Source organism: Helianthus annuus, chromosome 9 (assembly GCF_002127325.2).
Source record: "Helianthus annuus cultivar XRQ/B chromosome 9, HanXRQr2.0-SUNRISE, whole genome shotgun sequence".
NCBI classification, from domain to species: Eukaryota; Viridiplantae; Streptophyta; class Magnoliopsida; order Asterales; family Asteraceae; genus Helianthus; species Helianthus annuus.
Genome location: NC_035441.2, coordinates 140,203,313 through 140,275,401, shown reverse-complemented (window position 1 = coordinate 140,275,401; position 72,089 = coordinate 140,203,313). Strand labels below are relative to the sequence as shown.

General features: G+C 36.2%; 5 protein-coding genes across 7 annotated transcripts in view; 3 read left to right on the top strand and 2 right to left on the bottom strand.

The window, feature by feature from the left end:
* Positions 1-2,393, top strand: part of LOC110878977 (protein DETOXIFICATION 3) — a 5,432-nt gene extending 3,039 nt beyond the window's left edge. For both annotated transcript variants that reach the window (XM_022127380.2, XM_035977647.1), the window contains exons 2-7: positions 541-1,085; positions 1,301-1,387; positions 1,469-1,525; positions 1,604-1,842; positions 1,926-2,131; positions 2,210-2,393. In XM_022127380.2, the coding sequence (XP_021983072.1) occupies positions 541-1,085; positions 1,301-1,387; positions 1,469-1,525; positions 1,604-1,842; positions 1,926-2,131; positions 2,210-2,260 (1,185 nt within the window). In that variant the 3' untranslated portion in view covers positions 2,261-2,393. The remainder of the gene's footprint in view (positions 1-540; positions 1,086-1,300; positions 1,388-1,468; positions 1,526-1,603; positions 1,843-1,925; positions 2,132-2,209) is intronic.
* Positions 2,394-18,261: 15,868 nt separating this feature from the next.
* On the top strand, positions 18,262-19,494 carry LOC118482134. The gene is made up of 3 exons (XM_035977646.1): positions 18,262-18,386; positions 18,478-18,540; positions 18,982-19,494. The coding sequence occupies exons 1-3, from the start codon at positions 18,374-18,376 to the stop codon at positions 19,344-19,346; spliced, it is 441 nt and encodes a 146-aa protein (XP_035833539.1). The 5' UTR covers positions 18,262-18,373; the 3' UTR covers positions 19,347-19,494.
* Positions 19,495-23,692: 4,198 nt separating this feature from the next.
* On the bottom strand, positions 23,693-27,145 carry LOC110878978 (protein FAR1-RELATED SEQUENCE 5-like). Its single transcript, XM_022127381.2, has 5 exons — positions 26,912-27,145; positions 25,828-26,623; positions 25,474-25,732; positions 24,647-25,204; positions 23,693-24,488 (listed from the first exon to the last, which is right to left on the bottom strand). Exons 1-5 carry the CDS (start codon positions 26,931-26,933, stop codon positions 23,859-23,861), a joined length of 2,265 nt encoding a protein of 754 aa, XP_021983073.1. The 5' UTR covers positions 26,934-27,145; the 3' UTR covers positions 23,693-23,858.
* Positions 27,146-27,776: 631 nt separating this feature from the next.
* Positions 27,777-30,643, top strand: LOC110878979 (protein DETOXIFICATION 14). The gene is made up of 7 exons (XM_022127383.2): positions 27,777-28,066; positions 28,752-29,296; positions 29,384-29,470; positions 29,559-29,615; positions 29,697-29,935; positions 30,017-30,222; positions 30,303-30,643. Exons 1-7 carry the CDS (start codon positions 27,836-27,838, stop codon positions 30,354-30,356), a joined length of 1,419 nt encoding a protein of 472 aa, XP_021983075.1. The 5' UTR covers positions 27,777-27,835; the 3' UTR covers positions 30,357-30,643.
* LOC110878980 (transcription initiation factor TFIID subunit 9) lies at positions 30,582-32,298 on the bottom strand. Of its 2 annotated transcripts, none has more exons than XM_022127384.2 (3): positions 32,126-32,298; positions 31,122-31,395; positions 30,582-31,055 (listed from the first exon to the last, which is right to left on the bottom strand). In XM_022127384.2, the coding sequence occupies exons 2-3, from the start codon at positions 31,377-31,379 to the stop codon at positions 30,777-30,779; spliced, it is 537 nt and encodes a 178-aa protein (XP_021983076.1). In that variant the 5' UTR covers positions 31,380-31,395; positions 32,126-32,298; the 3' UTR covers positions 30,582-30,776. The 2 variants fall into 2 exon arrangements, with proteins under 2 accessions (XP_021983076.1, XP_021983077.1); XM_022127385.1 differs by lacking the exon at positions 32,126-32,298 and adding an exon at positions 31,486-31,537.
* Between the last annotated feature and the right edge of the window lie 39,791 nt (positions 32,299-72,089).

The window sequence follows — 72,089 nt, the reverse complement described above, 5'->3', positions numbered from 1 at the left end:
AGATTTGACGTTTAATTTTTTACCAATTTGGATTCGATCTTTATGTTTATTTTTTTGATCAATTTGGATTCGATCTTTTATTATTTAATATTATAACACAAAATTTGATTAAAACAACGGGTTTTTAATCAAAATTCATGGGTTTTTATTATTTAATATTATTATACAAAATTTGAATAAATCAGTGGGTTCTTAATCAAACTTTCGGTTTGGATTTGGATGTTACTATTTGATTAAAACAGTGAGTTTTTTTTATATTTTACTATTTGGATTCGATCAAATGATTTGCATTAAATGAATTGATATAGTTTGGGAGAGATGGGTGGATTTTAACATACGAGATATAGTGAAATTAACTGATGTAATTGAGGGTGTACCTGTATTTTCCGTTTTTCCTTTGCTCTATACTATTTGGGTTTTACAGCATATGATGGCTCTGTTCTATAATTATAGAATCTTATCGTTCAAAAAATAAATAAATAAATAAACGAATTGATAAGTTTGTTGGATTGATGTTTGTGTGTATAACTCCAATGACAGTTTGGAATGGCGAGTGCATTAGAGACGTTATGCGGACAAGCTTTCGGGGCACGACAATACCATAGGCTCGGTACATATACATATGGTGCCATGATTAGTCTCATTTTAGTCTGTTTCCCCATTTCCATTTTATGGGTCTACATCGACAAACTCTTAATCCTTCTAGGCCAAGATCCTTTAATCTCGGCCGAAGCACGTAAATTTTCAGTTTGGCTCATTCCCACCCTATTCCCTTACTCCATACTCCAACTATTTATCCGATACCTACTCTCGCAAAGTCTCATCTTTCCAATGCTTTGGAGCTCAGTCGCGGTTCTTGTTATCCATGTGCCTGTCTGTTGGGCTCTAGTGTTCCCGCTAGGGTTCGGGACAGCTGGAGCAGCATTAGCCATTGGAATCTCCTACACTTTGAATGTGATGTTTCTTGGATTTTACTTGTACTACTCTGAAGCGTGTGAAAAGACACGTGTCACGTTTTCAGTAGACGGTTTAAAAAGCATCAGGGAGTTCTTTCATTTCGCCATCCCGTCAGCAATCATGTTATGGTAAATTCACATATGCTTTTTAAAAGGTTGTGCTAAACGAGTAAACGTACCCCCTCCCTATTATTTTTAGTGAATGTACCCTCTTTACTATATAAACTACATTATCTCTCTATTTTATTCACTAGGGGCACGTTTAGCTAACCTTTTCCAAAATTTAAGCAGACTTTTCACATATAAATTGCTTATTTACGTGGGATATTCGATTTATTGTGTAGTCTTGAATGGTGGTCGTATGAGATCGTTGTTTTGCTATCGGGGCTCTTGCCTAATCCTCAGTTAGAGACTTCAGTGCTCTCAATATGGTAATCCTTATTCGAGTAAATTTATAAACTATTGATCTTTAAAAAATACCTTAACATACATGGTGTCATCTATTGCAACAGTCTAACAGTTGGTGTCCTACATTACTACATACCTTACTCATTTGGGGCTGCTGTAAGGTATGCTCTTAACCTATTTAATGTTTTGCCCAAATGATAACAAGTCAGTGTCCTGACTAAAGATATGCTCTTTTGCAGCACACGAATATCAAACGAGTTAGGAGCTGGAAATCCACAGGCTGCAAAAACGGCTCTATTGGCTGCAACCGGTCTTGGAGCAGTGGAAGTGATCATAGCCATCACCACTCTTTTATGCTCACGTTCGTTTCTGGGATATGCATTTGGTAGCGAGCAGGAATTGGTAGACTATGTCAAAGACATCACCCTTCTTCTTTGTTTCACTCTATTTGCCGATACAATTCAAGTGATCCTTTCAGGTTTGCCGTTTAAACCTTGAGGCATATATTGAATCCAAAACGTTACAAGCTCATGGCCGTTTTAATGTTTCTTTTCTAAACAGGAGTTGCTAGAGGGAGCGGGTGGCAACATATTGGAGCTTACATTAATCTCGGATCATATTATCTCGTTGGAATACCCATGGCTCTAGTTTTGGGTTTTGTGGTGGATCTTAAAGGGAAAGGCTTATGGAGTGGACTAATTATCGGATCAATCGTGCAATGCATTCTGCTTACTCTAATAACATGTTCTACTAGTTGGGAAAAACAGGTTCTTCATTTAGACCCAAAGATCTATTATTATCTTAACTTTGTTAGTCCACCTACTGATAATGGATGGATATTCCAGGCAACAATGGCGAGAGAGCGGCTATTTGTGCAGGCGGTTATAGACAAGTAATGATGCTTCAACTAAACAGGCAAAATGGGGCAATGACAAACGTGCAAAAAGAACATGCAAATCGCAAATGTTCGTCAACAATGGCTTAATGATTGCTCAATGCCTCAATGATGTTATTTTGAGAAGTTACTTTGCATGATTTGCAAAAATAATTAAATGAGGTTTTGTGGCATTGATTTTCCTATCTGCAATTAAATAACTACCAAACTTAGACCATGGGGTATGGTGGGGCTTGGGTTGGGGCATTTGTTGACACGTGGAATGGGAGCCCCCCACCACTCAAACCCACGCCCATGGGGTATGGTGGGGCTTGGGTTGGGGGCATGAGTTTGGTTTGGCCATTGAGAGCCCGCCATGTCACCTTACTAGCCCTACTAGCCCGCCCCACGCCCGGCTTCAAACCCACGCCAATGGGACCACGCCCCAACCCAAGCCCCCGGGGTGGTGGCTTGGACGTTTTCAGCCAACCCACGCCCCAACCCAAGCCCCATACCCCATGTCCTTATACTTAAGTAAGGCATATTTATGAAAGAAGAAACATTACCAAAGTAAGCAAACAGAACCTTCTGAACTAATCCACGTGTGTGACTGATGCTTGCCTAAACCTACTCACATTAGAGCTCTTAATATGTTTCTTTGCAAATTTGGATTTCTGTCGTCCACCACTAGAGTATCATCATACCATCAGTGGAACCACCCAATCATATATATTTTCATTTTGCAAATTCAGAAGGTAATCCAATAAATCTAAGAAAAAAACCCAGATAATGGTCCATAACTCACTTCAAAAGTTGTTGTCAACTGTCAAGGATTGTTTTCACTTATTATTTTCACTAAAGTGTGTACTAGTTCCCCTATCAACAACTAATTAAATTAAAATAATGTTTAAAGCGAATGAATAAAAATATATTTAAAAAAGGATGTAATGTGTTTTAATTTCATTGGCTGAAACAATTAAAAGGAAATGGGCAAAGGGGCTAAGGGCATGGGATATGGGGCTTGGGTTAAGCCACCATTCTGGGTGGGCTTGGGTTGTGCGTAGCCCTTGGGGCTTGGCTTTGAAGCCGGACGTGGGGCGGTATGGCCATGCTAGGTGGCTGCCTTCCATTCGCTCACCCGCCACGTCATAGAGTTTTGAGGCAAGGAGCGAAAGGCGTTCGACAAGATCGACCTTTTTGAAATTTATTTAACGCTCTAGGTTTGTTATTTTGTAATTTTTAGAAATTATGTAATTTTTAGGATTATGTAATTCTAATGAAGTTGTAGGTTTTTTTTTATAAATGTTGTGTGATTTTTTATAAATTTTTTGTAATTTTTTTTTAATATTCTGGCACCAGTGCACCCAACCCATGCCCCGCCATACCCTGCAGACACGTAACCAGACGGTGAGGGCTCCCATTTCACGTGTCAACAAATGCCCCAACCCAAACCCAACCATACCCATGGTCTAACAACCCATTAGACATAAATAGGGGGCGGTCAGGCGTGAATGGTGATAACATGGCATGGGCAGGAACCCAAGTGGACAATAAAATCTCGTATTATATAACATACAATCGGTGGGGCCAATAAGCATAATCCACCTGTCAAATTAAATATCATTATTCTATTTCAATTTCTTCAGTTTAGTATTCAACTTCTAAGCATCCTTGATCCTTCACCTCTCAGATTGAATATCATTATATTAGACCATGCGGTATGAGGGTTGTCTTCCCCGTCCCGGCTTGTTCTCGGCGTCCCACACCGCCCCCCTAGGCTGCGTCGCATCCCTCCCGGCGTCTGCAAGACGGAGGAGACGATGCAAATGGTGGGCCCCCTCTCCTCTTTCCCCTCTGACTTTTCTCTCTCTCCTCTTTATTATTTATGTTTTTGGCCGCACGTTTCGCAACGGGTTCCACATATTTTACCGATCACACGGAGCTACAAACTTGAGGTTCCATGTGAGTAGTTTCAACTTAAAAGTTTGATTCCAAGTGCACCAGATTTTTTAATAAAATCGACTTTTTCCATCTCAAACTAATTATGCAACTGATATAGTGACAAGAGAACAAGTATATGATACAGGTACACTATCTCAATGCGCTTGGTACAAATCATTATATCATCATGTGTTCTAGGTTTGTTAATTTCCACTCAAAAATCGTTGTAATTTTTGGAAATATAGACAGAAACAAGACATAGAAATTACTCAAACTTCTTAATCAAAGACAAGTAATTCAGCATCTTCTCAATAGCTTCATCATCACACCGTCCCCTCGACTCAATAATACCGGATCCATAATAACTGTAGAAATTTGTAATACAAACACAAAACTCAAACAAACAGAAGAAATAGCGACAAAACAGGTGACAAAATCTTATTTATCCAACCCAAAAGATTTGCCCCCCAAAATACCCAAAGATCTCACAATTATGAGATCAGATCTTACAATAGTAAGATCAAAGTACAATACAGAAATACAAAACAAACTGTGATGATCATCCACAGATGATCATCAACACATCAAGATAGTTTTCTCAGATACAGATGAGAAACTATCACAACAATCTCTGAAAGTACAAAGGAAACCCTAATCGGAGAATCCAGAGAAAACAAGAAGATGATCTAAGCGAACTGAATGATTGAGGAGAGAGAGAGAGCCTTTTATACTTCCATCTTTCACATCAGTCCACAACTCTCAGCAATATACAGGAACAGTCCTCCAAGTTACACAACAGCCCCTAGATATTTTCTGCAACATGAAATGGGCTGACAATAATAAAAAGCCCAAAACCAATATAACAGGCTAACAAAACATATTAGCCCAACAGCCAATAAGAACCCAATAAACAATAATAACCCAAATGAATGAAAAGAATATAACAACAACCAGTATTTTTAACATCCCCCCTTCATTCAATTGGGTTAAACAAATCAGTCATGCCAAGTTCTTTGCAAGCTGTTTCATGCTGAATTACAGTAAGTCCTTTTGTAAACATATCAGCAAGTTGACTATTAGAGTCAACTTTTTCAGTTCTTATAATACCATCAGAGATTTTTTCCCTTAGGAAATGCAAGTCAAGCTCAAAATGCTTTGTCCTTTCATGAAATACCGGATTTGCTGCTATTGACAAGGCAGCTTGACTATCACAAAACACAGACATAGGTAATGAATAACTTATACCCAACTCAGTCAACAAATTTTTTAACCACATCATCTCACAAGTGGCAGAACACATAGATCTGTATTCAGCTTCTGCTGTTGATCTAGAAACAACATTTTGTTTCTTGCTTTTCCAAGAAACAAGGTTTTGACCTAAGAAAATACAGTAGCCTGTAACAGACTTTCTAGTGTTTAAACACTTAGCCCAGTCAGAATCAGCATAGCCAAATAAATCTAAGTTCGTACTCTTCTTAAAACTAAGTCCTTTGCCAGGACTCAATTTTAAATATCTTAACAACCTCAAGGCTAAAGACAAATGAACTTCTTTAGGAGAATGCATGAACTGGCTCAAAAATTGAACTGTGTAACTGATATCTGGTCTGGTTAGAGACAGATATATCAGTTTGCCAATTAATTTTTGAAATCCAGTTACATTTTTAAGAACCTCTTGATTTTTATCAACTTTGGAAGTTACCAAAGAACTTTGTTCTATAGGAGTACTTACAGGTTTACAACCTAAGTACCCAAATTCACTTAACAATTCCAAACAATATTTCCTTTGACTAAAAAACACAGCATTATTTTCATATAAAACCTCAATGCCTAGAAAGTATTTTAACTTACCTAGATCTTTAATCTTAAAAGTATCATTTAAAACCCTTTTAATACTTTCAATTTCAACAACAGAATTGCCAGTTACAACAATATCATCTACATACACAAGTAGAAATACAATAACATCTTTTTTATTCAAAATAAACAAGGAATGGTCACACTTGCTCTGAATAAACCCAGATTTTAATAACACATCTGTCAGTCTTTCATTCCATTTCCTAGGTGCCTGTTTAAGGCCATACAAAGACTTAACCAACTTACAAACTTTGGTTTCATTTTTAGAATAATACCCTTGTGTAAGTTTCATATAAACATCCTCAGTAATTGACCCATGTAAAAAAAGCATTATCAACATCCAATTGGAACAAAGGCCAATTAAAATTAACAGCTAATGTAACAACAGTCCTGATAGTTACCATCTTGACAACAGGTGAGAAGGTTTCTCCAAAATCCAACCCTTCTCTTTGATTAAAACCTTTAGCTACAAGTCTAGCTTTAAACCTTTCAATTTCCCCATTAGACTTGTATTTTACCCTAAAAACCCATTTACAACCAATAGCTTTTCTACCTTGAGGAAGATCAGCTAGGATCCAAGTGTTGTTTCTGAACAAAGCTTCCATTTCTTTGTTCATTGCTTCAACCCATCTTGGATCACTAGCAGCCTCCTCATAACAAGTTGGTTCAACAATTTTATTCAAAGCAGTAGCAAAGCACAAATTTTGAACAGATAAGCAAGAATACTTAACAACTTTATCTAAACTATACTTAGCTTTGCTATTAAGAACATAATCTTCAAATCTTTTAGGTAACACAGAATTTCTATTTGACTTTCTAACAGTAGACATGGATCCCTCAGACAGGATGTTCTCTTCATTTGAGGTCCTAGCGTCCTCTGCCCTACCAGACCCTTCATGACTACTACTTTCAACTCCACTGCTGGAACTAGGATGCTCAACAGCAGCTGGAGTGGCAGATGTAGAGGGGAATGGTTGCTGATCCTCACCAGTAACCTCATGAGAACTGTTATTCCCCTCTTCATCATTGGGACTTAAAAAGTTAATGGTTGATGCTTCAACAATATCAAAAAAATTTAAGTGATTTAAATTTTCTGAAACATTGTTATGTTGATTAATCAAAAAATCAGATTTATAAGGAAACACAGTTTCATAAAATTTTACATCTCTTGAGTAAAATTCTTTTTTATTATCCAAACTCCATAACTTGTAACCTTTTTTCACATTTGAATAACCAATCAAGACACATTTTTCAGAATTTACAGAAAACTTATCTAAATCATTTAACACAGTGCTAAAGCATAAACAACCAAAAACTCTAAGATGAGCAAAAGAGGGTTTAAAACCAAACATCACTTCATATGGACTTTTACCTAAAAGAACTGAAGAGGGTAACCTGTTAATAAGATAAACAGCAGTCAATATGCAATCAGACCAAAAACTAAGTGGAACACCACTTTGAAACAACAAGGATCTTGCCAAATTTAAAAGATGTCTGTGCTTTCTTTCAACCACCCCATTCTGTTGGGGTGTGTAAGCACAAGAAGTCTGATGTATAATCCCTTTAGATTTACAAAAACTGTCCATTCTATTATTAACAAACTCAGTGCCATTATCACTTCTAATGATCTTAATTTTTTTTCTTAAATTGAGTTAATACTAACTCATAAAAACTTTCAATGTTTTCAAACACATCCATTTTAGTTTTTAACAAATAGCACCAAACAGCTCTAGAGTAATCATCAACAATAGTTAAAAAGTATTTAAAACCATCCCTACTAGAAATCTTATAAGGACCCCAAACATCTAGATGAATTATATCACCTACACTTTTAGTTTTGTGTTCACTTAATGGAAAAGGAACCCTAACTTGTTTGGCTTTATGACAAATTTCACAAGGTTGTTTAGAAATATCAGAGACTCCTATCTCATTTTTTAAAATTGACAAGATCTGGTCAGCAGGATGACCTAACCTGCTATGCCACAAGTTACAGTTATTTACACTATTAAAACACAAATTCACAGAATTACCATTTTTATTAACAAAGTACAGCCCATTATCCTGTTTACCAGTCACCAGGATTCTCCCTGATTTCGAATCCTGAAGTAAACAAGAGTTCTCATTAAAAATAACCCTTATCTTATTTTCTTTAGACAACTTATACACAGATAATAAGTTCACATTATAATCAGGAACAAAGAACACATCATTCAAAACAACATCCTTAGCAAGTCTAATACTACCAATCTTAGTTACTTTTGCTTTTGTGCCATTTGGGTGAGAAACAGTTAAATCATATTCAGATACATTTACACAATTAAACATGTCTTTATCAGATTTAACCATATGTTGATTAGCACCAGAATCACAAATCCAATCATAATCAAATCCAAAGTTGATTAAACTAGAACAACAAACAAACTGACTCATAGCAGAAGTAACACTATTGAACTCACCTCCCATATTAGATCCTTGGGAATCAGAACTAGTTTTTTCACCAACAAGACTAAGAAGCTTAGCGACCTGCTCTGGGGTAAAAGGAGACAAAGAAGAACCAGAAGCAGATGAAACATTTGACCTATTATTTGAACCACTCTTACCATTCTGAACTCCAGGTTTCTTTTTGAAACCTGGAGGATACCCAACCAATTCATAACATCTATCATTCGTATGACCTAGTTTGTTACAGTGTGTACATTTAAAGTTAGGGTTAGGACCTTTAAATTCCTTTTTTCTTTGATCAAATGACTGATTACCTTTAGCAACAAATGACACAGTTTGATTTTTTGTTCCTGTACTTGAATTTCTATGTGATTCTTCCCTAGACACAATAGAGAAAGCAACTTTGACAGTAGGTAATGGCTCTCTAGTTAACAAGTTAGTTCTTACAGGTTGATAGATATCATCCAAACCCATAAGAAACTGCATCAATTTTATCAACATTGAAAAATCATTATAATCCTTTGCAGCTTGACAAGAACATGTGGGCAACTGAACAACAGCATCAAACTGTTTCCACATGGTGTTTAGTTTATGATAATATTCAGAAACTGAACTGCCATTTTGAGTAATACAGTTAATTTTTTTATACAAATCATAAACTACAGAGCCATCAACTTTGTCATAAGTTTCTTTCAAATCCTCCCACACTTCTGAGGCTAATTTAGAGAACACTTGCCCTAGATATAGCTCTTCAGAAACTGAATTTAACAACCAGCTTAACACAACAGAGTTACATCTGTCCCACTGACTTCCTAAAACATCATCTTCAGTATTTTTTTTACATTTACCATCTATGAAACCAAATTTATTTTTGGCTTCAAGAACTAACTTCATAGCACTAGACCAAACCCTATAATTTTCTGTTCCTTTTAATTTTATACCAACGATGGTTAAAGAACTAGAGTCACTAGGGTGTAAAAACAATGGATCCCCAATATCAAGTTTACTTATCAAAGTCTGGGATGAACCAGAACTATCACCTTTATCACCCATAACAGATAAAGCAAGAAAACACACAAAAGATACACACAAGAAATATATCAAACCCTAAGGCGAAGCTGTATCAGTGTCCAGATTCCAGGTACGTCACTTATAGTGTCTGGACAGGTCTTAATACAGGAGCCAACACTACACAAACTGACCCAACAAATCAAGAAACAAACAAACAAGTGCCGGTCCTCACTACCCCGACTTCAACTATATCAACCAATCAACAGAAAATAAAGAGAGGGGACAGAAAGATCTCACAGTGGGTGCAAGCAAACCAAGAACACCAGATCTAACAGATCTGAGGTTCAATCAATATCAAAAACACAGAATAACTGGTCAGTTTGCTCTAAACCTTCTAGGGTTTAGAGACCAACACAGCTCTTCAAGCAGATATAAGAAACCCTAGCAAGGGTTGAAACACCAACAAATCTCCCAAGATCCAGAAGATCTAATCACCACAACAAGATCTGCACAAACAATCAGGCAAATCAGATCAACACAGCGGAAATAAGAACGTACCAAGAGCTTTTAAGCTCTGATACCATGTAGAAATTTGTAATACAAACACAAAACTCAAACAAACAGAAGAAATAGCGACAAAACAGGTGACAAAATCTTATTTATCCAACCCAAAAGATTTGCCCCCCAAAATACCCAAAGATCTCACAATTATGAGATCAGATCTTACAATAGTAAGATCAAAGTACAATACAGAAATACAAAACAAACTGTGATGATCATCCACAGATGATCATCAACACATCAAGATAGTTTTCTCAGATACAGATGAGAAACTATCACAACAATCTCTGAAAGTACAAAGGAAACCCTAATCGGAGAATCCAGAGAAAACAAGAAGATGATCTAAGCGAACTGAATGATTGAGGAGAGAGAGAGAGCCTTTTATACTTCCATCTTTCACATCAGTCCACAACTCTCAGCAATATACAGGAACAGTCCTCCAAGTTACACAACAGCCCCTAGATATTTTCTGCAACATGAAATGGGCTGACAATAATAAAAAGCCCAAAACCAATATAACAGGCTAACAAAACATATTAGCCCAACAGCCAATAAGAACCCAATAAACAATAATAACCCAAATGAATGAAAAGAATATAACAACAACCAGTATTTTTAACAATAACACCAGATTCCTCGAATTACAAATGTTTTGGTATGGTTTAAAGTACCTTGATAGATGGAACTATAACTGCACATTATAGTTGCTACACTTTAAATTCTTGAACATCAGAAAAGTTCAACTATAAGTGAAAGTCAATGAAAATTGCAACACTATTAAAACTTATAAAATATTTTATAAAAGAGAATAAATAATGAAATATGCCATTGATTAAACAGCAAAAGTTCAGAATATCTATAGGAGTCCAAAAGTCCAATGAGCAGTCACCAGAAGTCAAATGTATCATTTCGGGTTGGGTTCTTCTTCGCAAAGTACCATTTTTGGGCAAATTGTGCATAGGGGTGTTCAGAATTCGTTTCGAATTCGAAAAATTTGAAATTCGTTTAAATTCGATTATCAAGAATTCGTTTCAAGTGCAAGGTGGCATCTCTTTATGGCAAAACAACTTGGGTGAAGGGTCAAAACGGGTTTATGGTTTCGGTTAAAATGTACTCTTTGGTCACAATATGTCAATACAGGTTTTAGTTGAAATGGGTCAAATTGGGTTTAGGATTTTAATTAAAACGGAGACTCTGGTCGAAATGGGGTTTGGGTTCTGAATAAAATGGACTCTTTAGTCAAACCGGGTCAAAAGAGGTTTAGGATTCTGGTTGAAGTCATCAGAATGGGTTCAAGTAGAAAGTTTCTTTGTGGCGCAAAGCGGGTTGGGTTGTGTGTTTCGAAGAGAATCTGTATATGTGCAGTCATTTGTTTGGTGTAGACCTGGCAAACGGGTCGGGTCATGGGTCAAAATGGGTTCGGGTCAAAACGGGTCAATTATAAAAAAGGCTTGTTTTGGTTCGGGTCGGAACAGGTCCGGGTCAGATCGGGTTTCGAGTCGGGTCTTTTTTTTATGATGATGATGATGACTAATATGCGTTAATTATTCATGTACTAATGGGGTTGTGTTATTCTCATGTTACTTTGGGTCGGGTTGGTCAGATTTTTTTTTTGATAATTTATAGTCACCTGAAACAGTTGCACCATTTGCTGGAGATGATAATCTCTAAAAATGAGCGAAAATACGTCCCTCAATGTGATTAATCCTAACACGCGTTGGGAGCCAGCTTCAACTACCACTACACGCCGCACCCCTGTCACAAAATTGGAAACATTCAGCAACATTTAGAGAAAATATGGGTTATACCGGTTTATGGATATGGGTCAATTCTGGTTATCATGGGTAAACACTTAAAACTTCACTATTGGAATTTGGAACTATATACTTAGATGGAAATTCATACCTGGGTCAGAAAGAAGAGTTATGACTTGATATAAAGTATCAGATCGTGTACATATCCCGAATCTAGAATGATCTTTGTTGTCTACCAGTTGCAACGCCTGAATCACGGAATAATATACGTATTTATTAATAATGAAGGAAATTAAAAAAGGAAAATAAACTTGATATCAGTTAAAGGCATAGTTGGTAATGGCGAATAGCGATAAATAGTGCGCCCTATTTTATGAATACCCTGGCATACATTATTTTACATGTATATTTAACAAAAAGCTAAAATCCAGCTATTTTATGGCTATATTTAATCGCTATTTATATTTATAAAAAAAAGTGAAATCCCGCTATTTATGGCCTATGGCTGCATACCTTGTAGCGACCTTCGACCTATACGCTTCGCTATTCGCTATAGCAACCATAGCGACCGGTATTGACAACTATGGTTAGAGGCGTCAAACGGGTCAAAATGGTTTAGGCTAAAAGATCTAATTAGAAGGAAACGGGCCAAATAACATTCTCATAAATCAGTTTAATAAAAGAAAGATTATTGTGGTTAAAAATAGTTTTTTGAATCATATTTAGCACCCAAACTATTTATAAAGGTCATAGAAGATGAACAGACGAAAGTGTTGGTGGGCAGCCCGATACCACCTGGACTATTCTTGTTGCAATACATACAAGGGTATTTTCTTGTTGACATTTAAAATAGAGGATGGTTTTGATTTTCATATACTTTGTTAAAAGTTCACAAACGCACATTGATAGCCTAAATATGATCAGGCGGATAATAAAAATGTGTCCCCACCAACACACAAAAGCACATATAAAGATGTTCAATTCAAGTTCAAAAATATAATAGCATGTTTTAGACATAAATAATACTAAAAGGTTTAGAAGCAGAACCTCATTGACGCAATCACAAGCAAACAGTCCTCTGATATCGCTTTCACAAGGTCCCATTCACATTGTAAGTTGATTCCCTCGAGCAACACAACCAACGGCTTGCAGCTTTAAAACGTTAATTATGTCTGGAAATTGCATTAGCATATAAGGGGGGGGGGGATATTCCACGGTCCTCCCAACCGCCGGAGTGTGACACTCCGCAGGTTAGCTTAGTCCCATAGCCACCTGGGGGTTAATACCCTATACCGAGTCGATCCGTTTCCCCATGGAAGAGGTGGGAGGCTGGTGACCTTCCCTAGAGTCGAACCCGGGTCTCTGGGGAGAGAAAGGGTGGGACTGGCCAACTGGGACACCCCAATTGGTTAGCATATAAGGTTATGTGAACTGTTTTGTAGAACACAAGATAAGAAAATGAAAACGAAAGACATTTGATGACCAAGCTGAAAAGTGCTTAATATGATGTTTCAAACAATAGTGTTTGCTAGCACTTAACAGCACTGTCAATAAACTTATCCCATATTAAAACATTTATACTTCACCTTTATTACATGAACTGTTAAGGAAAGATTGATAGAAAATAAAGATCATCAAACCTCATTAAAATATTACTTTGTAATTCGATAAAACGGCAAAGAAGTATAGGTAAACCCCCAGAAACAAGTCACGATTATGAGTATACAGAATACCTTTTTTTACAAAAATAGTAGAAAACATGAAACGCCTCAAGTTTTTTCGCCGATTCAGTTCCAAATTCTTTGCTATTTGACATTAAATTAGAAAACGTTAGCAACCAATAGTTGGATGTTTGTGTCAAAAACATGTTGTCTATCAACTATTGTCTAAAAAAACGCTCACCTTCATGATTAATTGCAACTGCCCCTGTGGCCGCAACTCCAAATATTGCGAGAGCTTTTAATAAATTGGTTTTTGGCTAGTAAGTAGCTTCATATTCTAGTGAGCTTATTTCATCCACTGAACATAAAGGATCACAAGTTCGTGAGCTTCATATCACAAGTCGATTTACAATTTAAATCACAAGATTCGTTTACAAATCACAAATATCTAATCAGTAATCGAAAAGATAAACACAAAAAATTCAGAATAGCTAAATAATAATTATAATAATTCGATTAAAATAAAAAAAAGGAGAATGAAGGAACTAACACTCCTTGATTGCATTGTGAACACCAGTTATCTCAACGATTGGTGGTAAAGTATATTTAGAAACCCTAACTTAGAAACACAGAGGAAAAATTGAGCCCATAACAAACAATAACGATTACGTATCTAATATACAAAATCACATTACCTTAAGATCGTCTATGGAACCAACAAAAAGGCACGACCGAGGTTTGGCGTAAATTAAATCGACCCACCATCACCGCCCAGTGTTCATCGTCGCCCAGAATCCATCAGTCGTCTGTGTAAACCAACTATTGGAATAAGTGTCTCATCTGGTAAAACTGAACGACACCCTTTGCTTAATAGCCGGACGATTCATTTACAGGGCTGTAATGAATTTGCATTGGTGAAACCCCATCTAAAATGGCTTGTATACTATTGTACATCATGCTTCAAAATTTATACTTGTGGTAAAATTACAATTGTGTACATCACTTCTCCTTTTTATAGTATTATAGATTATATTATGTGGGTAGTCTTCCACATCCTTGGGTAGTCCCCAAGGGGATGGTCCTTCACCATTGTTGAGTTGGTGCCTACGTGGCGGATGGTCCCTTTGGGGACTATCCAAACCATACCCCATGGTCTTATATCGAACATCGAGTACTCAGTTATGACATGAGGTTGTTCAACAGTTAATTTAAAGTATGGAATAAATGATCTAAAAAAATGTTATTGTGTTTTTATGAATATTATTTAAGTATTGTTTAACTTTGAGTGTTAAAGAACTCTTTTAAGTTTAAAAATTCAGTTTATTTCAGCAGCTTGCAGAAGTTAAAAAAACAAACAATCTTCTTGCAGACTGCAGAGGTTTGGTTCACCTCTTCTGCTGCTGCATATGTGGCCCGCAAACTGCAAACATTTTACCTCTGATGAAACAAATAACACCTTATCTTATATTGACTGCCCGATACTATATAAGAACCGTGACTAAAGAAACGAATATCGTCCAAACAACATCGGTACCATTATCTTAATAATCAGAAACGGTACGTGTATTCTTTTATGGTTTTCGATCAACATAATACACGACTTATTTTTTTAGGTTACATTATACTACTTTTTTTTTGTAATGAAAACGTTGTGAATAATTTTTTTTTTGTATCGTAAACAATATTGAGTATCAGTACCGTAACGAACCCAATTGTGTTCAAAATAACATATTTTTCGATTACTGATACCATACTAGTATCGAAACAGAATGAACCGATATTGGACGAACAACGTCATTACTGGTATCAGTATTATCCAAACCATTTTGTTTTCAATTATAGTGTTTTAATATGTTCATTTACAAGGGTAAATAATCTAGTAGATATTAATAAATATAAATTATTTATTTGTGTATATGAAAACCAGGAACTGATGATATAAAAATATGTTATTTATCTTAATGATTCGATCTCGAGTAGCTCACGGGTGGATCCGCTCGTTTTACACACTTAAGTAATCATTTATCTACTCTTGAGCCGGGATTGAACTTAGGCAAGGTCGTGTACAACTCGGCTAGGCCCGTTTACAACCCTAAAATAATATTAATAAATGGGATAAGTAAATAACTTAATGTCTATATAAAAATATATTTTTAAAAAATAAATAAATTGATTAATTAATTTATAAAGTTTCATGTAATACTAAGCAATAACAAAAAAAGAAATAAAATTAAAGAAAGTGAACGAAAGAAAAGAGAAAAAAGATGGAAAAAGAAAATAACTGTGAAAAGGTAGAAAAGAAAATAATTGTGAAAATTATATATGTTGTCTAAAAACAAAATGTCATTTAAAAAAAAAGAGTAAACTGCCATTTTGGTCCCTGTGGTTTGGGCACTTTTGCCATTTTAGTCCAAATCCCAAACTTTTTACATCTGGGTCCCTGTGGTATGCATTTTGTTGCCATTTTAGTCCAAATCCCAAATTTGGTCAGATTCACCAACTTAAAATCTGGTTTTTTGTCCTTATCCTAGGGGCATTTTGGTCATTTCGAATTATTATATATAATATATATATATATATATATAATGCCACTGCCAGACACCTCTTTCTCTCTCTCATCTCACTCTGCCTCTCTCTCTCTCTCTCTAAACTACCACCACACCACCACAACCCCCACATCATCCCCAACCACCGCCACCGTCCCCAACCAACACCACCGTCGCCTCCGTCAAGATCATCATCATCATCAACTGTCTCCCGTCGCCGCCGTCAAGATCATCATCATTAACCGTCTCTCTCTCTCTTCAGATCCTCCACCGCCATCTCTCCACCATCTGCCGTCAAGATCATCATCATCATCAACACCACCGTCAAGATCATCATCATCATCAACACCACCGTCTCTCTCATCATCATCACCAACACCACCGTCGCCGCCAAGATCATCATCATCATCATCACCATCTGGGTTTGCTTCAGATCCACCACCGATTCGAAGGTAAATCGCTCTAATCTCTTTGATCAGGTTGTGGATGGTGACGGTGGCGGGTTTAATGGTGTTGGTTGCTGATTTGGGTTGTTGGGGTTAGGGTTCCGGTGGGGGTGGTGATGTTGGAGACGGTGGTGGTGGCGGTAGTCTGGTAGATGGTGGTGGGTGAAGGAGAGAGAGGGAGGGGGAGGAGGCGGTGGTGGTGAAAGTTGTTTGATCTGGGTTATGATGGAAACAGTTGTTTGATCTGGGTTATGATGGCTGTAGATGGTGGTGGGTGAAGGTAAGTCGCTCTAATCTCTTCAGATCCACCACCGATTCATGTTTTGTGGTAGTGAAAGTTGTTTGATCTGGGTTATGATGGCTGTGGTGAGCTTTGTTCAGAAATCGAATCGGATTTTGCTCAGAAATCAGATGTGGAAACAAGTGGTTGTGGAAGGAGGTTATGGCGGTGGTGGTGGTGCTAGAGAGAGAGAAGAGAGAGAGAGGGAGGAGGAGGCAGTGGTGGTGCTATGAAGTTTGGGGATTTTGATTGTTGATGTGTGTATCAATGAGAATGAAGAAGACAGAAAAAATGAAATTTAAAAAATGAAATTTAAAAAATGACCAAAATGCCCCTACACTAAAGGACAAAATAGGAGGTTGCAACAGTCAAAAAATAGGGAAATCTGGTCAAATTTGAAATTTGGACTAAAATGGCAACAAAATGCAAACCATAGGGACCCAGATGTAATAAGTTTGAGATTTGGACTAAAGTGGCAAAACTGGCCAAACCACAGGGACCAAAATGGCAGTTTACTCAAAAAAAAAAAAAGTTAACATCGGTTAGTAGAAATGAGTCTATGGATTTATAGCCCGCCTAGTGACATCTTGGGGGTGGAATAAGGCTTTGGAACCAATAGGTCGTGGGTTAGATTCCCACAAGGGGGTTTTTCCATATTTATTGGGTTTCCTTCTGAATTGTTGTATAGGCATTATGCCTGGTGGAGATGAATATGATCGGGTGGTTCCACTGATTACACGATGATACTCCAATAATCCGTCAGTGATCCAAATTTGCCATAAAAAAGTTGGTAGAAATGATGAAAACAATGCCAACATATGAACTTTGTGGACATATTTTTGTTGAAGTTAATGAACACAATAATTAACTCATGACCATGAGCTAATTTATATATTATTATTTTAAAACATTTGTATGCATTTTTTGGTTGTAATTTGTGTTTAAGTAGTTGTGTCTTAATTAAATAATAGTTTCATTACCTTACCATGTATGCATGTTTGGTTGTAATTTATGCTTAAGTAGTTGTACCTTAATCAAATAATTGTTTCATTACCTTACCAAATTCAACCTGTTTTGTATGCACGTATGGTTGTAAATTGTGCTTAAGTGGTTGTAACCTAGTCAAATAATGGTTTCATTATCTTACCATATTCAATCGGTTTGATTCATTCAAAGTTGTGTTGTTTTATTTGTAAATTATTATCATTTATAATAATCTAATTAATTTAGCCAAAATCTTGTATAAATATAATTTGCAACATATTGATGCAATGGTTTTTGTAACGCATGCATTATGGTTTGTATAGTGGTAATGATATATATATTATGGGGGCGGTTCCCCTAAGAAGCCTATTTTGCCTAAGTTGCCTAAGAAGCAATCTACACCATTTGTTTAAACAACCAATGGACCAGATTAGATCCCTAATATTAAACTAGATAAGTAAACAAAATACAACGCGCGGGGGTATTTTCGCCATAAACAAATAGTACTGGACAAAAAGCACAGCAGTTATCGACGATTCAAAAAAACTTCTTCTTCACTCTCTCTCAAAACTTCCCAATCGCTAACAAACTTCACCTAAAATCGACAATCAGAGAGACGAAAATCGAACAAACAACAACAAAAACAGCATCAACGATGGATTCAGAGAGTACGTTCCATTTTTTTTTTGCATTTTGGTGTATTCGTTTCAATTTTGTACGGTTTTTCTAAGTTTCTTCGAAATCAAATCGATTACACAGGTTCTAAGAGATCTACAAGAAGCCAGAAGCATAAAGAAACAAAACATGATGACGATTTCGAAGGTTTGTTAAGGATCTGTAAACGAACAGATTTCTAGGGTTTTAATATGTCTAAACTGATTCATGTTCTGCATTTTATTAAACAGATCGATCGTTGTGTTTTTTATGAAATAGTGCTGGTTTATTTTTTGTGCTGGTTTATTTTCTGTGCTGGTTTAACCTATGTGCTAGTTTAGTGATTTAGAAATATCTAGCACAAAGTTGTGGTTGGTTTTCTGGTTTTGAAATCGGTGCTGGTTTAACTTCCGTGCTAGTTTAGTGTTTTTTAAGAAACTAGCACAAATTCTAGTTGGTTTACCGTCTATGCTACTTTAGTGTTTTAGAAGAAACTAGCACAAGTGCTACTTTAGTGTTCCAAATCTGTGCTGGTTTACCGACTGTGCTACTTTTAAATTCAGGAGATAAGTAATATAAGTTTCAGTTGTTTTTTGTGTGTGAAAACAGAGCTGTACAATCCCAAACCACTACAAATTGTACAACCAGGAGAACCAATCCCTACTTTTGATAATGAAACTTTGCATCCCATTCCACTAAAAGTTGTAAGACCAACAAAAAAGGAATATTATATGAGTCCGAAATTTTGGAATGAAGTAGCAATCTGGTGGCCAAGCTATACCAATCATCCTACTTCTGGTGGTGAACCTTCAGATCCCATAAAAGAAGAGATTGATGAGAAACCTGAAATCTCAGTTGTACAACCCAAAAAAGAAGAAGATGATGAAAAACAAAAGATCCCCATCCTACAACCTAAACATGAAGAAGATGAGGAAAAACCTATAATCTCAGTCAAGAATTTTGGAAGGAAGTAGCAATCTAGCCAGCTCCTGCTATGATCATCATGTTTATGTTGTTTGTTTTAGTTTTCTAATGTTATCAATGCTGTTATGTATTATGATCATGTTTTTCTGAACCTTATGTAACAATGATGTTTTGAATTATAAAAATCATGGTTTATTATGTATTAAATGATCAAAATGGTACTGGTTATTGTTTTTTTAATATATAGTACACTTTATAACTTGTGCTGGTTACTATGTTTCTTCTGAAATTACTTGCAGGCTCATCAGACAGTGACTTCGAACACCCGGAAAAGAAACAAAAAACAGCACTAAAAGCTGTTGCCACAAACCCTGAACCTATACGATCAACACTTTTCAAGGAATTTGATAAGAAAAAAAGAATTAGAATCAGGAACAGCCCAAAAAACCTTGCTCAATTCATGCAAGTGTTATCTGACGAACAGAAAGCAGAAGTAGATAACATGGGATTTGAAAGCATGAAGAACTTTGATATAACAAATATACCAACTGATCTGGGATACTGGCTCACTAACAATTATGAACCTACAATCAACACACTGAATCTAGGTACACATAATGTAGTGATAACACCTAACCTTGTACAAGAAGTTCTTGGCATACCAATGGGTAAAGTGAAGGTTAAGGAGTTGAGTAAACCAAAAATGAGTGATCCAGTTGTTGCAGAGTTTAGAAATCAATTTGAAATTGATGATGAACTGCCAAAAATGCATCATATTATTCATGTTGTGGAAGAACAGAAGGAGAGTGGAAGGCTATTTCAACTGAACTTTCTTGTAATGTTCAACTCAATAATGGCAGAGCTCACACACGGTGGCAACGTCAACATGAAATTCCTTACAACATTGCAACCTGATGTAGATATTAAGGATGTTGACTGGTGCAGCTACGTGATCGACTGCTTGAACAGAAAGACAACAAGCTGGTTCCAATCTAAAGCAGCACATTACATCGGGCCGATAACATTTCTAGTGGTATGTTGTAGTTATCTAAAAATGATCTATATTTATTGTTTTTTATCAAACATAATAACAAAAACTAACTTGTAAATCAATCAGTTGGTTTATGCTCATGATACATACCAAAGAACAAATCCAACACAGAAGATGATACCAGCTGTAATGTATCATAAAAATGATACAATTAAAAAGCTTGGTCCGGTGGTGGAAAGCAATAAAAGAAAGAGAAGTGAAAAGGTGGTGAAGAGTAAGAAGAAAACAAGTTTGAAACCAGCACAGAAACTCGCCTTGACAACACAAACACCTACTCAAATGGTGGTGAAGAGTAAGAAGAAAACAAGTTTGAAAGCAGCAACAACTGGTGAAACAGAAGAAAATGAAAAACGAAAGAATTTGAAAGTAAAACTGAAGATGAAGAAAAAAGCACCAGCTGAACAACCTCTATCCACATATCAAGAAATCTCGAAGGAAACTGATGAAGCTAGAAATCGTTACTTTAGTGACTTCCCAGAATCTCTAGACATTACACAAAGTTTGGACATTCCACAATCCCAGGAAAAACTCTCACAAATTCCACCTACAAATCCAACAAGTGGAGTGGTAAATTCTATTTTATTGTGTTTATCTGTAGTATTACTGAAAAAAGTGCTGGTTTAGATGGTTATTGAAAAAATGTGCTACTTTTATGACATTTGTTGAAAAATGTGCTACTTTTATGACACTTAGTGTTTGGAATGTTAAATTATGCTAGTTTATACCTAGTATATGTTAGTTTAATGTTAGAATTTGGAATGTGAAATTGTGCTGATTTATATGCTAAAGTGTGCTGGTTTAAATGGATTGTAAAACTGTGCTAGTTTGAAATGTGCTACTTTTACAATTTGTGCTACTTTATAAAAAGAATGTGCTGGTTATCTTTTCAGGAATGGATTTGTCTGATAAAAACCAAAACAAAAGAGCTGGACATGCATGTCAAAGAAACACACGAAATGATTACAAAATGTTTAACAAAGTACAGAGGTGATGAGGTTGTGGATGCTGTGGATGAGTGGAGAAAAAGATTGGTAGTATATGGTGAAAAGTACAATTTCGAGAAGCAAGAATCAGAAGCAGGGAATGAAGAAAAGAAAAAAGGAGGAAGTGGAGAGAAGACAGAAGGAGGGAATGAAAAGGAAGAAGGGAATGAAGTTAAACTTACCCAATCACAAAAAAAAAATGGTGGTCTCACAATTTGATTCAACTCCTTTCAGAATCACCAGTTCAATGTGGCCAGAGGTTATAAAAGAAATAGAAAAGGCAGAACAAGTAGCAAGCAGCAAAAAAGATGGTGCTGATCATGGAGTTGGTGGTGAAGAAGAAAAGGATGCAGGTGGAGAAAAGGCTAAAGATGGTAAACCTGATGGGGAAACAACAAAGAAAGGAGGTGAAGATGCTAATGAACCACCAAAGGGAGAAAGTGACACTGCTGGTCAACCAGCAAAGAAAGAAGGATTTGAAGATGCTAATGAACCACCAAAGGGAGAAAGTGACACTGCTGGTCAACCAGCACGGCAAGGAGAGGTTTTTAAAACACCAGAAAAGGAACCCAAAAAAGACAGTGAAAAACAAGAATTCATAGGTGAAGACCTAAACGCCGGAGTCCAGAAGAAAAGCAAACGTACAACTCACCCTGCCGAACCTTTATGTTCACCATATATGCAGCGAGTTGTACAAATAAAAACAAAAACTGAAAAAATTGAAGTAAGGATAGCCGAATGGATGTTCTCGACAGTTGACGACCCCTGGTAAGTATAAAAACCAACAAAATCTTAATTGGATAAAAATAAGTATTTAAACTAATGTGTATTACAACAATGCAGGGTGTTTATATTTGAGACAGCATTTAACACAAACCTTTCAAGGGTATGTCTGGAGTCGCTTCACCCGAACTTATACATACATGTCCAAGTCCTAACAGCTTGGTCATTGGTACTAAACAGTGAAGAGGTCTACAGAAGCAAAGGTTCGCCGGCAAGAGTTTTCTGCCCATGCAACATGCTGGTATGTTTTCTAATATGTGCTGGTTTTAATAACAGATTAGAAAAAGCGCATTTAACAAAATGTGCTGGATTATTACACATTGTGCTGGTTTTGAAAAATTAATGTTTTATTAATAGCTGGTTAGTCTAATATATGAAATGCTATTATTGTGCTGGTTCATAACACATTGTGCTGGTGCTGGTTTATAACACATTGTGCTGGTTTCTGTGCAGGGAGAAAACAACTTCAAACCAAAACTGAACAAAAAGACCTGCACACAAAATTTCAGCGAAAACATTGCCGCGACATTGATGACTACCGAGTTTGGAACTATTAGGAAAGTGGACATGTTGTTCATTCCAATACTACAACACAAGCACTACTACATTGTATGTTTTGATTTCAAGGGAGAAGCCATCAAGATTATAGACAACATGAAAGGGAAAGCAAAAGCACAAAAAATGGCACGTGCTAAAAGAGTGGTAATATATTGATGCCCATTAATTCTGTGCTGTTTATTTTAATTATATTTGTGATGCTTAGGGATTTTGATTTTGAAAATTTTCAAATTACAGAAAGAAATTGTATGTGATTACCTTGAAGTTGAATACCCAACAATGCACAAAAAGATGTCGCCCTTGGAACCAGAAATAATGAAAATGTCGTGGCAAACGGAAAAGAACTTTGTAGATTGTGGTGTCTTTGCAATGAGACACATGGAGACATACACAGGGAATCATGTGAGCAAGAAGGAATGGGATAGTGGGCTGTCGAAAGAGTCACCGGAACAAGACAAAGAGTTGGTTGAACTGAGATACAAGTATTTAAGCAAAATACTTTTATCCGACATCAACTTAGCGAAAGGTGAAATGATGGAACTGTTAGAGAAGTATGAGAAGATGGAGCCTGAAAAGAAAGAGGAATGCAAGAAAAATGCGGAAACGAAAATCAATGACAGATTGAACCAGAAATATTGATTGTGTTGGTTGAACAATATAACATTAGTTTGGTAGTTGTCTGTAATATTTTGTGCTGGTTTAACAATTAATATGGTGCTGGTTTAACAATTACATTGTACTGCTTTAACAGTTATATTAGGAGTTAATTTTATGCTGGTTTCACTATGACAATATGTGATGGTTTTACAATTAATATTGTGCTGGTTTCACTATGACAATATGTGATGGTTTCATAGAAGAAGTTTAAAATTGTGCTGGTTTTATAATTGTGCTGGTTTTAAAGAACAAAGTTTAATTATAAAACCAGCACAATTTTATACTTCTTCTATGAAATTGTGCTGGTTTTATAATTGTGCTGGTTTCAACCAGCACATTTTAAACAGTATATTGAATGTTGAAAAATCAACAAAAACTAATAATGTGCTGGTTGAATGTTGTAAACATAATAAGAATACAAGAAATCCAAACTGAAATGAAAAAAATAACAAATCCAAATATCATAGAAGAAGTTTAAAAATGTGCTGGTTTCATACAATTAATATTGTGCTGGTTTCCAACACACACGACTAACTGCTCTTCTGGGAATCAGCAACAGTAGTCTTCATCTTACAAGTCCAACTATTATGTCCATGACCTCCACATATCAAACAACTTCTAGTTTTAGTTTTCTTTGATATTCTTGAAGATGATACCTCACGAAAAGACTTTAAGCGTTTGTTTGAACCACACCCCTTGTTTCTTATACCACTAGGTGGAAGAATGGTAGCAGAAGACGATGAACATGGCTGATCAGCATGAAGAATATTAGCTAATCTTGCATTCTTGTCAAATGATTCTGCAGGAAGGTCAGCAGAATCAACCTTCAACTTCGACTCGATCACTTGGTCTCTATACGACGATAACAGGTCAATATTTGTAACAAGACGGTTAACAATATGTTCAGTTGCAGTCATTATCTCACGCACAATGCTGGAAGCACGTTCAACTTGATTACCAGCAGCATTTTGATCAAAACTCGAAACTTTTGTCTTTTTTGGAACAACATCTCTTGTCCAACGCCCCATAACATATTTTTTAGGGAACTCCTTTATACCACAAAGACGAAGAACACAAAAGGCATGCCTACATAGCAAACCATACTGCTCATATCGGTTGCAGCTGCATTTAATTACCATATCCTTAGGAGTAAAAAGAACCTACACAAATAACAAATGCTTATATTGTGCTAGTTTATAACAAAAGTGTGCTGGTTTATATATGTAAAATTCTAATTGTAAATATAAATCACTGTGCTACTTAAAATGTATTGTAAAAAGCAGAACATGTTTGTGCTACTAAAGGTATAAATAAATACCTCATGAAGGCCAGGAAGATTGACCTGTAGAATATAAAACTTAATTGAATCACCAACTTCTTCTTCACGCCTGCACATACAATTCTTGCAAGCAAGTCGAATTTCTTCTTGAACATCAAAAAATATCCCCCGAGTATAAATCTTTGCAGCTTCCAGTTCCAATTCATAATTGGTTTTCATGCGAGGTTGTGTGTATCTGGTATCATGATCACGTTTGCTGCGCTTAAACCTCTGAGATTCCATTGCAGTATCAAAATGGCTCAAAAACTCAACTAATGACAATTTTGTGTTGGTTAATTGACCAAAAAAATGATTTTCACTCTCAGACCTAGATGTTGTACGCATAAGACCGGACATATGTTCATGACGATAGTATGCAGGAATCCAATCTGATCTCAGGTTGTACATATCAGACAGCCAGCTGTTACTAGTAAGGTTGTACTTAATCATTAAATCACACCATTGTGTCTCAAACTGTGCTGGTTCAAGAGCATCAGTCCATACAACATCACATATATCTTCTTTAAAAACCTCATCTTGTGATAGCTCAGTACCAACCTATAACAAAAAAAAAAATAATTAGTATATTAAAACAGCAAACAAACCCTAAAATGTGCTGGTTTATATGTTAAAGTGTGCTAGTTGATGTATAAACTTAAACTATGATGCTTAAACTGTGATGGTTTAAAGAAAGTGTGCTGGTTTAATAGTGTGCTGAATTATATGCCAAAGTGTGCTGGTTTATATGCTAAAGTGTGCTGGTTTAAATGGATTGTTTAAAGTGTGCTGGTTTATATGCTAAAAGTGTGCTGGTTTAAGAAAGTTACCTTTTCAGAAACTTTGATCATTATATGCCACATACACAAACGATGTCTGGTATCTGGGAAAACATCTCGGATGGCAATTTTCATTGCAGCGTCCTGATCAGTCACAACCACCTTAGGTGCAACACCAAAAGCCTTCAAAAAACTTTGAAGAAGCCATTTATATGATTCAGCAGTTTCAGATGCTAACAAAGAACCAGCAAACGTGACATTGTGATGATGATTATCGATTCCAGTGAACGGAACAAATACCAAGTCATACCTAAAAATTGAATTGATTATATTACAACTGCTTGCTGAATTGTGCTAGTTTAATAAAAATATGAATAAATGATCTACAAAAAGTGAATAAAATACCTGTTCGTACGGAACGTAGCATCAAAAGACATAACATCCCCAAAGACCTCATAATTCAGTTTCATTTCTTCATCAGCCCAAAATAATCCAGCAAGTGCACCTTTTTCATCACAATAAAATTCACAAGAAAAATTCGGCAAATACAGCTTCTTCTTCATAAGACGTTGGACAGCCATATCCACATCAAACTCTCCAATGAACAAATTAATATCTCTTTTAAAATTTTTACAATCAGTAGACGTCACTCCAACCTTATCAAATCCACCACGAATCTTTCTCATAAGGTTGAATGCCCTAACTGGACCAATATTCATCTCAGAAAAATCAGAAAGCAGTTGCTCTTCAGTGAATGTCAACTTTCTAGACGAAGCTAAAAGATGATAATCCTCTTCATCAACAAAAGAATGATTATGCTCCTCAAATACATGAGAAATTCTATAAGTATTTTTTGGAGTTAAAGACAAACGGATGTGTGCCTTACATCCGGTACGTTTAGAAGGTCTCCTCCTTCGGTCATTTAACTTTTTATCAGCACCAACACTATCATTTACCGTGTCAACAGCACAGGATGTCGCTGAACCCTCTTTCGCACAAACAAAGTACTTTCTAATCACAACACCATTTTTTGAAGATTGAGTATGCTTTCGACCCTCAAACCCAGATAACTTAGCATACTTCTTATAGAAATTAAAGGCAGAATCAATTGACTGGAAATGCATACCAACTACAGGTTTGGAAGAATCTGGAACAATAGGAGTATAATACTGATTACCAGTAGTTGGACAGATACGAACTCCTGAACAAATCAAAAAACCAGAACAAATAAAAGATATCAGCACAAACTTTACAATAAACTAGCACAAAAAACAAGCACAACTTTACCAGACAAACTAGCACAAAATAAAGATATCAGCACAACCTTACAAACCTACACTTTAAAATATGATGTAATATAAAAAAACCAGCACAACTTCAAAAAACAAGCACAACTTCAGAACTACACTTTTAAATAAAAACCAGCACAACTTAGATCAAAACTAAAAACCTAAAAAGTAGATGAAATTAAAACTAGAAGGTATTTTACCATCGACAGTAGTAGACATCATTAAAATAGAGGAGGATAAATCAGCAAATCAATGAATGAACAGAGGAGCTAGGGTTCCACCAAATCGATGAAAACGATGAACGATTCAGCAGGATTGATCTCAATCTCGCAGGTACCGGCAAATCGATGAAAACGATCAACGATTCAGCAGGATTGAGATTGAGATTTGCGATTGATTTAGATGAAAACGATCTCGATGAAATTGGTCAGATGATGAAGCTCAATGAATGAATGAAGGAATGAAAATCGTGTGATTAAACTAAGTACAGATCTGTTTGAAATTTGCATTTTCCAATATTACCCTTTCATCTAAATTAATGAGATTGCCACATGTAAGCTCAAGATTGCTTCTTAGGAAACTTAGGGAAGATTAAATTCTTAGTTGAACCTCTCCCTATATATTATATATAGATTACGATGAATCTGTCAAACGGGAAAAAATAGACGCGGGTTCATCGTAACGCACGAGTCCTAGATCAACTTAGTTATTTTATTCTATGTTTTACGTTTTGTTTTAATTTCTTCGCATTAACACGCCGCAACTTCAATATTGGTGATCGCTGGCGGTAGTGTGCCATTAGTGCTCGCCCCCACCCTAAAAACTAAAATATCATGATTATTATAATATAAAATGCTGACACTAATATAATGGTATTAGTTCAAGTACATTTTAGTTTAGGTGACGGTGGCCATTTGGCATTTTGCTCTCACTAAAGCTCGAGTGCTCAACTTTATTTCAAGTTCACTCATTTAATTTATTATACTGGAGCAAGGTGCAATACCTTTTTTTGAAAGCGACCAATTGGCCACCAACACTTGTCCATATCGGTGTCTATAAATGATTCATCTTGCTCGCTACCACAAAAAAAAGGAAATGAAAATATTTGACATATTGTGATATTGATGGAGGAGGGGTTGTTGTTGAGGGCGGAGGCGCCACGGAGATGGGATGTTGTATTGGCGGAGGAGGTGAAGAGAAGTTGTCACATAGCGTTGCCGATGGTGGTGGTGATGGTGTCACAAAACTTATTGCGTGTGGCGTCTATGTCAATAGTTGGGCACCTTGGTCAACTAGAACTCGCAAGCACAGCTATTGCTACCTCCTTTGCCAATGTAACCGGCTACAGTCTCCTTGTAATCTCTCTCACTTTCTCTTCTTAGTTTTCCTCCTTTTCTTTGTTGACCAATCGGTTAAATACTTGAATCAGTAAAGGCATGATGGCAACCAGCCGACATTCCGGTTTTCAAAACATTACAAATAGCATAGTGAACTTGATGAACATATTCAAGATATGAGATTCGTAGACCCTAAAAAATGACGACTCCAAACTTAAATGATTAACGAGTACATTATCAATATGCTTTGAAAATCATTTAAGTTTTTTAGAACGACAAACTCACACGCTCTCTAAACCCTACTCTTAAATCTACATCAACATCTACAATATCAGAACCATTAACCACTTTAAGGAGGAACACCTTTACTACACATCTTGATACCGCTAGACTTATTATGATTAGCAGTGCTATGAATGTGACTTTTACTTGTTAAGTGTATAGGGATAATAAAACAGAAAAATAAACTGATCGATGGTTAGGGTCCGGTTAGAAAATTTTAAACTTTTCATCCAAACCGCTAACTACAGTTTCAAGTGTGTTTGGTTGGACCGGCTGGTTTTAACGGTTTGGTATTCACAGTGTATACCAACATTTTCTTTTATTAGTTAACATGTATATAAATATATAATTTTACATTCTCTCTTTATTACAACAATTCCTTGATTGATTTTCCATCTATAAAACCAACAAACATCAACAGTTTGGCCTGGCGAGTGCATTGGAGACGTTATGTGGGCAAGCTTATGGAGCACGCCAGTACCATAGGCTCGGAGCATATACATATGGCGCCATGATATCTCTAGTTTTAGTCTGTTTCCCGATTTCCATTTTGTGGTTTTACGTCGACAAGCTCCTAATTCTTATAGGCCAAGACCCTTTAATTTCAGCTGAAGCGCGTAAATTTTCAGTGTGGCTCATTCCTACCCTATTCCCTTACTCCATACTCCAACTATTCATTCGATATTTACTGTCTCAAAGTCTCATCTTTCCAATGCTATGGAGCTCCGTTGCGGTTCTTGTTATCCACATACCCCTTTGTTGGGCTCTAGTGTTCCAGCAAGGGTTTGGGGCAGCTGGAGCCGCATTAGCCATTGCAATCTCCTACACTTTGAATGTGGTATTTCTTGGATTTTACTTGTACTACTCAAAAGCGTGTGAGAAAACTCGTGTCACGTTTTCAGTGGATGGCTTTAAAACCATTAGAGAGTTCTTTCGTTTCGCCAGCCTGTCAGCTGTCATGACATGGTAAATTTAGACATGATTTTCAAAACTCGAGCAAGATTTTGACATGCAACATGCTTATTTACGTGAGATTTTCATTTTCTTGTGTAGCCTTGAATGGTGGTCGTACGAGATCATTGCTTTGCTAGCGGGGCTCTTGCCGAATCCTCAACTTGAGACTTCAGTGCTCTCAATATGGTAATCCTTATTCAAGTAAACCTGTAAAATAGTGATCTTTTAACATTTTCGACCAACTTAACATACTTGGGGTCATCTCGTGCAACAGTCTAACGGTTAGCGCCTTACACTACTACATACCCTACTCATTTGGGGCTGCAGCAAGGTATGCTCATAGCATGTTTGACGTTTCACCACTAGTGATAATGTAATGCGTGCCCCAGACTAAAGATATGCTCTTTTGCAGCACACGAATATCAAACGAGTTAGGAGCTGGGAATCCACAGGCTGCAAAAACAGTTCTCTTGGCTGTAACTGGTCTTGGAACAGTGGAAGTAATCATAGCCGTCACAGGTCTTTTCTGGTCACGTTCGATTCTGGGATATGCATTCGGCAACGAGCAGGAATTAGTTGACTATGTCAAGGACATCACCCTTCTTCTTTGTTTCACCATATTTGCAGATACAGTACAAGCAATCCTTTCAGGTTTGCAGTTTAAACCCGGATGAAATGTATTGGGAATCCAAAACCGTAACAAGCTCGTGAAAGTTGTTTTTTCCTAAACAGGAGTTGCTAGAGGGAGTGGATGGCAACATATCGGAGCTTATATTAATCTCGGGTCGTATTATCTCGTTGGAACCCCCATGGCTCTAGTTTTGGGTTTTGTGGTCCACCTAAAAGGGAAAGGCTTATGGAGTGGACTAGTAATCGGATCACTCGTGCAATGCATTCTACTTGCTCTAATAACATGTTCCACCAATTGGGAAAAACAGGTTCTTAATTAGGCCAACATATTTATTTTTATCTTAACTTTGTTAAATATTAGTCTACCAACTTATAATAGCTATCTCAGGCAACAATGGCGAGAGAAAGGATATTTGTGAAGGCAGTTATTGAAAAGGAATGATGCGTCAACTAAACAGGCAAAATCGGGCATTAACAAACGTGTCGAATCACGATCACGTATATCAAGAATTGTCTACTACCCGAGAAAAAAGAACATGTGAATTGCAAAGGGTCTTTGACAATGGTTTAATGATTGCTCGATGCGTCAGTAATGTAATTTTGAGAAGAGCTTATTGCGCATTGATTTGCTAACATAGTTAAATGAGTTTTTGTAGGCTTAATGTTGTGTGTCCATGAATGTTTGTATATAGACTAAACTAAACATAATGATATAAAGCTATATGGGTATTCAAATGCTTCAAACTACAACTTCACCTGTAACAAACATTGATAACTAACAACATTCACTTTAAGTAACACTGGAATAGATAACAAAAGGGGAGAGACAAACGTTAGGCAAATTCGCTCATTAAGCCATGGTTCACCTTGGTCGTTTCGGGCCAAGTGGAAAGGAAACTCGTTGAGGGGTATTTTGTTGCATATCAGTCCTCTGTTCTTGAGACGAGTTCTGCTTAGAATCACTAGCTTCTTCATCTTCCTCTGTTTCTTCAACAGCTTCATTTGTTCGTTTCTTCGAAATCGCAAGCTGGTAATTTGGACTGATTAAAGTATCTGCCTCTGGAGGCAGCGCCATCCCCGGTCCACTCAGTGACCTTGGCAACGGAATTTTGTTCCTTTCCCTCGCCAATTCTAAAAGAACCTTTTAAATAATTCATGTCACAATCATATAATACAACCGAATATATGAATAAAGACTATATGGTACCTCTCGTGGAGGGGGTTGGGAGAAGCTGAAATTGACTTTAGACTGAATGGCGAGTTTGACATCATCAGAATCGATAGTAGCCTTGCCAGCATGCTCTGAATACACCTGCGCATCGGTGAGCACATCCACTACGTAACGGTACCAAAGTTCTAGAAACTGGTGCACAACACGAGGTTCATAGTTTTCAACACCCATTGATTTCAGCAATGTTTTAACAATCTTGGCATCCCTTGGCAAGTCCTCTTCTCCATCAGCCATTCCTCAAAGTTCTTATCTGCAAATAAAATACAACTACCGACTTACACTAAACTCAACCAGAACCAGAACTACACGAGAAAACATAACTAACGTAAGCAAACAAAACCTTCTGAACCGTCCCACGTGTGATACTTACGGATGCCTGGCTAAACCTACAAATCACATTATATTACCTGCAGCTTATGTTTCATTCTTCATATTCTAACTTTAACTGCGTACGGTAAATAAAGGCTAATTCCTTTTTTAGAAATCAGAGGATCACATAAGTGTAATCAAGATGATGAAAACTATAATGTCACTCCTACACAAGCTAGATCTTACAGCAGTGGTCTCACAAATTTCAATTTTCAACACATGAGGTGGATTAAATGGCAGGTTTTGGAGGATTAGTTTGGACTCAACAGTCGGTGTGGAAGAGAATTAGTATCAATAAACACCCTTTATGAAGCACTTTAACAAACAAGTAGCCATGAACAATTAATTAAATTCTAATAGCTAAAGGTGTTCATTAGGGCATTTTATCGAACACTTGGTAGGCATATGCACATGAAACGAAATTACCTCAAACTCAGACCTTCTAATACTATCAGACATAAACACAACACAAAATCAAGAGACAGAGTCTAACTAAGTGGAGTAATTGAAATACAATGACAAATAGGGTGATCTAGGACACGAAATTAAACCCTAGAAACGAAAACGAAAAGAGAGAAAACCCTAAATTGAAGTGAAAGAAAAGGGCTTACTTTAAATTGGTGACAACTATTGTGAAAGACCTTAAAGAAGGTGATGAAGGAAGCTTGATGCTGCTGCAGAGAAGACGGAAGTGGATGGGTTTCTTTTACAGGAAATAAGGGGGTGTTTAGATTTATTCATAAGCAAACATTTTAAAAGGAATCACTAATTAATTCCTTTGTTAATACGAGAAAATGTTTTTTCAATAGAAAGTTGATAAAAGTTTGTTTAAATGCAAGAATGTCATAAAAATAATAAACAGATGAAAACTTTATTCAACTAGAAAATATACGCAACAAAAGTTGTATGAAATTCTGCACAAAAAAGTTATAAAAAAGCACAGATTTAGTTAGTATTATAGCTATACATGCCCATTTTAGTGAATTTGGTGATATATTTTTTTTATCTCATCATTGGTTGTACAGGAGCACCCCTTAACCGGTTTAGGAACCGAACTGACAACTCAATCTTACCCGAAACCGGGTTCAACCTAGGGGCGGCAATTCTTGACATGACCCGTTAACCCGACCCGAACCTGACACGAAAAAAACAGGTTTGGTCAACTAACACGACCCGTATTAAAAACGGGTCGGGTTCGGGTTGACCCGTATAAAAACGGGTTGACCTATTAACCCGGATAACTATTTAGATAAAAAATATTTTGTATTTTTGTTTTTGTTTTTTCGGTTTCTATTTTACATGGTTAGTTATAATAACGTCAATTTTGACACATTATATTATTTATTTATCACACTCATACTTATCATTAAACATGTTATCGATAACCCGCTTAAAACCGAACAACTCATTTATAAATCGTCAACTTATATCACTCATTTAAAAATATGGGTTAAACGGGTCGGATTCGGGTTGACCCGAATTAATATGGGTCGGGTTAGGGTTGAAATCTTTGACCCGAATAATAATATGGGTCGGGTTCGGGTTGAACATTTCAACCCACCAACCCGCCAACCCATCAACCCGACACGATTGCCACCCCTAGTTCAACCTGATGGAGCCCCAGCCCGATTAAGACATGTTTCTACATGCATATTTTGACTCGGTTTGATGGATTTTGCAACCCGGTTTCAATCTTTCGGTTTGTAACCGGATGCCTCAACCCGGTTTAAACCCAATACCACGAGCCTAATCCAATTTTTAGAATCTAGCCGCTATATAACGGCTATATAGTCTTTATATTACCGTTTTTTACCATTAAAATGACACTTTTTTTTTACTTTTAAGCCCCATATCCAAGTATGAATATGTGATGGAGGTTTTGATTAAATCACAACAATAAAAAACGCAAAAACACACTAAAAAACCAAAAACTGCTCTCCTAAAGGAAAATACGCTCTTAAAACGCTATGGCAACCGAAAGGGGGCTATCATCCGTCAATGTGGGTTCCCCAATCGAACCTACCATTGCGATGCTTTTAGAAACGACGATGAACCACAAATAAATTTAAAAAAAAATGTGTTATGTGTCATAATGTTTTCTTATGAAATAATGTTTCAGTTACTTGTAAAATTAAAAAGAACAAATAAAATATGAACCTTTAAGTTATTTATGTTTGTTATTTATTTTTGAGAGTTTTTTTTTAATAGGGCTGGCAATAGGGTTGAACTCGGTTTGAGAACTCAACCAACCCAAATCGTTTCATAGGGTTCAGTTCTCCCGTCCCCAAACCAAATTAATAATTTTCAACTTCAACCCAATCAGGTTTCAACATTGTTCGAGTTAGGGTTACAACCCGATTTGTGAACCTCTAATTGGTCGCAACCAACATAACACAACTTAAAAACCTTCCTTGTTAAAAGCCTGCATATCGTTACTTTATGAATATGTTTTTGTAATCGTCAAAATCTCTACAATAAGGAATAGGTATTGTCTATAATGTGTGCCTTGCTAAAAAAATTGAACAACAAATAGGCACATATAGATTACACTCCTTTGTTTTTAGATAAGATTTAAACCCACAACTTCTCGATTGTTAGACCATCCAAAATAATACTAGATGGGTTGGTTTTATCTTACTTAGATTTTGATTTTGTTTATAATACATTTTCAACCCACCCTTAGTTAGCCATATTGAGTTGTTATATGATCTTGAGTTGTTATGTAATTATGTGATCTTTTCTTTTTACATGTGATATGACTTCACATTCGTGTTAATAATACTTACATTTAGCTTATGCATGGGTAACTAATATGATAAACTTGACAGAAGAAACCATTAAGGGTAATGACAGAAGTATAAAGAGCACGAAGAAGTGAGTGCAATATATGTATGCACCTGATATCCTCTTTGTGCTCTCTATCTTCTGTCAACATCTGTTACTGCCTCCATGTCTATAATGTGTGCCTTGCTAAAAAAATTTAAACAACAAATAGGCACATGTACATTACACACCTTTGTTTTTAGATAATACTTAAACCCACTACTTCTCGATTGTTAGACCACCTACAAAGAATACTAGATGGATTGGTTTTATCTTACTTTGATTTTAATTTTGTTTATAATAATATGTCAACCCACCCTTAGTTAGCCATATTGAGTTGTTATATGATCTTGAGTTGTTAAATGATCGAATTTTTCTTTTTACATGTGATATGACTTCACTTTCGTATTAAAAAATACTTATATTTAGCTTATGCATGAGTAACTAATATGATAAATTTGACAGAAGAAACCATTAAGGGTAATGACAGAAGTATAAAGAGCACGAAGAAGTGAGTGCAATATATGTATGCACCTCATATCCTCTTTGTGCTCTCTATCTTCTGTCAACATCCGTTACTGCCTCCTTGTCTATACTGTGGTGCCTTGCTTAAAAAATTAAAACAACAAATAGGCATATGTACATTACACACCTTTGTTTTTAGATAAGACTTAAACCCACTACTTCTCGATTGTTAGACCACCTACAAAGAATACTAGATGAGTTGGTTTTATCTTACTTTGATTTTGATTTTGTTTATAATACATTTTCAACCCACCCTTAGTTAGCCATATTGAGTTGTTATATGATCTTTTCTTTTTTACGTGTGATATGACTTCACCTTCGTGTTAAAAATACTTGTCTTTAGCGTATGCATGAGTAACTAATATAATAAACTTGACAGAAGAAACCATTAAGGGTAATGACAGAAGTATAAAGAGCACGAAGAAGTGAGTGCAATCTATGTTTGCACCTCATATCCTCTTTGTGCTCTCTATCTTCTGTCAACATCCGTTACTGCCTCCTTGTCTATAATGTGCCTTGCTAAAAAAAATTGAACAACAAATAGGCACATGTATGGTACACACCTTTGTTTTTAGATAAGACTTAAACCCATTACTTCTCCATTGTTATACCACCTACAAATAATACTAGATGGGTTGGTTTTATCTTACTTAGATTTTGATTTTGTTTATAATACATTTTCAACCCCCCTTAGCTAGCCATATTGAGTTGTTATATGATCTTGAGTTGTTAAATGATCTTTTCTTTTTACATGTGATATGGCTTCACCTTCGTGTTAAAAATACTTACATTTAGCTTATGCATGGGTAACTAATATGATAAACTTGACAGAAGAAACCATTAAGGGTAATGACAGAAGTATAAAGAGCACGAAGAAGTGAGTGCAACATATGTATGCACCTCATATCCTCTTTGTGCTCTCTATCTTCTGTCAACATCCGTTACTGCCTCCTTCGAATCAAGTTCAGACATCCATTCGAAAAGGGATGTGGTCAAGCCACTTTCATGGTGTCATGTAAGATATTAGGAAAACCTACGTTGTGTGAGTTCATGTACCTCACAACGTATACAGTTTAGTCACCTAACATAACATACCTTTTGAATCATGATGTGATAATGAGATGAAAAGGGAAAGATTATAAGAAAAGTAGAGAATAAACCCGAGATGAAAGTGATGATAAAAGCATCATCATATGTGAAAAGGCTATGAAGTTCCAAGCTTATAATTGATGTATTTTAACAAATATCAATTGCTCTCTATCTATCTATCAACATGAATCATCGATCTTCAACTATCTAGTTCCCATGGGAGATAAAGGAAGAGATAGAAGTTTGTTTTGGATGAAAATAAAGGCCACATGATGTCCCTATTTATAGAGTAAAGGGTCTCTTGTTAGAGCTCTACATACGTTCATACGTGTGCGCATTTGTGGTATACATGTAAAATGTCTGAATTCATTTATATCAAACTGCAAAATAAAAACTACTAAACTCAATCATACTATATATTAACTAATTATATTTAACAATATTACGACTGTTTTAATCTTCCTAATTATATCTTTATATGTTTACATCAATAGCTTCTTTAAAATTGATCATATCATCGCTATGAGCTTTTTACGAAAAGATAACTCGTCACCTAATATTAATTTGATTGTTTTAATGATAAATCTAGTGAATCCAATGATTATGGAAATAGCTAATTATATTTTTCAGTTGTAAATTGAGATTGCGCACGTAAGCCATATATTAAAGATTAAAGAATATTATTAATTAATTACTTACATAATTATGAAAATCCTTGTATGGATAACAATATGCATTTTAAGTGGTGAATTTAGAATAAATATCTTTCCAGTGGTATTCATTCTTTTTTTTTTATATCTATCGAAGCTAAGAAGACATACATATGATAATTCAAAAGAAAATTAGGATTCTCAACGTTTTTTTTACATTCCCCTTGTATTCTAGGGTCTTTTTATTCGTGACATTAACACAAGTCCATAATACTAACCTCAAAAGACGACAATGACCTAACGAACGATGTGTATGATATTGTCGACGAAGTTGAGAATTTATTTAAGCCTTGATGTTCCCTAAAGAGCTAGTTGAAGACCTAACTATGTGTTCACTCACGGTCATTGAACCTAACCCTAGACATAAAAATAGTAGGCGCATCATTCATGTAATCTAGTCTTCAACTTATAAGAGTATAGAACATAATCAATCATAGAGAATGTTGACCCTACTAGAACATGGTAGAATAGTAAAGGAAAGGAAGTGAATATAAATTCCACTTCCATGTTGAAGTCGGTATAATAATACGAATCAAATAATGGCAAATAAGTGGGAAGAGATAGAAAGAAGCGTGAATATGAACAGAAAGATAACCCTAACCACATATGCCTTATCATCGAGAACAATATTCCAATCTCACCTCTCCACTTGTCATTGCCCTATCACTTCACCTTCTTCACATCGCTAAACACAACAATTATATAAAATTATTTACCAACAAAATCATTATTTTTCTTTCTAAAATCCTAAAGAATGTAATTATGTTCAATAATACTATCTTGCTAAAAAGAGAGGGATATGATAGTAGAAATGTTTACGGTTCAGTTTTAACAGCTTTTTAATCTTTGTAATGTAAGATTAGATCGTTGAAATCTAAAACCAAAATGTCACTATGATTTACACTTATCGAGCCTTCAAACTAGGTAACTTTTGGCATGCCAATGATGCCATGGTAACATGGTTGAGGCATCCTGGTTTCTCTCGTGAGACCCGGGTTCGAGTCCTATCCATTGCACTTTGGGTGGGGGCACTCAACTGGCTGGGAAGTCTTTATGGGGTTTTCTCCGGTTGAACATCGTGATACTCTCTGTGCCAGCATGGGCCCTGTTGTAATGAACAATAATTTGCCACTAAAAAAGGTAACTTTTGGCACGTTATTAGTTAACCAAAACTTGTAAGTTTCTAAAAAAGAAAACTAGTCCGAGTATTGTAACATATGTGTTATGTTACAAAGATTAAGTGATATGGAACCAATTTGTAAATCAAACCATTCAGTCCAACTTAAAGAAAAAACAACTTAACTTACAATAAGAAAACTGATTTTAACGAAAAAAAATTACTGATAAGAATTACATCGATGATTACTGATGGATCCAGCGAAAGTTTCGATAATTTTTTTTGTTTGTCGTCACGTAATCACCAATGATTTTCGACATATCCCACGCAGATCCAAACTAATATAATTTTTTGTTGTCATCGGAAATTCCTCGGTAGTCAATTACAAACTGATTTTCGAGACTACGTTTCATACACAACTTTTTACCTTTGGATGTTTAGAGGTAAAAGCCTCTATATGATATTATGTCGATGATATTTTAATGATTTGAATTACACCGTAAATATAAATATGAAAGACAAAAGTTTGGGTGGAAGAATATGGAACTTTCCTTTTTTGGATCGGATCTTTCTTTCCCAAAGTAGCCTAGTCTTTTCATCCCCAATTTCTTTCAATTATTTTGAGATGGTGTGTGACTTTTTTGATAGCTATGAAATTTAACAAAAAGGTAGTATAACATTCTTACAACTTTAGTTATAAAAATCTTTTAATTGTCTTAACCAGGTCTATCACAAATGTGATATACTGTTGATCAACTTACTAGTGTTATCATTTATTTATTCATTAAATTCGTAAAAGAAAGACATATATATATATATTGAGAATTATATTTAGTTGCAAAATTTAAAAAAAAAATATATGTATTTACTTTAGTATAATAAATTTGTGTAGTTTTACTTCAGAAATTATATATATCTATGGTTCCCATTAAGTCTAACTACCTTTCAAATGAATCGCTACCATTGGATCTTGCTGAAATCAAATGCTGACCTTCTAAACTCACAATAATAACTGCTATGGTAGCAGTTGAAGGTAGTTTCTTACGGTTCCCCCTCTGGCGGTTACCTCCACTTTTTTCTGCCCATCATCCACAACTCAACCTCCTACAAAACTAGGGTAGTGCTCACAATTTCAGTTCTCCCGTTGGTTGTCTCAGGTCTCCTCCTCACCCATAAAACTGTCACCCCACCTCCACAAACCAACATGCAAAAGTGGAGAGATTAGAGGTCATCTTCTCCTTCACACGTCGTATGCACCTCCCCCGTCGCCGTTGGTACAGTCAACCCCGTTCTAAAAGTTCAAGACGTGATTTCAAAAGCAAATGATGGTCCCTCGGTCTTCATCTACCTCTCTCTTTTGTCTTAATCCCTCTCCTCTGAATCAATCGAAGGAAGTGTTGAAGGTAAATATTTCTGTTCTAATCGTTCCCGCTCTAAATCAAATTTGCCCTAATTATGCCCAAATATTTTCTATTAATTTGCTCAATACACATTCATCGATGTTTAGATTTCCATATCTGTCTTTCTGCCAAAGTCACGTATGTTGAAAGTGTAAATGTATACTCATTATTTTGAACTTTATATCTTTTGGTGTTATTTAATCGTTCAATCCACTAACTGTAATAAGTTTTTTGGTTAGGATGATGAAGAACAATAAGTGGGCACTACAAGAACAGACGCTTTTTGAAATGCTATAGGCTCTAAGAGAAGCCAGGACGCTGAACTTCATAATTTGTCTGAAATACATAATTCCTCAAGTTTAGGTAGTCGGTATTCTCTTAATTATTAGTGTTTATATTTAGCAATTTGTTATTTTGTATATAGTAGGTAGTCTTTGTTCAATTTAGGCACTCAGAAGTTTGATGAATAAAGTTTCGGGTAATTTAAAAAATTCCGAATGATTAGGTTACAGGTCAGTTGTGCCTGACCTGTATTTTCGTGGTTCTTTTTTATTATGTTACTTAACAATGGTATTAAATAATCTTCATAACGTCTTAGCAGTTCGGTGATTCCTCAATTCAGGTTTAATTTTTGCTGACATTTTGATTTCCGTCAACGCAGATTTACTATTTGTTAAACTTTAGGTGTAACTGCATTCATGTTTTCCTTTTTAGTGAGTGACCAGCGATTAAAACATCTGAAGTTTGCTATTCGACACAAGTTGTGTGTTAATCAAGGGTTTCTACCAGTTCCAGTGTCGAACATAGCTTCTGTGATTTGATCCTATTGTTTTGTTGTTAACAATGGAAACCTCACTTATATGAAGTTAGACTGGAGTTGAAGCATGGACCATCTATCAAATAAGCTATTTATCAGGTAACCATCCATATATGTGATTTTGTTTGTTGTAAATTCAATATATCCTTTAACAATGAAACTGATTTTTCTTTTGTTATGATTTTTATATCAACATCAGGAATGGAGCAAAGGCTGACATGTGCCATTGAATAAAGCTTTTAATCTTCTGGTGGATTTATCAAGTCGGTCGCCTGTGACGTCGATTGGATGAATCACCCTTTGGGAAGCCATGTGCAATTCACAGGTCTTATCTCATCTTACCTTTATATATGTAATGATTTACTTTGATCATGGATATTTGAATTTGAGTTTAGGTTAATATTTATTTTTAGTTTTTTCATCCATGTGATTCTCAATGTTTCAAAATGACCCATTAGAGGCTAAAAAAATGTTTTGCAGGCTTCTGGTGCAATGAGATCTCGTGGAGCTAGGGTTACTGATAACACAATTATCATAGTGGTTGTAGATGACGTGATACGTCCTCAAACAACTAAGGCCATGCCAAATCAGCCCGAGTGCCAATAATTGTTGTTATTACTAGGGTATGATAATTGATAAGTGTAATCAAATTCTCCCACTTACGATGTCAGTTATATATTTTGCTAATTCTTACATTCATTTATATAATTTGAAAGCTCTAGATAGATAAGGAAGGGGCTTTAGATCGAGTAATGCAAGTTATGCAGGAGCTTTCTTATAATGGCTGTCAACCAGAAGATTGGGGGTGGTGATGTACCTATGGTTCAGGTGCAGGGCAAAATCACTTAAGTTTTTTTATTATTTTTAAAATATCCTTTACATGATTCATATCATTATCAATGAAAATAAAATTGTGTGCTCTTACCAGCAAGAATGTTGATGATTTGTTAGAACTCACTATGTGTGTTGCCGAGCTAGGTAAAGTTATTTACTGACTATTGCATGTAAGTTATTTGTTTACCTTTTTTTTTGCTTGGGGGAGAGGAGAGGGTTACTTTTAACCCATTTGGCCTGCTTCGCAACTATGCGGGTCAAATTTTATCTAAGGTATGTAGCACATCTTTAATAATATACAACTTTAATTACTTGAGATACACGTCAATAAAGGAGTTTGCTCAAGATTTAGGAGCAACGGAGTTGTTGCTCCTATAAAGGTATTTAAGTTTAATTTCATTTATATGTATATATTATTTTGAGATTCTACAATTGTCTTCAGTTTTCTTGATTATTAGCTGCAAGAATTAAAGGCTAATCTCGATAGAAATGCAAAGGGTATCATAATTGAAGCAGGTCTCATCAATCAAAAGGACCCGTAGCTACTTTATTTTTGTGCAAAATGACACACTTAAAAAGGGAGATGTGGTAGTATATAGTGAAGCCTTTGGAAAGGTTGATAAAAGACACAATAGTTAATTCAGCAAAATACTATTTTAAAAATCTCGACTTTAAATCTCAACATGGGTAGCAAATGGGGCAACTTGGGGGGGGGGGGGATGTTAAAATCGGCAAAATGTTGAAATAGTTCGGGTCGTCAAAAACATATTTTTATTGAAATTTATAAACATATAATCTTTTCCTTTAGATTTCAAAGGAAAAAAAGAATTTGTGTTCATAGTTTCATTCAAGTTGTTACTATATAATAAATCAACGTAACTCGTCCACCGGACGGATATTAAACTAGTTATCAATTGTGACACAGAATGATAATTTCATCTCAATAGGATTCTATTTTTTATGTTGTTTCTTTGGGTATCACGGAGTTAGAATCTTCAGAAGCACAAACAAATAACATATAAAAAAAAAAAAATCTTTCATCATACATAATTATTCTAGATTTAAAATTCGAAAGCATTTGAAAGAGATCAAAAGGGTAATTAAACATATGGATGAATAACTTAACTCTGTTTTGAAAGCGGTGAATTTGAAACCATGAGATGACACAAGGGATGACTTATAACATTAAATCTTAGGCTGGACGGTATGGGCTTCGTCCCAGCCCCGTCCTGCTTTGTCGCCGACCCAAACACCATGCCCCCCCCGTCCTCCCCGTCGCGTACAAGACGTTGGAGACGGGCCACTAGAAGACAAAAAAAGCACAACTTTCCATCTACCTTTTGACCGTTTGAAAATTAAAAAAAAAATAATTTCCTTAATTTTAAAATAACGGCTATATTCTCAAAACCCACCCAAAACCTTCCAATTTTTATATAAACTCAACATTTTTATACCATTTTTTACCCACTACCACCCCATCTCTCTCTTTCAAAATTAATCATGTCTTCACCTTCTTCACTTTCTTCATCTTCTTCGTCGACGTGGTATTCGTCATCTTCGGGCGAGAATGACGCATTTTTCGAAAACATGATTATGTGCGCGACTTAGATCTTCATGGCGGAGGATGAAAACTCTAAAGCATCGTCCCAACGGCAAACTAGGAGAGCAAAATTAAAACGAGACAAAGAAGGTACTTTAATTTTCTTTTACTGTATGTTTATTTAAATTTAATAATGAATTTTATAATGAATTTGATTTATTTTTCGTTTTAAAGATATAGCCGCCCACGATAAACTAGTGGCCGATTATTTTGCCGATGAACCCGTGTACACGGACGAGATGTTTCGACATCGGTTACGAATGAGTCGTCGACTTTTTTTTACATATCGCAGACGACATGGCCCAGTCTGATCCGTTTTTCACACTACGATACGACGCTAGGGGGCAAAGGGGTTTCACTACTTTACAAAAATGTACGTCGGCCATCCCAATGCATTGGACGAGTATTTAAGGATGTCTGAAAGAACCGCACGTCTATGTTTGCACAGGTTTTGCGAATGGGTCATCAAATTATATAGCAAGAGATACCTGCGGAAACCAAATGCAAAAGACGTTCAAAAATTATATCAAGCACACGAACAAAGACATGGTTTTCCAGGAATGCTCGGGAGCATTGATTGCATGCACTGGCCGTGGCAGAACTGCCCTACTGCCTGGCAAGGTCAGTATACTCGGGAGATCATGGTCATCCCACTATTATTCTAGAGGTTGTTGCGTCACAGGATCTCTGGATCTCGCATGATTTTTTTGGTCTACCTGGTTCGCTTAATGACCTTAACATCATATACCAGTCACATATATTTGACGATGTAGTGGCGGGAACAGGTCCTGACACAAGTTTTACGGCTTCGGGGGTGGAATACAGGCGGGGTTACTACCTTGCAGATGGAATATACCCAACGTACTCGACAATCGTTAAAACTATTCCGCACCCGAAAGACGATAAAAGAAAGAAATTTGCGAAGTATCAAGAGGGTGCGAGAAAAGATACTGAACAGTGTTTTGGGGTTCTACAAAAAAATGGCATATCATTGAACATCCAGCACGTTCGGCTACACCAAAGAGGTTACGACACATTATGTACGCTTGTATCATCCTTCATAACATGGTCATTGAAGATGAAGGTAGAGCGATATGCGAGTACGACGAAAACACGTCTACCGGGAATTATGTTCTAGTTAGTTTGGAACAACAAGATTTGAACATGTTCTCTCTATGTAACGAGTACACACATCATAACCTACAAGCGGACTTAGTGGAGTACATTTGGAACAACGCTCAAAACGAACCAGACGACCACATGCAGGATGAAGACTGGTAGGTTAATTAATATTTTTTTAATGCTTAGGATTTTTTTTAAGTTTATGTTTTTTTAAGTTATTAGGATTTTTTTTAAAGTTTATGTTTTTTTTTTAAGTTTATGTAATGTTTTTTAATATCAATGAAAATATTTTCTTATTTCATTTGTTAAATGTTAAAAAAAAAAGAGGATGTTAATAAAAAAAACACAACTAAAATGGTGGGGTAGGATCATCCTCCCATTTCCATTGTTTTTGTGGGATGGACCATCCTTAAGAGGAGTATGATGTGATGCCTAGGTGGCAGATCATCCTTCAAGAGAGGATAGTCACTATACCATGTAGCCTTAGAAGAAGCGCAAATTCATGTTTCTCACAAGGACTCTAAACAGGTTAAGCCGCCCAAAACAATGGCTGGTAGAATGATGTGCTTACAATTATACATATGTTTCATATCATGTTCATTCCGTTTTTGATCATTTCCTTTGAGAATCAAATAGATTAGTTGGTAATTAGTTTATTTTGAATTTCAATAACAAAATGCCCCTAGATGACCGTACGAATGAAACAACGTCGAAAAATGAATAAATATGGTCACGGAAGGCATGACCGCAAATTGTGCCCCACCAACCACACCCTATGCCATGATCAACTACGCCCCTATAATTTCCAACTTTGATTGGTACGAATCCGACCAAGTTAGTAGAATTAGAGTCCGTCTTAGCATGGGGTCGTGCCCTACCTCCTGGACTACCTATAAGTGAAGCTCAAGCTCTCATTCAAGACATCACCCCTTAGACATCACCACTACTTTGTATTCTCATATTTTTAGTAGTTTAATTAGTACAGAGCAGTTAAATTATCTTCCTTTAATTCAAGTTGTAAGAACAATCCTTTTATTTAAGTCTAGTAAATTTTCCTCATAAATATGTAAACTTAAAATGTGTTTGATCAATTTTCCATGATTGGCTAAGTTCTTAATTCACTTGAGGAGGAAGAATCTAATTAGATCTTTTGATTTTGGTTATGGATTTCTTAATTGGTTTGTGTTACTAACTTTGAGTCTTGAACTGTCTTTATTGAGCGTGAGCTCTTTAAACCTTTGAAACAAGTTGCTAACTTTGTGTTTGTTGATTCAAACATTCATGTTGTCTATCTCTATGTAGATTAAAACATCTTAACTACTTAAAAGAGAGTTACAAGTCAGATTTGTGAATTTGGTTTTGAAAGCTCTTTCTTTATAAAGAGAGGTTGTATACTTGAATAAAGACTCGGGTTAAAACATTGTCACTATCCTTGGGTAGATAGCACCAAACCAAGGGATCATAGTGATTAGTGGGTTAAACCCCTTGTAAAAAATCATCATTAGTGATTAGTGGGTTAAACCCCTTGTAAAAAGTCATCATTTAATATTTAAGAGTAAATTACAAGTTTTATCCTTTATGTTTGTACCAAATTGCAGGCGGTGTCCTTTACCTTTAAATTTATTGAGTTTTGTCCTTAACGTTTTAAAATCCTGCACGTTTTGTCCTTCAGCCCTAACTCAGTCAGATTTTTTTTGTTAAATATGGTCATGTGCCTTGCACATGAGGGTATTTTTGTCATTTTACCTCTCTAGGGACTATTGAATAAATAACTTATATTAAGGGACTAAATGTGTAAAAGGATTAAGGAATACGATATAAATAAAAAAAAACCTAATTAAACACCCACCTTTCACTAATTTTGCCTGTGTTCACCGTCACACCACCACACCACCACCAGTTATGAATGCACCACCACAACCGCCGTTGTAGCCACCACGCTCCTCCTTCAACTACGACCGTCATCCGATGAAAACTTCAACGTATTCTGTCCGTCATGCCTCTGCGAACGCCTCACTACTCTCGATCAATCCGCCAACGCCGCTGCAGCTCCGTCGTCGTCCCGCCGTAACTCCACCTCTTCTTCTACCACCGCTGCTGCTGCAATTAAAGCAATTTCAACAAAAACAAACCGTCAGAAATCGTGTGACGTCAGAACCCGTAACACTCTCTCGTCGCTTTTTTTCAATTCACGACGAAAACAGACCGACGTTATCGTATTCTCAACAGCAAACCCTAGGTAGCAACAACGCCGTTTTAGAACCGAATAGAGAAGACGAAGACGAAGAAGAAGAAGGCCACGAAGAAGATCAACTTCATAAAAACGACGACGTAGATGAAGAAATTAGGGTTTTTGTAAACAATTTAGATCACAATATTGTTGAAGAAGCCGTTAAAATTGAACAAAAAGAAGAATCAATTTCAATTTCAGACCAATTGAAGCCAATGGCAATGAAGGATCACATAGATCTATTTAGGGCTATTCCGGTAGGTGATAGAGAGAGAGAAGAGATAAGAGAGAGAGGGATTTTTTTAATTTATATCTTATTCTTTAATCTTTTTACACATTTAGTCCTTTGATATAAGTTATTTACTCAATAGTCCCCGGAGAGGTAAAATGACAAGAATACCCTCATGTGCAAGGCACATGACCATATTTAACAAAAAAATCTGACTAAGTTAGGGTTAAAGGACATAACGTGCATGATTTTGAAACGTTAAGGACAAAATTCGTCAAATTTAAAGGCAAAGGACACCGCCTGCAATTTGGTATAAATATAAAGGACAAAACTTGTAATTTACTCATATTTTAATTACAGAATTGTGGTGGTTGTCATGTGACATAACTGTGGAAAGTTTCCAATATTGTTGTGGAGATTGAGGAACTTAACTAGGGGTTGAGGGATTGGTAATCAAAATTTTAAGTTTAACTTTCCGTGATAATAAAATTGGGTGAATTAAGCCAATTACGGTTCAGTGTTCGTGTTCTAATTTCTGATTCAATCAATTCCTTGGTACCAGATAACTCTTTAAGGCTAAAGTGTTAATAAGAAACAAGTTTGAGCTAAGATTGAAAATAGTTTGTTAACAATCGTTAACGAACACATTGTTTATATTACTTTTCAGCTTGTTTATATTACTTTTCAGATTCTATAATACTACTTCCCAATCAAAGAGATTTGCATGAATAAAGTAAAATCCTTGGCTTGATTCTTGTATTTTTCGTTTAAATTGATTTCTCTGGTGTTATATTACTGCAACAATCACGTTTCATAATGCGATATAAGAATAAAATTACACTTCATCCATGTCTCTTGTCCAAAGGAAATAATTCTTTTGGCATAATATTCCATTCATATAAGGGAAAAGACGCAACACTTTCCTTTAAAGTGGTCTTGGATAATCATTAGTCAAAATTCACTTGATTGATTATCGATGTTGCGGTCCTTGAACTTTGTACTTTCCGAATATCATTAAATATTAATTAAAGTAATCCCAACCGATGGTGGAAACATCGGGGCATTACTTTGGTAGTTTGTTCAACAACACGTGGAACTATTAGAATTAGATATTCTTAACCAACTTAAAAATATCTAGTACATCGAAGAAACAAATAGTTCATAACAAAATAATTCCATATTAAATTAAGTCTCAAAAGTATCCTATGTGAGTAGCAAATCTTGTTTAGTATCAACAAGCAATATTACCTGAAACATGTGCAAAATAAATGTCAACTACAAAAAGTTGGTGAGTAACATAGGGTAATAGCATGTATATGTATAATTGGAAAAATTTGTACAATTCAATGGTATAGTATAATATCTAAAGCAATTTGAAAACAAAAACATGAAACCAAAAGCACACTCAAACCTTGTGTTGACTGGGTAAGAGGGGTAACCTCCATGTTGGAATAAGTGGTTTCTATCATTCCCAAAAGGAACTCCCCTAAAGAGGCCAATGAGTGGGAATGGGGTGTCAATCCTATGGCGCTATAACATACTACCACACGTCTTGATCGTAGTTAATGAATGTACAAATAGTAACCATGTGAGTTCAAATAACAGATAGATAACATGCAAACCATAGAATCGAATTATAAGTTGTAAATAATATGTGATAGTTTGTGAAATTGATATATGTCACATGAATCACCCCAAAAGTATGAAATGTGAAAAAATGGACTATGTACTCACCTTACAAACTAGGATGAATGATCTTGCAACTTGCAACAACCTTGATTTGTGGATTACCCTGAGTGAGTTATGATTTGAATTAGAGATTTGTGAAAGTTAAGGGTTCGTTTTGTAATTTAGGTGCTAACGGTTAAATATGAATTTTGTTAGGATCGAATTGAATAACTAGAATAATTGAGGAGTAATATTGTAAATAATAAAAAAAAATTGAAGGAATTAAAAAAAAGTGTTTTGGGTAAGTTAAAAATAATATTTATGATTAAAATTATGACTTTAATATTAACCAATCAATTTAAGGTTTTGAAAACGAATTTTCTTCAGCTTTGCGCACTTTGCGCACTGATCTTGTAAAAATCGTCAAAAATTCATTTGGATGAATTAGAAAGTGTGCCATATATCAAATCGAAGCTAACTCGATGAACCACAAATAATTAGGAAACTCCAACCTATTTGGGACCATTTAGACATAGTTTTGGCTGTCACAAAAACATACCGGTTTGCTGGAAAAATTGTTTGTGTTCTTAAGAAAAACTTTTGATGGTTAACATTAAATTTTGAGTTTTGATTCATATTAGATCTATGATTACAGCCAAAACATGTTAATGAATCATAGATCTAAGCTAGTTATGTTAGATTTTAGTAAAACAAAAATGGAAAGGTATGAACACGAAGAATGTAAAGAACATTAAAACATACTTGAAGTGGAAACTTCTTGAATATTCAAAAGATAGGAGGAGAGAACGAAATTTGAGAGCTCTAGAATGCTTTAGATTTTTGTTTGAGGTGTGAAGAATAATGAGGATGGAGACCCCTATTTGTAGTTTAGGAATTAAGGTTTGAATATAGTAGAGACAGAGATAAATTTAAAAGATAATTATAAAAAAAATCATATATGAGAAAGAATTGAGGAAATGGATAGAGCTAAATTTGTTTAAAACTTTGATTAATCTCTAAGGTTAAATTATGACTGAGATGATTAAATAACAATATGATATAGGTATGTCTCTATAATTATCTTATGTAACACCCCAAAAATTTAGATGTTGTGACCAAGTTTTATTTTAACACCCCAAAAATTTATATATAAACTTATGTATTTAAAATAAGTGAATAAGTATAACTGTTGGCTATTTTGTGAAAATGGTAACTAGGAATACGAACCTAGTTAGAATGTGAGTAAAATCTTAACTAAAGATAAACAATAGCCATTTAAGAGTAAACAACCAAACTTTAGGGGTCAAAATGGTGCAATTAGAAAGATAAATTATTAAAACGAAAATTAAATGTCACACCCCAACCAATGGCGGAAACATCGGAGTGGGACTAGTTTGAGATTGTAAGAGACTTCATAACACTATTTGTGACAATATTTAATTCAACCGATTTCATTTCATAATCAAATTGTCAACCATTACAAGGAAATTCAAATAACAACATTGTTCATAACATAAACATAACAAAATTGATACAACACTTTAAACCTAAACGTCTAAGTGAGTATCTAGGCATAATTGCTAATCCATTTCATAGCATCATCAATCCTCAACCTGTAACATGTTTAAAATACAATTCAATGCAAAAGCAAATGCGAGTATACAAGTTTAAGAATAAGTATAAGCATAAGTTTAAAAGTTTAAAAACGAATCCATATGGCAACTTAGTTTATACAAGATTAACATAATATGGCATGCAATATTTCTAGTCAACCATCTGTTTACGCAAAATGATATAATTCAACATGACCACTAGTCTACGGGCGGTGCGTTACTCCTATAGCGCTATACATGTCAAATGGAGGCTCGTATAAAGCTAATGACTATAGTATATCACATAAGTATGGTCCACGTATAAGCATCAAAGTATAACAACATAGCATTCATGTATAAGGATTGTTTTCGTGCAAGTATAAAGAATAAGTTTAAGTGTGGTTTAATAGTTTAACATGTTACACCCCAAAAAGTGGTAAACATAAAAAGGGGGTTGCGAGTATTCTCACGGTTCAGCAAGTCTTCACTTGTGAATCCGCGAGTTAGTTGTTGTTGGAGGTAGGAGCACCAAGTCCTTCTACGCGAAGAAACAAAGTGTATGAGTAACGGAGATTAATGGTGGATTAAGGATTTAGGAAGTTAAAACACAAGAACATACGCATACGAAAGTAATCATCCTTTAGCACAAGTACTTGTTTTTGACACTAGGAAACCTCCAGGGTTAATGTTTTCATGAGTAGTATACTCATTAGAATCGTAACAATTCTTATGCCTTAGATGATGTTATTCTAATATTTTGACGAATGAACACTAGTTCACCATCAAGGGTTCGAATATTGGATAGTGTATATATATATATATATATATATATATATATATATATATATATATATATATAAGTATTATATGTATTGTTATGTCCAATAGTGTAACTACTCTTATTAAAACTACTATTTCTTATCTTATTTTGTCCAATAGGAAACCCTAATTGAAACCCCCAAGTAGTATTGTGTGACCCCTAAAATTTTCAGAACAGTTGGAATTAGGATCAGGCCCCCCTAAAACTCAAGGGGGTATTCCCTAATTATATTTATCTGTTCAAAACGATTGTAAAACGCGTATTTTTGAAAATTGTCGACTCACCAAGGCTATACAAGACACGAGGCAACCCTAGGCTAGGGGGTATGCCTCGCGACTCGTGACAGGGGAGGAGGAACCCTTCGCGACTCGTGGGAGGGTCCAAATCGGGATATAAAGCCCCTGGCCTGGGGCTTGACCAGTTCGCTTGTTTCGACGTTCAAATTCAATTCGTACACTGAGGTATCGTCTATTTAGTCCAACAACACACACAAGCACGAAATTCTGCCGCGACAACAGGGTAATAACTCGATCGCTGCTACGATTCAATGTCCGATCGATTGAAACCAATCCGATCGATGTTTAAGTGCTGCCCACATTAGGGCTATACTTTATCATTCGTCGTGAATTCGATGGATGTTTAAGTGTTGCACTTTGTCATTCATTGTGAGGGTTTAATCTCGTGAGTTATCATAAATGTTGTATTAGTTACTGACCTAGTTTTCGTGTGCATTGTTATTTGAATTAGGTTAACCAGGCTAAAATCAGTAGGCTAAACGCTGCTCGTCTAAATCTGGAATGTGAGTCATTTCTCTTTTTATCAAAGTGCTTTACAAAACCCTAAATGTTTTCCAGTTATAATTATAGGGATTAAGTCTTTGTAATCTTCAATTACTGCCGGTATGTGGGGTTTTGTATACATTACTTGATACCCGTCACCATTGGACATCGGGTTAGCCAATGGGTGATCTGACCATAGTCACAGATACTGTCGAGTGACAAATACCGATTTGGGGTAATTGGTTGATAGAAACATTGTAATCACCCTTAATACTGTATATTATAACAATGTGTCGTTTTGTGCAACTTGAATGACTCGCCAGTATTTCCTTGCTGATAAAACCTTTTTAAATCATGTTTCAGGTGACCTGCTGTGAATCAAGGAAAAGTGCTACGGAGCACTAACAAGCTTGAAGTAGTGGTTCAGTAAAATAAATAAACATGTTTTTGTAAAACAGGGATTTCTCGGTGAAATTTCCCTTATTGTAAATTACGGGGTTTTATCCCGAATTGTGAAATAAAATAATCGGGCATTTCAAGTTTTAAAAGATCCTGTTAAAATTTCCGCTGCCAATATAATCAATACCACGGGTTTCTGTCTCGCGGCTCCTGAAACGGGTAAAACCGGGTCGGGGGCCGTGACAAATAGTCAAGCATGAGGTAGAAGATTAAATCTTCATTTAGGTACCTCTTGTATCATGGAAATCATGTAGGAGGTAGGAAGAACAAGCTTCCATTTAGGTACCTCTTATGGTTCACCACTACACATGATGTAAAAACATATAAGGAGGGTCATGAACTATGAAATATACAAGAATACAAACAACTACACTATGAGAAATCATCAAGTAATGTAGGGATTCTATGTTGGACTACCCAAGTTAGTCCATAATCACACCTTCATCAAGCTTGAAGCTTGAACATCACTTGTGGGTTAAAAACCCAAAACAAAACAGAATATATGTGAGGTTTAACCTCTGATTTCGTATGTCTCAGCCCTGTTTTTAAGCTTAACTAACCATAGAAGTGGTTATAAGCATAAGGACGTGGGTTTGAGTGAGTTAGACTCAAGTTTAAACAAGTATAAACAAAGTTTGATTCAAAACAAACCGAACAGTGAACTTTGGAGCCTATTTGCCGGAGTTCCAGGGACTTATTCACTGTGAAATACCCATGGAATCGAAGCTAAGGTCGATCCAAGTTTTCTGGAAAAAGAATGAGCTAAAAAGGATAAGAAGTTAGTGAGTTATGCTCACTTTAGTGAAGAAGGATGCTTCTGTCCGAACTTGAACTTGCAGCTACGATTTTGATTGATTGAGAGAGTTGTGAGAGTGTTTGTAAAGTGAAAATGGCTTGGGGAAGCTTGGGTTTGTATAGGGAATGAATTAGGGTTGGGTTAGTTGTGTATTTAATGCCCAAAATCCGGTTTAAACTCAAAACAACTCAAATCCCGCTCAAATTCGCGAAGTGAAATGAGGAGTCTGATCTGGGAGGTTTCTCGCGGCCAGCGTAGACCCAGGGGTAAGTCTACGCTGCTGGAAACAAGGGTGAAGCTGAAGTTTCATTTTATTACAATTTGGGCCCTCAACTTTGCAATTTAGGGCTTTTTGGGTGTTTTAGGGACTATTTTTGCCATAAAAGCATAGTATAAGATAAATTTAAGTATGAGGAACATAAACAAAGTATAATTAAGCGTATGAATGTTGTATTTAAGTATCTTTTACGATCAACACACGTTTTATGCATAAGTTTCACATATTTTCAAGTTTAGCACATAGTTTCCAAGAATTACGAATAAGCATCAATTGTTTCACGAAATCGAATCTATGAGCATGTATGAAGTATGTACAACATGAATTTAACAAAATACGAGTTTTATTTATGATGCAAGTCTCGGATTTTACAGCGATTACAAAGGAAGAACGATTACAAGAACACAAGACTTCCAAAAATAGAAATACAAACAAGACTTGCTATAAATGGAAAGTACAAATAAGCAGGGCATTACATTAAAACACCAAAACACACACTTTAGGCATGTGTGTCAACCAGAGCAAGGGAAAGAGAGGGAAAAACCCTCTAATCAACCAAATCAGTAAATTGAAAGGAGAATTGAGGCCAAACATAAAGATAAAAGAATTAACTAAGTATCAGATCGACCAAATTGGACAAATGTAACTTGGAATAGTGGTAACTAAGCATCAGTGGAAACTTAGTCATCCATTGAATATTTTCCAATTGATGTAATTGCTAGCGGTTACACCCCTAAATGTCTTGCTCTTTCATGAAGAGTTGTGATGGTTCGACATTAATATAATCATTAGGTATGTTTCACACACGGATTAATCAATTTGTTTCAACTAATTTTCACAAAAAAGAACACCTCGTTCTTTGCAGAACCCTTTATGTCTTATTCAATTATTAATTTCTTATGCATGAAAACTGTAATCTGAAAGTGAAACATATGATACCTACAATAAATGTTTCTATGCATTGTTTGTCTGTGTGTTCGTGTAAATGATTTCATGCATGTTTGATGTGTCTTTTCACGAGCTTTTGTGTTCCTATTCCTATAGTCTCAATAGACAATAGATATGTTGCTAGTAGCATGGGCTGACCTAGGTGTGGGCGATGAGGGTTGTTCACACTCCCAAGAATTATTATTTTTCTAGTATATATACACAAACACGATCTAATCTCGACTAGCCCCATTGAAATTTGGACACCGACCTCCATAAAATCATGATCCTACGATGATAGTAATCCGCCATTGATGAAGAGCATGAAAATTAAGATTTAACGAAACCATATGAAGAGGATTTATATGACAATTATCAAAAGAAATGAAGGATTTGGCACACATATTGATCTTGATGATTCCAAGCAAATGCAGAGCATGAACATGAGTAAAGTATTTGAGAGAGAAAGTGTTGGTGCACTACATCTGTCGACTTCGTCTTGTATCGAGTCTTTCGTTTTATTGTATAGATTAGGGCGCGTTTTACGAGAAAACTGGAGAGTTTATGTGTTTTAGAGAGTAGGTCCGCTTATTCGTACATGTCCGTATATGGGAACCTACCTGGTCCGCTTATTCGTACATGTCCGTATACGGGAACCTACCTGGTCCGCTTATTCGTACATGTCCGTATACGGGAACCTACCTGGTCCGCTTATTCGTACATGCCCGTATATGGGAACCTACCTGGTCCGCTTATGTGTACAGGTCCATATGTGGGAACCTACCAACACTATAAATACCACATAAGCGAACCCATTTGTAACTTGGTCAAATTCCATGCCGAAATGCTGCCGGTGTGAAGAACGAGCTGTAAACATTGTCAAATCAATAAATCAGTAGATTAAGTGAATTGCAAGCTGTCTCTACCTTCGTTTCTTGTTATTCCGCACCTGAAACGTAGTTGAACGCCTCTGAACGACTCATTCGGGTCAGATCACGATCCTACAAGTGGTATCAGAGCTTCAGGAGGAGGAGTTCTACAGAGAATAGCTGGATTTCATCTAAAATTCTTACTTCTACACCTTCTTTCATCATCAGATCAAGTTTTACCGGTCGGAATTCGCTTAAAGTTTCACGAATTGTGCGAAATTGATCATAGACAAACCCTGGAAAGTTTCGGACCAAAATACGGACTAAAAATGGATCAAATGACCTTCAGACTTAGGTTCGCTTATTCGGACACCTGATAGGTCCGCTCTTGTGTACATCAGTAGGTCCGCTCTTGTGTACATCAGTAGGTCCGCTTTTGTGTACATCAGGAGATCCGCTTATTCGAACATCAGGAGATCCGCTTATTCGAACATCAGGAGATCCGCTTATTAGAACATCAGGAGATCCGCTTATTCGAACATCAGGAGATCCGCTTATTTGAACATCAGGAGATCCACTTATTTGAACATCAGGAGATCCACTTATTTGAACATCAGGGTTCCATTTATTTGAACATCAGGGTTTCACTCTTGTGAACATCTGATTTTGCTTATTTGTCACTGATTTTGAAAAACGCGTTACCGAATCATGGATACCAATTTCTTTAATATGACTAAAGAAACATTTGATAGAATAAATGTATTAAAGAAAGAATTTGATTCCTTTTCAGGTTATCCAGGAGAAAACACAAAGACTATCATTGAGAGGTATAGACATCTTGTTCGTTCAATGTCCAAAATTGGTATAACCAAAAGACCAGAAGAATGGGTTGAAAAATTTGTCAGTGCTTTACCTCAAGAAGAATGGGAAAATTATATCTTGAACTTGAAGATTTCTGGAAAATTTTCCCAACTGACAATTTGTCCACTCATTGAAAAGATTAAAGAACAGATGGTGATCAATGCTGAAAATAAGAAAAGTAAAAATGATGACCAAAGGGGAAAGGAACAAATTGAGATGAAAGATGATGATAAACAGATATTGGGATTGAAGAAAACTTGTGAGATGCTGAAATCCGAAAATGTTAAACTTTTAAGTGATTTGAACAGTTTAACATTGGAAAACAATAAATTGAATGAAAGTGCAAAAATCTTTGAAGATAAAATCAAAATTTTTGAAAATGAAAAATTAAAAATGGAAAAAGAATTTCAAAGTCAAATAAAAATTCATGAAGATGGGAGAAATGTTTTTAGTCAAAACAACATTGAAAAGCAAAAAATGATAAATTCCCATATTCAGAAAATTATTAGACTTGAAAACGAAGGTGAATGTGCTCGAAAGAAAATCAAAGAGTTAGAAGAAAATGATGAAAGCAAAAAGAAATCTTCAGAAAATGAAGATTTCTGGATAAAGCTTGAGAACAAGAACTTGAAAGCAAATGAAACAAAATTTCAAGAACAGATAAAAGTTTTGGAAAATGAAAAATATGTTCTTGAAAACATGAAAATAGAAAATGAAAAAACAATCAAGTCTCATTCTGATAGAATATCTCAGCTTGAAAAAGAAGCTGAGAATTCGAAAGATAAAATTAATGAGCTTGAAAAGAAATTGAAAGGTTTTGTGACATCATCTGAGTTTTTGAATATCCCCTGTCCAAAACCGATCAATTCTGTTCCAATAAGTGACGATGTCACAAAATTTGACAATGTCAAAGTTGAAGATTGTGATGAGAAATCTGATGATGAAAATGAAAAAATTGAAAAACAAAAATTGTTTTTGAAATTAAAAGAAAAATTTCAGAAAACTGTTCTACAATCAACTGAAAAAGGTGAATGCTCTAAGCAAAAACCTTTGAAGAAGAAAGCGGAACAGAAACAAAAAATTAAAAAGGAGAAAATTGTTCAAAAAGAAAATAACAGCTCATCAGATCGATCATCCAATCAAAATCAAAAATTACAAAAAGTAAAAAATGATAATTCAAAAATTGTTGGTAATAAGTGGTGCAGGTTAGACCACAGTGCTCAAAAGTCAAATCCAACAATCAAGAGGAAAAAGGATTATCACCAAGCCAAACTGTGCTTTGATTTGAGCATTTGGACAGAAAATGGTGATTGGTACGATAACAGAGTGTGTTACCGATGCGGTTATCAAGGACACATTGCTGTTAACTGCCAGAATTGGAGTTATGAGACCAGAAGATGCTATAATTTTCAAATTAGAGGTCACATTGCCAGAGATTGCCCAAGGAGATTGAATGACAGATTGAGGGTTAAGTCTCGAAAATTTGCAAAGATTCCAGTCATTGTCAAGCCCCATGAACAGAAGGTTCTAAAACCTAAAATTCAAGATCAGACAATCCAAGAAAAGAAAGTTAAACTTTCACAGGGGCAGAAAGACAGACTGAGGAAGAAGAGGAAGAAGGCGAGAGAGTATCTCGAGAAGATCTTGTCCTCGGGTTCATCCATTGGTAAGAACAAGAGTTCTGATGAATCGACTCCCTCGATTGCAAAGTCAAGCAAGACGATTTCATCAGATACAAATCTGAGGACGAAAGAAGAAAAGAAGAAGAAGAAAATGGTCGGCGATGAATTTGACGTGTCAAAGTCATTTTCAGGCAATGAATCTGACAGATCACAGTCAGACAAGCCACACTCAGGCAATGATTCTGGTTCGTTAAATCCAGAGGAGCCTAGTGTTGAGGTAAAAAGGGAGAATTCGAGTTTAACAATGGATGATGCAAATTTTCCACCATTGATGAACAAGAATTCGAAATCACCCAAGGACCGTCAGGCTTGGGTGAATCTGTTTAAATAAATAACCTGACATGCCGGAGATCCCAAGTTTATATCGTGGATCAGGAATCGGCATCATTCTAGTGGTTGAAAAGTTTGTTTGAAAGATTTTGAATAGTGTTTGAATTTACAGGTTGAAGGACTACGCCGGAGCTTCCAGGTTGGTAATTAAGAAGCAGGAATCGGCATCTTTCTGACTAATTTGACAAGTGGTAAAGAGGTTTCTGTAGATGTCTCATTCCTACAGGAAAACCTACAAGTGGTATTATTTGGTTTACTTACAAGTGGTATTTGTTGGTTATACTTTGAAGAGTTTATGTTTACAAGTGATACAGAGGTTTCTGAACTGCAAATAGTAAATCAGGGACATTAAGTTGTACTTGATTTACTATACATATGAGATTGATAAACAAGATGATGAACCATATCCCCATGCTTCACAAGTGGTAAACTTAAAAAGTGGTAAAAACAAACTCATTTTCCGGAAAAATCATTTCGATTAAAACAAACTTGAGTGTTTTGAGATCTAAATGAGAAAATGGTTTGTTGAAAGGGGGAGTTCAGATTGTTTTGTCGAGTGAATGGCGATTTGATGTGATTCGATGTCAGTTGTCAAGTTTCTGTACAATTTGTTTTCCTTTTTATTTTTCAAGTGGGTCAAGAAGCTTAGATAGTTTTCAAATTTCTTTAATGTGTTTGCATTTTAGGGGGAGTAGAAAATTTCAGAAAATCCAAAAACATTAGAAAATTTGAAAAAGACAAAAACATGATAAAATTCAAAAATGAGTTTTGTTGTGAAAAGAGGAAATGATAGTACATCAGTAGGCTGTCACAACATGCTAAAGAAATGTAAAGATAAAATGTGATAAACAATCTCACTGAGGATGTGCCAGTAGGTTTTTACACACTTAGTAAATTGTGACGAGATATAAACTAAATTTCAAACTTGCTTGTTCTGTGGGTTAACACAAACTTGGATATATAGGTAACCCCTGAAATCTTGTTTGAAATGTCCCTTATTCTGAGATACTAGGTCTTTATGCTCAGTGATATCTGGGGTATTATCCCGGGACTTCTGCTGTATGGAAGTACTGACCTAGTCCCCGGATAATGCTTTCCGCAAAAGCTTGAAACATAGCTTCGCCCTCAGCATGCTGATGAAACAATAAAATTGATAGTCGCTGCTGTTGAAATAAAAAGATCCTCTAAAGGGGACACACCAAAAGTCGAAGTCGTCATCTCTCTGCGTATACGGAAGTATCGACCTGAGCTCTCACGGCCCTCGCATCTAACCCCTATACAGATATCAGCTGTGGTATACTCACCTGTAACACTGAATATTGGGATCTGGATACGGGAGTATATTCAAGTAGTGAGACACACGAATAAGTCAGTATCTAAGACATTAACATTGTATCTCGGATCAATTGAACTTTGTGTGAGAATTTCAGTGGACCGATATACTGACAATCTAGGTGAATTGTTTTGATCTAAAAATGTAATCAAGCTTAACGGTGTTAGTGATATGTCTCATAAACTGATATGATCCTCTTACACGAACTCACAAAAATATGTTTGTAAATATTTCATATCTACATTCTCGTGCTTTTACAAATGGTGTCAGTTACTTTCTTTCAGAAAATCCAAAAAGATTTTGTGCGTTTTTAGCATAAACTTTTGAAAAAGTCAAAAAGATTTTCGACAACTGATGTAGGAAAGCTGATTTTCAAAATTCCGAGTGCTAAACATGATGACATTGTTGTGAGGGGGAGTGTGCTTTAAATGTCAAAATTTTTAATCAACAAGTGGTTCATCATAGAGAAAGTAATTTGAGGAAGAGTTGTAGTTGGTGCACTTATTTCTGAGGAAGAGTTAGTGTTGATGCTTTCAAATTGTTATTTTTAGAAAATTTATTTCTGGGTTAGGAATGTGCAGGAATAGCCAGGTTTCGATCTTGGATCTGAAGATAGAGTGCCAGGTCTCGATTTCTGAAGACCTCTGATTGAAGAAAGCCAAGTTTCGATCCTGGAAATCAATCTTGATTCTGTGAAGGCCAGATAACGATCCTGAAGATGTTACTGAAGAACAAAGGAATACCAGTAAATCGAGAGGGGGAGTCTGAAGACAGAGCGAGAGAAAAGCCCAGAGACTGATCAAGACTGAAGATGTGAAGACACAGCATTGATGTGACTCGATAGTCGACTCCGTCAACATCTGAGGGGGAGTCTGTTGGTGCACTACATCTGTCGACTTCGTCTTGTATCGAGTCTTTCATTGTATTGTATAGATTAGGGCGCGTTTTACGAGAAAACTGGAGAGTTTATGTGTTTTAGAGAGTAGGTCCGCTTATTCGTACATGTCCGTATATAGGAACCTACCTGGTCCGCTTATTCGTACATGTCCGTATATGGGAACCTACCTGGTCCGCTTATTCGTACATGTCCGTATATGGGAACCTACCTGGTCCGCTTATTCGTACATGTCCGTATATGGGAACCTACCTGGTCCGCTTATGTGTACATGTCCGTATGTGGGGACCTACCAACACTATGAATACCACATAAGCGAACCCATTTGTAACTTGGTCAAATTCCATGCCGAAGTGCTGCCGGTGTGAAGAACGAGCTGTAAACATTGTCAAATCAATAAATCAGTAGATTAAGTGAATTGCAAGCTATCTCTACCTTCGTTTCTTGTTATTCCGCACCTGAAACGTAGTTGAACGCCTCTGAACGACTCATTCGGGTCAGATCACGATCCTACAGAAAGAAAGGATATGATGATTGCGGTGGAACTTGCAATTATAAAATATAATGCAATTACAATCATGGTTGCAAAAGTCGCTAGGCGCTCCCTAGTCGGATTCGGGAGTACTCCGCTTAGGCGGAGATTACTCGGGGAGTAATTGGCCTGGGAGACCAGTACTCGTGCCTCGGCAGCCTACCTTGTAGCGAGTACTCGGGGAGTACTCGGAGCCTAGGCGGGACTTTTACAACCATGATTACAATACATGTAACACATTGGAATTTGTGAGAATCTATCCTCCATTTTAAAGAAAATATCATGAAAATGTTATTTTTTTATTTATTGTTGCATATCAGATTTTATTTTGTATATAATATTAACATCCGATCATAATTAGAAAAATAGATGTTACTTGATTTCTTGAAACGTATATGGAGTATCTATTATTCTAGAGAAAATATACGGATATTCGTTGTCGTTTTTTTAAAATTTTGGTCTTGGTCACCCCACCACCATCGTCACATCTACCACCTCTACTGCCACTCCTAGTGGAGGCAGACAATGTGAAAGAGGGCAAGGTTTGCGAAGGCGACATCGATAGTTCCCTCCCTCGTCACTGACTCACCATTGCACCTCTATTGCTGACATCATGCCTAAATTAATGAAATATTTAGTAATAGGTGCATTGTATTTTTTGTGCAATCTCTATTGTTATGTAGTAATAATGGTGTTATATCTCTCCCTGACATGGCTCAGCAGAAAAACCATGAGTATGTAGTGAAATTCAAAGGGTTTTTCCCTCATAACATTCCCACGGTGTTTTGAAAATTGAATCGGACTGGCTGATCGGACTGGGAACTAGGGGTCTGGTCGGTCCGGTTCATAATCTCAAAACCGTTTGCAGTGGAACTAGCCGGTTGAGCTGGAAAAGCAACGGGTCAAACCAAAATTATGGAGGGGGGGGGGGGGAGGGGAGGGGAGGGGAAGAGTTGAACCAAAAATTAATTAACTATTTTTCATTCTAATTAACCTATTTATTTTCATTCTAATTAACCTATTTATTAATTAACTATTTTTCATTCTAATTCAACTGGTCTGACCAGTGGGTTAGTGGGTTAGCAGGGAGACCGATTCTACATCCCCATAATCTTTTATTATCTTATGTGGAGTGTCAACATGTGTTGTGAATTGTTAATAATCATAATATGATGATCAACCAGACAAATGAACAAGAGAAAATAGCGACAAAATCAAGCGACAAAACTCTTATTAACCCAAATCAAAATATTTGCCCCCAAGAACCCTAGATCTTACTAAAGTAAGATAAAAAACAATACAGAAAATACAAAGATGTCTCGATGATCATCCACTGATGATAATCTGAAATAACCAGTAATAAACTCTCAGAAATATAGATGAGAGTGGAGAAGACAGCACCTGCGATAACAATCTCCACACAATCTTCACAAACCCTAGAAACTAATACAGAGATTGAATGTGAAAATATGAGAGAGAGAACTGAACAACTGAGCTGATAACTGCCCTTTTATATGTGCAGTCACCAGAAATTACATCTAGGTCCAAAAGTTTGGCTGAAGACGATCGCAGCCCTTCCAAAGTTATAGATTACACCCTCCATTTATTTAACCTGTTGCAACAACTTGTAACAACTTAACAACTTTTATAAACAGACCAAAAATACAAGTCCAATCTCAATAAGAGCCCAATATTCAACAATGAGCCCAGAAACATGAAAGCCTAGAAAACATGAACGGTAATACAAGCCCAAATGGATAACCAATACCTAATAACATTTTAACATCCCCCTTGATCCATTTGGTTTAAACAAGTCAACCATTCCTAGTTTTTCACAGAAATAATTATGCAGATTAACACTTAAACCTTTGGTAAAAATGTCAGCCAATTGACCTTCAGTGTCCATTTTTTCAGTACTTATAAATCCTGTAGAGACCTTTTCCCTCAGGAAGTATAAGTCAATCTCAAAATGCTTTGTTCTTTTGTGGAAAACTGGGTTAGCAACTACAGAAATAGCTGCACTACTATCACGAAACAACTTAATAGGTAACTCACAACTTATTTGTAGCTCTTTTAACACATTAATAAGCCAAACAAGCTCACACGTAGCAGAACACATAGATCTGTATTCTGCTTCTCCCGAAGACCTGGAAACCGTACTTTGTTTCTTGCTTTTCCAGGACACCAAATTTGTACCTAAGAAAATGCAGAAACCTGTGACGGATTTCCTACTAACTGGACACTTTGCCCAGTCCGAATCAGCATAACACGACAAACAAAAATCAGCATCTTTTCTAAACATAAGTCCTTTTCCAGGACTAGACTTCAAATATCTCAACAAATGCAAAGCAACCTTAAGGTGTCCTTCTGTTGGACTATGCATAAATTGACTCAGATATTGAACAGTATAGATAGTGTCTGGACGTGTTAATGACAAATAAATTAACTTCCCTATCAGTTTCTGATAGTTAGTTACATCAACAACATTATCAGCATTACTTTCAGTTTTATAATTTTCCATATGACTTAGTTCTATAGGAGTAGACACCGGTTTACACCCTAAATACCAAATTCGCTTAGTGATTCTAAACAATATTTTCGCTGACTTAAACACAAACCAATTTTATTATGCAACACCTCTATTCCCAAAGAAATACTTAAGTACACCTAGATCTTTAATATGAAACGTATCACTAAGCATGGTTTTCACTTTATTAATCTCAGTATTATTATTTCCAGTTATGACTATATCATCTACAAAGACTAATAAAATAATAAACACTGAGTCTTTAGATAAAATATACAAAGAATGATCACACACAGTTTGCACAAACCCAATACTTAGAAGAACATTTGTAAGCTTTTCATTCCATTTTCAAGGCGCTTGCTTTAAACCATAAAGTGAGTTAACTAGTTTGCATACTTTATTTTCACCTTTAGTATGATACCCCTCGGGAAGTGTCATATAAACATCCTCAGAAATAGATCCATATAAAAACACATTATTAACATCAAGCTGGAACATTGACCACTCATTTTGAACAGCTATACTCAACACACATCTAACAGTCACCATTTTAATCACCGGAGAAAACGTTTCTCCAAAATCAATACCCTCAGGTTGACTATAACCTTTCGCCACTAAACGAGCTTTATATCTCTCAACCTCACCATTTGCTTTATATTTTATTTTATAGAAACGGGATCAGGAGAAAACGCCCAAAAGTGTGAGAATGGTGAGAACGCATCCTGGCCCAACACGTGGCGCGGGACATGATCAGGGTCCGAGGGGTTTTTTTGTCTTTTCAATATTCTTCTCCTTTCCCGATTTTCGCGTTTGACATGCTGCTTCATTTTTGGCGTGCAAGATAATTTTGGCGTTATCTAGAATCATTAATTACTTGGCGTTTTACTGTTTTTCCCATATTTCTTCTCGTTGAATTAATTTTTTTGTGTCACATAGTTAATTTTTTTGGCGTTATGGCATTTTCCATGTCATTTTTTTGGCGTTCTGGGTCTTTTTGTTAATAATTGATTACCATCGATTAATATTTTATAAAATTACAATAATATAAAATCAAAATAAACTAATAGTCTTCCGTGGATGGGATTACATCAGAGATATACATCGCTTTGTTCATCACTTTCTTTAGATTCATCATCATCATCAAATTTTAGATTGGCGTATAACGTCATTAGCTCGTCTCTTCTTTGCTGCAACCTATTCTTGAATATCATTGCATCCTTGGATTTTGGATCGTTCGAAGGTGCTAAATCACAGAGTTGTTCAATGAGAGATAGTCTCCCTGTCTTCAACATTTCCTCCATTGGCAATGAATATTGCACCCCGTGTTTATAAGTCACTTCAACTGTTCCTACTTCTTCATGTATCACCCAACTGCTAAGTGTTGGTAGAGGAGTATCGTCAAAATCATCATCATCTTCATCATCATCTTCTGCCGGAAATTTTCTCTTCAATCTTTTTATTACAGTTCGGGTTCTTTCACAATCGTTGGCCATTGGAACCCCAAGGGCCAGGATATCCCTCTGAACCCCTTCATTCGTACCAAGCATGGCTTTGATTGTCCTTACCTTCACCCTTCTCCTATTAGAGAACTTTATGATGAATCGTTTCTCTTTCCTTTCAAACCTCCATACCTTAGCCATTTTTGAAGTTTTTGGCGTTTTGGACAATATGTGGCGTTTTTAGTTATTGTTTTTGGCGTGTTTGAGCTTGTGTTCTCATGGTCTTCTTTTATATTGACTTTTTTCCCCGCGCATGACAGGTAATTATGGCGTTTTGAAAAAGATAAATAAATTCAATTCCCCAGGTATATGGCTTTCAATATAATAAATGTTAGTAATTATGTTTCTGTCGTTTCATTTTACTGTTTTTGCAGTTACCGTGTTTTGTTCTCAGATTCATATGTTTTTATGGTGTAACACGTCTAATCTTGACAGCTCTAATTATGGGGTTTTGTTTTCCGATGGCGTTTAGATAACGATGGGACTTTTTTGTTTTATTTTCCTTTGCAAATTGTTTTAAGCTTTTTTTAGATATATTATAATAGTACTTGTTCAAAGTAATTTTATTATAGTTTGGTAGTTTTTGGGACGTTTTATGGCATGATGGCGTTTTACAAGCATTTGCTCATTTGGCGTTTTATTATATTTTTCATTATAGTATTAATGTACTTTTTGTTTCTTAGCTGAAATTACATAACAAACAACAGATAAAGAAAATTAAAAAAAAAAACAAATAGAAGCAATTTATGATCTAAATCTTCAGTGTCATCAATCTCTTTCTTCTTTTGAAACTACAAGAACTGTCACTAATAAATGGCGTTTTGGGTTTGGCGTGATTTATTTTCTTTGTTCATGTATTGAAGTGTCTTTGTGGATGTTGGAGACATAGATCAACTGTCACGGCCCCCGACCCGGTTTGACCCGTTTCAGGAGCCGCGGGACAGGAATCCTGTGGTACTTTAATTTAGGCGACAGCGGAAGACTTTTTAAAACAGGATCTTTTAATAATTTAAACTGCCCGTTTCATAACTTAAGGATAAATTCTCGTAATTTACAATAATGTGATTTCCCAGGGAAATCTTTATTTTCAAAACATGTTTCTTTATTTATTTACATTGAGCCACTTTTCTAAGCTGGGAGTGCTTCACGGCACTTTTCTTTGCTCACAACAGATCACCTGAAACATGTTTGAAAAAGGTTTTGTCAGCGGGGAAATACTGAGTGAATCATTCGGTTTTACTGAAAACGACACATTTGTTATAATTCACAGTATTAAGAGCGATTACAATGTTTCTGATATCAAACCAACTACCCACAGTATTTGTCACTCGACCATCCATTGGCTAGCCCATTTGTCCAATGGTGTCTGTGACTGTGGTCAGATCACCCCTTGGCCACCCGTTTGTCCAAGTGTGACGGGAAACAAGTAATGTATACAAAACCCCACATACCGGCTGTAATATGGTGATTACAAAGACTTAATCCCTGTAATTATAACTTTGGAAAATAGTTTGGAGTTTTGTAAAACAGTTGATAAAAAGAGAATGACTCACATTGCAGATTTAACGAGCAGAGTATAAGCTTTACTGATTAGCCTTTTAACCTAATTTAAATAACAATGCACACACAAACGGGGCTAGTAACTAATTCAGCAGTTACGTCAATTCACGAGATTAAACCCTCACAGCGATTAACAAAGTGCAATGCTTAAACATTCAACGGATTCACAACGAATGACAGAGTATAGTCCGAGTTCGAACAGCACTCAAACATTCAAGTCGAAATCACGATGAATAACAAAGTATAAACTCAATTTGAGCGGCACTTAAACAATCGTTGGATAGTTTCAATCGATCGGACGTTGAATCGTAATAGCGATCGAGTTATTACCCTGATAGCGGCAGCGTTCCGTGATTTGTGTGTGTTGATAGTAATTTACGTATAACTCAGTGTATATTATGAATTTTAACGTCGAAGTAAGCAATCTGATTCAATCCCAGACCCCCCTATATATACCCGAATTTGGTACCTCCCGCGTGTCGCGACAGGTTTGCCCGTGCCTGTCGCGTATCGCGGGGCACACCCCTATGGCCTAGGGTAGCCTGGTCATCTGCATAGCCTAGATGAGTCAGTTGTACGATAAATTTCAATTTGAACAATGAATTCTGTAGATAAATATTGATTAAGGTTTACCCCCTTGAGTTTTAGGGGCCCTGATCCTGATTCCGATTGTTCTGAAAATTTTAGGGTTAGTGCAGAATTACTTGGGTTTCTCAATTAGGGTTTCTTTAATAGATAATTAATCTTACTAAGTATAAATTTTAGTGTGAGTTGTTACATCCTCCCCACCTTAAAAAATCTCGTCCTCGAGATTCACTGAAATAGATGAGGGTATTTCCGCTTCATTTCTGATTCTAGCTCCCAAGTGTATTCTAGTCCTCTCTTTGAATCCCATTTGACTTTGACTAGCACTAGTCGCTTGTGTTTGAGAAACTTGACTTTCTTGTCTTCTATTTGTAGTGGTTTCTCTACAAATTTTAACTTTTCATTTACCTCCACATCTTGAAGAGGTACTACCAGGGATTCGTCTGATAAGCATTTCTTGAGTTTGGATACATGAAATACATCATGTACTCCAGCTAGTTCTTCTGGTAGTTGTAAGCAATAAGCAACTGGTCCGATTCGTTGCATTACTGAAAATGGTCCTACGTATCTTGGACTTAGTTTTCCTTTCTTACCGAATCGTACTACTCCTTTCCAAGGAGAGACTTTCAAAAGTACCTTGTCTCCGACTTGAAATTCTAGTGGTTTGCGGCGATTATCGGCATAGCTTTTCTGGCGATCTCGAGCCGTCTTCAGTCTTTCCTTGATTTGAGTTATTTTGTCTGTGATTTCTTGTACAATTTCTGGACCTGATAATTGACTTTCTCCTATTTCTGCCCAACAAACTGGAGTTCTGCACTTACGTCCATACAGTGCTTCGAATGGAGCAGCTTTGATGCTTGAGTGATAACTATTATTATAGGAGAATTCAATTAAGGGTTAATGGTTATCCCAATTACCACCAAAATCAATTACACATGCTCGGAGCATGTCTTCCAGGGTTTGTATTATCCTTTCACTTTGTCCGTCTGTTTGAGGATGATATGCAGTACTTAAATTTAGTCGGGTTCCCACTGCTTCTTGGAAACTAGTCCAGAAATGGGAAGTAAAACGACTATCTCTATCTGATACAATGGAGAGTGGGACTCCATGCAAAGATACTATTTCATCTACGTACAACTTGGCTAGCCTTTCCATGCTAAAGGTTTCCTTCATTGGTAGAAAATGAGCTGATTTGGTTAATCGATCCACAATTACCCAAATTGCATCATTACCTTTTCTGGTCTTGGGTAACTTAGTAACAAAATCCATTGTTATGAGTTCCCATTTCCATACAGGCATTTCCAACTGTTGTAGTAGCCCTAAAGGTTTCTGGTGTTCAGCCTTAACTTGTGAACAAGTAAGACACTTAGATACGTATTCAGCTATATCCTTTTTCATTCCTATCCACCAGACATTATTCCTTAAATCTTGATACATCTTATTGTTTCCTGGATGTACAGTGTACCTAGATTTATGAGCTTCTTCTAAAATCTTATTTCTTAATTCTCCCTGCTTAGGTACTTAAATTCGTTTCTTGTGGAATCTCCAAATTCCATCCTTTCCTTGCTCTAATTCCTTTAGGTAACCTTTCATTCCTTCAGAATCATCTTTGATTGCCGTTTCCTGAACGTTCTTCAATTGTTTCATTAAATCTAATTGTAGATTTAATCTAAGAGCACGAACTCGCTTTTGCTTTTCATAATATTTACGACTTAAGGCGTCTGCAACTACGTTTGCCTTTCCTTCGTGATATTGAATATCACAGTTGTAATCACTTAGGATTTCCATCCATCTTCTTTGTCTCATATTTAACTCTTTTTGCCCAAATATATACCTTAAACTTTTATGATCTGTATAAACAGTAAACTTACTTCCATACAGATAATGTCTCCAAATCTTAAGGGCAAAAATTATGGCTCCTAATTCTAAGTCGTGCGTCGTATAATTTTCTTCGTGCTTCTTCAACTGCCTAGAGGCATACGCAATTACCTTCTTGCGTTGCATCAATACACATCCAAATCCTAATTTTGAAGCATCACAATATACTTCAAAATCTTCTGTTCCTTCAGGTAAAGCTAAAATTGGAGCATTTGTTAATCTGTGCTTTAGAATCTTAAAAGCTTCTTCTTGTCTATGTCCCCATTCAAACTTAACTGTTTTACAAGTTAGCTTAGTTAAAGGCACAGCTATCTTAGAGAAATCCTTAATAAATCGTCTATAGTATCCAGCTAAGCCTAGAAAACTTCTAACTTCCATAGCTGTTTGCGGGACCTTCCAATTGGTGATTGCTTCTATTTTGGCAGGATCTACGTGAATTCCTTCGTGATTCACCATATGACCTAAAAATTGTACTTCCTGCAGCCAGAATTCACACTTCGAGAATTTGGCATAAAGCTTTTCCTTTCTTAACAAAGTTAAGAGTGCATGCAGGTGCTTACAATGTTCTTCCTGACTTTTGGAATAAATAAGTATATCGTCAATGAAAACGATTACAAATTTATCCAAATATGGTTTACAGATTCTATTCATCATGTCCATAAACGCTGCTGGGGCATTTGTTAGTCCAAAGGGCATGACTGTAAACTCATAATGTCCATACCTAGTTCTGAAAGCAGTTTTAGGTATGTCTTCTTCTTGTACTTTCAGCTGGTGATATCCGGAGCGCAAATCTATCTTAGAGAAATACCTAGCGCCTTGAAGTTGATCAAAAAGATCGTCAATCCTAGGTAATGGGTATCGATTCTTAATTGTAACCTTATTTAGTTCCCTATAATCGATACACATTCTCATCGATCCATCTTTCTTTTTCACAAACAACACTGGTGCTCCCCAAGGGGATGAACTAGGTTGTATAAATCCTTTGCTTAGTAATTCGTCTAATTGCTTTTTTAATTCTAGCATTTCGGTGGGTACTATTCGATAAGGTGCCTTGGCTATCGGGGTAGTACCTGGAATTAGATGAATTCTAAACTCTACTTCTCTATCAGGTGGTAACCCAGGTAATTCTTCTAGAAAGACGTCTGGGTATTCTGAAACTATAGGGATGTCCTGGAGTTCCTTACTTTTAGTGTTAATGATTACAGAAATCATATACACCATTTCTTGTTTTCTTGAATAACTAGCCAATTTCATTACTGAAATGAATTTCAGTGGCTTTCGAGGTTTATCTCCTGTAATTAAAATTACCTCTCCTGTGGGGGTACGGATTTCTACGGAATTCTTATCACAAAGGATTCGAGCATGGTTGGCTACTAACCAATCCATTCCTAATACTACATCGAATCCGGCTAATTTCATAGGTAACAGGTTTGCAGAAAACTTATGGCCTAGAAGTTCTATTCTTCCTTCTTGCAAGACCTTATTTATGTTAACAGAATTCCCATCTGCCGTTGCAACTGTAAAAATCTGCCTAAGGGTAGTTAAGGGTAAATTAAGAGCTTGGCAGAATGAAGTATTGATAAAACTTTGGTTTGCACCAGAGTCAAATAATACTTTTGCATAAACGTTATGCACTAAGAACGTACCCGCTATTACATCTGGAATGAGTTCGGCTTCTTGAGTAGTCAGCTGGAATGCTCGGGCATTCTTCTTGATTGTTCCGTCGGCCTTTTTAGCTTTATTGTCTGCTGGTTCGGCTAACTTAGGACATTCAGATTGGAATTGTCCCGTTTCTCTGCAATTATAACAAATTATTGTTTTCCTTCTGCAGTCTTCTTCACGATGTCCTCTGGCCTTGCAAAAGTTGCAAATTATATTGCATTGTCCATAGTGTTTCTTCTTGCAATTTCTGCAGAAAGGAGGTGATGATGATTGCCCTGTTCCTCTTTTCTTAGTATTACCCACACGAAATCCTTGGGTAATCTTCTGAGCCAATTCCTTCTTTCGATCTTCTTCTCTCGTGCGTACCAGTTCACCGGTTAAGGTATTAGCTAACTCCACAGCATCATCAATAGTGCGTGGTCTTGCAGCCTTAACGATGTTATGGATTTCTCCGATTAATCCCCAAATATAACGGGAAATGAGTACCGGTTCTGGCGAAGCCAGGGTAGGTACCACTCTCGCATATTCAAAGAATGTCGAAGTATATCCTCGACAGTCTACGCCTATCATACGATGACTCAGGAATTTGTTGGCCATTTGTTCCTTCTCGTATTCGGGACAGAATTTTCTTTCTACAAGACTCTTAAATTCTTCCCAATTCATCGCATAGGCCACCCTTCTTCCTTTTGCTTGTAACACGGTGTTCCACCATTCTAGCGCCCCTTCTTTGAACAGATTTGAAGCATACATCACTTGATCTTCTTTAGCACATTTACTTATTGCAATTACTGCTTCGGTTTTCTCTAACCAACGTAGTGTTGCAGTTTCCCCTTCATTACCTGCAAATTTTGCGGGTTTACAGGCAAGAAATTCTTTGTAAGTGCAACCAGGCGTTGCAGCTTTCATTTTCTTAGGGAGTGGGGCCTGTTGCGGGTCATGAGTGTCATGATTGCCGCCTCCATTTATGATGTTACTGCCGTTATCTTCCGGAGTACGTTTACTAGGAATTAATTGTTGTGGTTCGGCAGGTTTCTGAGCAGCAGCCATAATTTCTGGAATAGCATTGGCTATCCCTTGAGCAACAATGTTCTCGATATCTTGCCTAGTCATATATTGATTTTCTTGATTTTGCTCAGATTGATTCACTTCATTAACTGGTTCATTATTAGCGTTTTCCATGTGCTAATTAATATTGATATGAACTATTAGTATCTAAATAAGCACAGATAGACACATAAATTCTTACAACATGCAACTATAACCAAAATTGTCGATGCCTCGACTTCTGTTTTGTTTTATAGATTATATATGCTTCAATACACACTTTTTATCTTACACTGTTTTATTTCCCATTTTACAGAGTTAAATTTACTATATTAGTTATAATACAAACATACTTCCCGACCCTCCTATTCCTTGATTAACTGGCAGTTCAGTAATAACGCTCCCTTTCATCATATTTCCAGGAAATTTGCTCCCCTATTTCCCGGATCCTATTCCCGGTGCCTATCATTCTTCACCAAACTGACGCAGTTCGGCTAAGTTTTCATAGCTCATTGGCGGATTGGGGATAGGTTCTGGATCAAACTGTGGGAGAAAAGTGTAAGGACTATTGATCATATTTTGGAATTGCCAGTCATTGGTCCACCATTCCTCCATTTGGCCTAAAGGCCGGGTGTGAATTAGTGGGTCCGGAATAGCTGGTTCTAGGTTTATTGGGAGTTGGGCTGTGGCAGGGTAAGAGTAGAGGTTATTGTTGACAGGTTCTATGACATCACAATTTAACAGTAGACGGTCTATTTCGTCTTGAAATGTGATCTCCTCAGGTTGTTTAGAGCTCTCTCCGATCTCGATTCCCTTTTGCTTAATATCTTTCCTTATTTCTATCTCTGCTGGTTTGGAACTTTCTCCGGTCTCTATTTCTTTTCCTTTGCTCACAGGGTTTTCTATTTTAGGAAGTTTCCTAGTGGCTGGCTTTCTCCTGCGCACTTTCCTCCATCCTACATATCTTCTTTTCTTTTTAGGTTTTGTTTTTTCCAGCGGTGGAGCTTGGAATTCCAGAGGTTCCTCTATATCAGCAACATATCCAGTAAAGTCGTGGGAGACTTCAATTGGTACTGGGTAGAGGTTGAGATTCTGGAATGCTTCAGATAGCTCACTCATGCTGTGTAGCATATATACAAAATGCACAAAAATGCTAAGTTAAAAATTTGGAACAAAGTTTAACAAATAAACATTGAAGTTTTATTGCACACCAATTTGTACAAAGGACAACAGGAAAGAAAACACACTCGGATTTATTTATTTACTGGGTAGTAATTTTCTACTAGACTAGGCTTATTGATAGTTTAGAGGTTTGCATTTTCTGCTACGGTATCTAGCATATAAAGATTTGCCCATTTTTCATCTAATTGGTCTTCCCAAGGTGGATTATTGCCTAATTCCTGGATTTCTGGATTAAACCTCACTTTCTTGGCTTGGATTTTCTTTTTCTCCTGACCCTTTCTAAGAATTGAATTTCTTTTCTCTGGGGTAAGAGGATTTTCAT

Coding starts and splice junctions, on each gene's coding strand:
- LOC118482134 (XM_035977646.1), top strand. Junction 18,541..18,981: donor ACATGATGACGATTTCGAAG/GTTTGTTAAGGA, acceptor GTGTGAAAACAG/AGCTGTACAATCCCAAACCA.
- LOC110878978 (XM_022127381.2), bottom strand. CDS start 26,933: ATGATGTCTACTACTGTCGATG. Junction 25,733..25,827: donor GCTACGTTCCGTACGAACAG/GTATTTTATTCA, acceptor TTCAATTTTTAG/GTATGACTTGGTATTTGTTC. Junction 24,489..24,646: donor ATCTTCCTGGCCTTCATGAG/GTATTTATTTAT, acceptor TTATTTGTGTAG/GTTCTTTTTACTCCTAAGGA.
- LOC110878979 (XM_022127383.2), top strand. CDS start 27,836: ATGGAGGAGGGGTTGTTGTTGAGGGCGGAGGCGCCACGGAGATGGGAT. Junction 28,067..28,751: donor TAACCGGCTACAGTCTCCTT/GTAATCTCTCTC, acceptor AAACATCAACAG/TTTGGCCTGGCGAGTGCATT. Junction 29,936..30,016: donor AGTACAAGCAATCCTTTCAG/GTTTGCAGTTTA, acceptor TTTCCTAAACAG/GAGTTGCTAGAGGGAGTGGA.
- LOC110878980 (XM_022127384.2), bottom strand. CDS start 31,379: ATGGCTGATGGAGAAGAGGACTTGCCAAGGGATGCCAAGATTGTTAAA. Junction 31,056..31,121: donor CCCAACCCCCTCCACGAGAG/GTACCATATAGT, acceptor ATTATTTAAAAG/GTTCTTTTAGAATTGGCGAG.